Here is a 72,089-nt window from a genome sequence, read left to right on the forward strand (position 1 = left end):
TTCAAAATATCTTCTGGAAATTTGTCACACTCCAAATATTTGTGAGTTTTATCACTTCATACGGGTTCAGAGGTTTGATCTGATAGTTTTGAGGGATACCAGAGAGAGCTCAGATAAAGACTTGTCTACTCTCTGACATCTTGGCTCTGATCCTTGATGAGTTAATATTTGTAAAACAGAATGTAAAATTTAAAACACTATATAAAAGCTATCATTGTCATTATAGATATGTGGGATCTGCTAACCTCTTCACTTTAATTTTCACCTTAGTAGCTGGAGGAAGGCACTGTCTGGGCATGCATGACATATACCCATTTCTAAGAGGTATATTATGTTAGAATTATATCTATCTACTTATCTATTTGGAGTCTAGGAGTAAAGTGATTTTTCATAATCCAATCCTCCAGAGACAAAGGGAGTGCAAAAGATGGAGCAGTGCAAGTATTGGCTGAGCCAAATGTAATCTCTTCAGTGATTCTCATACAATCACCAGTATTACAGATATTTAAAAGAAAATCAAGGTATACATAATAGATTCACAGTTTCATATATAATTCTACTTTTTCTGCTCAACTATCTATCTGAAAATATTCATTTTATTTGGTTTTTACTAAGTTCAGAATATAAATATATATATACACACACATGTGTGTATATATAATATATAAATATGTGGGTGTATATATAATTATATATATTTTGCTGAAGCAGTTGGGGTTAAGTGACTTACTCAGGGTCACACAGCTAGGAAGTGTTGTATGTCTGAGACCACATTTGAATTCAGGTCCTCATGACTTCAGGGCTGAATAATACAATATTCCATAACATTCATATACCACAATTTACCCAACCATTCTACAATTGATGGGCATCCATTCATTTTCCAGTTTCTAGTCACTACAAACAGGGTTGCCACAAACATTTTGGCACATACAGGTCCCTTTCCCTTCTTTAGTATCTCTTTTGGGGTATAAGCCCAGTAGAAACACAAGCAGCAATAAATTACTATAACATAACATTCAACTCCAGGACATCAAGGGCCCTCCAATCCAACTAAAGCCCTTAATTTTGGACAAGAAGTTATCAAACCATGGTATCCATAACTGATTCATGGAGCAATCTAATTTCCATGGGGATTCTTGGAGGACAATTTCTCTATTCTCCCAACCTTAAAGACATTGACATTTTTGGAATTGTTACAAATAAGGACATTTTATATTAAAACTATTGTCTTGTGATCAGGGGACAACTGGAAATCCTTGGAATTTTCTGAGCCTTTATTATTATTGCGTGTTAGGAGTAAAAGCTAGTTCCTCTTCAAAGTTAAAAGTTGGAGGTAAAGTAGTACATTGAATGCCCTTACAATAATTTTGTAGTGAGGAAGACACATGATCCCTGGAGATTTACATCAACTAAAAGTTTTTAAATAAAAATGCTATGCCCATTGATGAGGCCATTTCTAAACTTATCAATATTATGTACCCAGTAGTCCAGGCCACTGGTGAGTGTTATGCAGTTATCAATTTAAATATTTTTTATTCCTATGGCTGAGACTAGTTAGAAACAATTAACTTTCACATGGGGAACAGTCTAGTATTCCCTAATACTACCTCAATTAGAATTTGTATTTTCACAATCTGGTTAGCATATATTTCAAAAAGACCCTTCTGATAGAATTAGTATCTACAAATACATGATGTAATATTTACAAAACTCAACTTGGACAATATCTCATATAAAGGACAATCCCAGATTATTTCTAAGAAAATATAAGATATAGCCTATTCTGCCAAATTTTGAGGGTGTGGTAGATGAGAATCCAAATCCTTCTGGACACAGTCCAGAAAAATGTAGATATGCTTTCATCCTCAATCGATAAAAAAAGGCTTATTAGACTTTTGTGTTTTAGAGAACCCACATTATCTGTTATTTTAGCCTTTATTTCCCAACTTACTTCTATGAGTACCTCTTTTGGATTCTTGAAAACCTAAAGCAGACTACCTTGCAGCCTCCTCCTTGGGTGCTTATGTTTCTTTGGAGGTCTCTGTTCATAAATACCAGGTTGAGTGGAAACTAGAAACTTAGGAACTAATTAACTATTAGGCTTCTTGAGCCAAAAGTTCCCCATGAAGTTCTGAAGATATCACTTTTTTTTGGAGGGGGGAAGAAATACTTTATGAATAATATGGTAACTTAATTACATAATTACATTTACCATCTAGAACCTATGTATTCAACTGGAAATTTTGTCTAGTAATGTGAAGAGGGGGAAAAAGAAGAGTAGACGACATGACAATTACTAAAGTAAACAGTGATACTCCCTTTATTTCATATGGACTGGCAGAATCATTATTTTTCTGTCCTTGTGGAAAAGAGAATAAATTATCTTGACTTCTTACAGTAGGAAAAAGCAGGCAGGAACAAGTCTGTGAGTTTGCTTGAAGTGATCCTAGGCAGGTTAGGCTTGAAGGAGGAGTTTGGAATGGGGGCCTCTAATGTTATTTCATGAAGCTTCTACCTTTTGTAGTAATTGTCTTGTTATCTCATGAATTTAGCTTTGATTCTAGATTTGGCGAATATTTTCACTTTTCCTACAAGCTTTTAGCTTCGAAAGATATGAAGAAGTAATTCTAATTATCTTGCTGATCACATAATCCATAAATAGCAAATTCTAACCTTCAGAAATGAAGAACTTGTTCATTATGCTTTGTGAGCATTTTATTGTGTACATTAATCTTATTTGTGGGTTACAGAAAACATTTAGATAAATACATTTGAATTGTTAAAGACTATAGATTACTACATATTTGATGAACAATGAATATGGCAACTTAATTATATGACCCAAGTACTATGATTAAAACCTATATATTTCAAATTTTTATAATTATTGTTTTTAAGTAAAAACTCTTAACAGTAAATCCTAAGAAAATGTCAACTCCAATATAATACTTTAAGAAAGCCAGTGAAAATCAGCTTATTTTAAATTATATTGTAGATTATATATATATAAATGAATATGAATAAATGTATGATGATATATATTGTCTATCATAATGTATGAACCAATTAAGTTATTAATCTCTTTCTTCTCTCTCTCTATAAAATATATGTGTATGCATACATATATCTTTCTTTACAATATATCAAATAACCTGACAAATTTTAAATATAATCAGAGCAATTGAAACCAGTTCTAAAACAATATTTTAATTGTACATTTTAGGCAAAAATTTAAGATAGCATGAAACAAATTGTGATAGAAATTAGATAAGTAGAAAAGTAATCTGAATTCCAACACTATATTGCTTTCATGTGATTTTGTCTTGTCTTATGTAAACTATATTTAACTCAACCATTGTTAACTCATATTTTAATAACCTGATGAAAATAACAACCATATCAATACCAAAAATCAGATTAAATTTTTTTAAATTAAAGAACCTGAACATATTTGCTTATGTTGCATCAATTACTCAGTTAAATGGAAATATCCAGATACTTAGAAACAAAAATATTGCAGGTTGCCATTTTTAAACTTTAATACTAGTGTTTGTATTATATAGAAATAACCAATAAAGACACTGGCTAGCTGAGAGACATTTGGGCTAACTATGCAATGTCAGGGAATCTACTCCCTTGCTCCCTTTCAGGAATGTAGTTTTTATACTGTAATGGAAATTAATGGAAAAATACTATTTGTTTCACAACAATTCATTTTATAAAATACATTTAAAAAAATAATACTGGTTAACAGTGACAAAAATTAAGTCAATTTGGAACTCAAACAATGAGATTTTAAAAATTGAATGAAAACTATGTCACTATATAGGAAAATGGTAACAACTCTTTGGGCTTTATCAATAATAAAGTCATTGTTCATCTCAGAGCAGAGGCTTATTTTTTACTCAGATTTTTCTTTTAGGTTTAAGAAGATTTAAAATTTATATACTATTATCTTAATTTGGTCTGAATAAGGTAATTTTTGTTGGTTTGTTCTAAAATATGATTTTGAGTTTCAAATTATATGACTTATTATTAGAAGTTTATCTTCAGTGTGGAGACTTCCCCTTTGATTAATTAAATCAGAATGGCATATTTCATTTGCAAATTCCTGTGCATTGTGAATTGCAATGTCAATTTAAGATTTTAATATTGCTTTTAAAAATATATTTGTATAATATGATGGTCAACCACTATATCACACATCCAACTGAAAACGCCCATATAAATCCTTATTGTGGAAATATTCTCCATGTTAAGTTTTGGAGTCAAATCAAAACACATCAATCTTTAGTTTATAGTAACTTTTAATTCAATAGCTCTCAAAATTCTTTTGGGCAACAGGAATATATGAGAATCTTTTCACATTTATGTAGTTATAATGCTAAATTCACATAAGCTACTGTATCAGCTGTACTACCTGATTCCATGACTCCATTCTTTTTTTTACAGCATTTCCTCTGGCCTGTTTTTTCATTCAAATGGAAGAGACATTTAGGGCATGGAGATTTACTTAAGAATTGGATTGATGGTAGTTCAGGCTTAGTCATCAATTAAGTCACCAAGTGCATGTTTGGATATTTGATTTGTAGTATAAAAATACCTACAATTGCTAGTACAAGTCCTAACATTCTAATTGACACACAGATTTGACAGAATGGATTACATGAAATCTGACGAGGAATTTCCCAACTTGGATTCCAATATGGGTAACCTGTTACAAACAACAACAGCACAGAATAGTTGGAATAATGTCACACTCAACAAATAACTTAATTAATAATTAAATATTTTAATATATACATACTTAAAGGTTTATCACGTATTGGATTTTCTAGAAAGACAAAAAAAAAATACAAATCAAAAGGTTTTTAGGGTTTTTCCCACTTTTAAAATGAAGCTATCAATTGGAAGCTAATTTTAGTTATTTTTAGACATATAAAAATTTAGAGGAGTAAATAAAAGTTTATGCTTTCAAATTATTGACAGCAGCTGTGAATCAGAAAATATTTGTTTAAAAGGCTTTAGATGTACAAATCAGTTTTTTATCAGTACCTCTCATTCCCCACCCCTTTTTTAAAACATACTGGTATTAAGGTCCTACTAGCACCTAAGGCCCACTGAGTACTCCATTAATCCAAATTTCCAGAATCTCTGTACTTTTTTGCCCCTTCGAAAGGTTTATATATTCCACTCAATTTAGCAGGAACATCATCCTCACTAACCAAATGATTTAATGAAAAATAATATTTCACATATAATTTGCAAGTCAGCAAAAATTCTATCTTCAGTAGTTATTTCTTGTTATCTCTAGAAATATATAAGGGAAGGTGGAACCAACACATAAATGAATAAGCAGTCTTTTGTGTGGTGTCACTTGAAAGGTGAAAGATTTGATCAAATTTAAAAAATTTAAAAGTCTAATCATAATGTGTAAAAAGTCTTTCCAAAGAGTGGTAGGCAGTATAGTAGGTAAAACAATGGACCTGGGGTTAGGAATAAGAGAGTTCAAATTACAGCTTCAGACACTAAACAGTATGATTCTAGGCAAATCACTTTAATCTTTTATCTGCCTTAAGTTTCCTCATCTGTAAAATAAAAATAATAATAGCATGTACTTTCCAGGGTAATACTTTCAAAACACTTAACATAAGACCTAGGGCATAATAGGCTCTATATGAATGCTTATTCTCCTCTCTTTCCCTTCTCCTTCTCCATTAGCTTCACAATAAAAATAAGAGAAATTGACATTTACATAGCACTTTAGGATTATTATACAAAATATTTTACATACATGATCCCATTTGACCCTCACAATAACTTTGTGAGGCAAGCATGGATATTCTCATTTTTCAGACAAAGAAATACTTATCATTCATTCATGTTCACAAAGCTAGCTAAGTGTTGAAGGTGGCATTGGAACTGTCTTTCCTGACTCCAAGTACAGAATTGTTTTCAGATAAGGCTTAAGGAATTATGCATGGGATGGAGTGGTAAGATAACATTATTAACTCAAAGTAGCTTTATGTTTTTGTCCATTCAACAAATATTTATTGAGTGACTATTATAGTTATTGACATTTGGAAGATATGAATATCATTTCTATTGCTGAAGAGATTTAATTTTTTTTATAGTTACATTTACTATTTTAGAAATGACAAGCTAGAGAGCCCCTAGAAGAGGGGAGACAAAGATATTGAAAGGCCCAGAGACAACATCATATGGGAATCATTGGAAGGAAATAAAAATATTTGGCCTATCCTTAGGTCAGATACAATAAAGGTCTTGTTTTTCTTGACCCTACAGAACCCTTACTAATGAATGGAAGTTTCAGAGGCAAAATTTGGTTCAATATAAGAAACTTCCTAACAATTAGAACCAAAAGTGGAATGAACTCAGAGGGAGTTAAGTTCCCTGTCAAAAAAGATATTGAGGCTTACTTGTGGCTCATAATGCAGTATATATTCTTCTTTGGGTAGGGGTTAGTGGCAAAGTAGATACAGCACTGGGCTTGGAGTCAAAAAGTCAAGAACTTCAAATTTGGCCTAAGACATTTACTGAATTGTGTGACTTTGTGCAGATCATTTAATCTCTGTTTCTCACCTGTAAAATGAAGATAATAATAGTCTACCTCCCAGGATAAAAATGAAATGAATCTTTAGAAAGTGCTTTGCAAACCTTAAAGAATTATACAACAGCTTGCTTATTATTATATTATTATCACTTCAAACATTCTGTAACTCAGTGATGCTTCTAGCTTTCTATAGAATAAGAAGTTAAAATTTTTGAATTCATTCAATTGTAAAAATTCTCCTATGCCATTTAATTCTTTTTCTGATTTGTAGTTTATCATTGTTGCTTACTGCACAAATTATCTTCACAAGTATCTCCTTCCTCACAATGAGTGCATGGGTCCTGTTTCATATAAGGTGGTTTTCCAACCAAGTTCCCTCTATAAAAACAATAATATTCAGTAGTTAGATATCAATGATTATCATTTCAGTTATGTTCATTTTAAAATTCTATCAGTACATTATGATTAAATATAATGTATTTAATTATACTTATTTTTGAAAGCTCTGCATAATGTAATTCACTTCAGAAAAAATGAATTGCTGCATGGTTACGATATATTCTAGATCAGAAGTTCTGATGTTCCCTAATTTTTTTTGAAATATATATTTCAGTAATATTTGTATGATTTTCAAGCCTGTGAATTTAAATTTTTGGCAAATAAAATTGTTTTGTAAAGGCATTACCAAATCACAAAAACCACAATAAAGATGAAAAGTTCTAGATTAGGCTCTATTAAAAAACAAATAAACTCTAATAAACTTCGTCTTTAGACAGGCCATGGCACTTTTCAATTCTTTTGAGAAGCTAGATGGTGCAGTGGACAGACTGTTGGCCCTGAAGTCAGGAGGACTTGCATTCAAATCCAATCTCAGATACTTAATACTTACTAGCTATATGACCCTGGGCAAATCACTTGACCCTAACTGCCTTGCAAAAAAAAAATTAAGACAAGAAAATATATTTTAATTTTCACTAAATATAAGAAGAATACAGTTTCCATTTAGGTGCAAAATGCTAGGAAGAAAAAAAAAAGCTGTAAAAGAAAAAAGATAACTATTTATAATTAAGGGCCATGATTGAGAAAAAAGATAGTAAATGAAATGGATAGGGTATGGATGGAGCCAAAATGGAGGACAGAAGCCAAGAAATTGCTTTCCCCAGTTTCCCTCAGAAACAACTCTTAAGAAAATATCAAATACATTTAGTTTCACAGGGAAGCTTGTCTCACCCTATCGGGAAGTAAGAGGGGAAAGGTATAAGAGGGGGAGGGGCTGTAAAAAGCGAGAGGTGTTTGAGAGAGGGGGTGGTCAGAAGAAAAATACTGGGGAATAGGGAAAGGGGGAAAGAGAAGAGAAAAGTAAAATGGGGCAAAAAAGATCACAGGAAATGCAGAGTTAGTAATATGAACTATAAATGTGAATGGAATGAATTCTCCCATAAAACAAAAGTGGATAATAAGACTGAATTAAAAGACAGAAATCCTACAATTATTTGTTTACAAAGAACACATTGAAAGCTGAGTGATACATTCAGAGTCAAAATAAAAGTCTTGAGCAGAATCTATTATGCTTCAGCTGAAGTGATCTGAAAAAGATACACTTACTATTTCTGCCTTTCTGTCTTTGTTTTATAAGTTTTTATGCCTTAATACATGTTTTTGTGTAGGATCCATGAATTGTCAAGAAAATAAAAGGAGAGATAAATAAAATTGAAGTAAAACTATTGAACTAATAAACAAAACTGAGTTGCTTTTTTGAAAAAACACACAAAAAACCAGATAAATTTTTAGTTAGTTTTATTAGAAAAAGGAAAGGAGAAAATCAAATAGTATCAAAAAATGAAAAGGGATAATTTTCTGCCAATGAAGAAGAAATTGGAGTAATAATTAGGATTAGGGTTGCCTAACTATCTTGTCAATAAATTTGATAATGTAAGTGAAATGGAGGAATACTTTTTAGAAAAATATAGATGGTCCAGATTAACAAAGAAGAAATAAATTACTTAAATAGTCCCATTTTAGAAAAAGATATTGAACAAGCTAGTAGGACCAGATAAATTACATGTGAATTTAAAGAATGATTAATTCCAATACTATGTAAACTATTTGAAAAAAACTCCTTCTTGAGGAAAGGAGTCCTACCAAATTTCTTTTATGACACACATGTGGTTCTGATATGGAAACCAGATGGTTTAACACAAAGAAAGAAAATTAAAGACCAATTTCTCTAATGAGTATTGATGCCAAAAACTTAAAGAAAATGATAGTAAAGAGCTTACAGCAAGTTATCCCTAGGATAACATCACCCAGGATAATAATATGCCATGAACAAACAGGATTTATACCAGGAATGCAGGGCTGGTTCAATATTAGGAAAACCATTAGCATAATTGACTATATCAATAACCAAACTAACAAAAAATCATATCTTAATAGATGCAGAAAAGGCATTTGACAAAATCCAATATCCATTCCTGTTAAAAACATTTGAGAACATAGGAATAAGTGGAGTTTTCTTCAAAATGATCAGTAGTGCCTATTTAAAACCATCAGCAAATATTATATGTAATGGGGACAAAATAGAACCATTCCCAGTAAGATCAGGGGTGAAACAAGGTTGCCCACTATCACCATTACTATTCAATATTATATTAGAAATGTTAGCATTAACAGTAAGAGAAAGAGATTAAAGGAATTAGAGTAGGTAATAAGGAAATCAAATTATCACTCTTGGCAGATGATGTAATGATATATTTAGATAATTGAGAGATGACTGAGGCCAGTTTCATTGGTCTTGTGATGAAGAGAGCCATGTACACCCAATGAGAGGACAGTTGGAACTGAGTGTGGATCATAACATTGTATTTTCACTCTTTTTGTTGTTTGCTTGCATTGTTTTCTTTCTCTTTTTCCTTTTTGATCTAATTTTTCTTGTGCAGCACAATAATTGTAGAAATATGTATAGAAGAATTGCACATGTTTAACATATATTGTATTGCCATCTGGTGAGGCGATGGGAGAGGGGGGAAAATTTGGAACACAAGGTTTTGCAAGGGTCAGTCTTGAACAATTAATCATGCATATGTTTTGAAAAGAAAAAGCTAGTAAAAAATAAAAAAAAAGAAACAACAATTAAATCAAGCCTCTAAATGGATTCTGAAGTGAAAACAAAACCCACACAAATTCAGTGAAACAATTTCCCAGCTTATATAAAAGGCAATTGTGGCCCAACACAGGCATGGTGCAGGGAATATAGTGAAAGACTATTAGGCACAGCACAAAACAGGAGCAGAGGGCCTTCTGTCCTAATTCAGAAAAATGGTTCAGTATTCCAGTTGTGAAACTTCCAACCCAACTGCAGAGGACAAATTGAGAGCTCCCAGACACTGCACAAGAGGTAGATTAGGCCAGACACAGTGGTAAAATCAACAGCACCGCAGGCCCCAGTTTGCAAAAAGAGTAAAAGGCCCCTGTCTCCCTACTGGGATAGTTTCCCCTGTGTCCTAGGACCTCAGTTCAATTTCTTTTAAATGAACAAAAAAAAGAAAAAGAACCGTGACCATACAAAGTTTCTATAATGACAAGATAGATCAGAATACAAACCCAGAAGAGAATAGTAATGGCAAGATGTCTTTGTATTAAGTCTAAAAGAGGAATAAAATTGGTCTCAAGCTCAAAAGGTTTTGTTGGAAGAGCTCAAAAAATGAATTTTAAAAATCGAGTTTAGAGAAGTCTTGAAAAAAATTGGGAAAGAAATGAGAACTATGCAGGAGGATTATGAAAAAAACACAAGTAAACAGTTTGGGAAAGGAAACACAAAAATTGAAGGAAACAATTCCTTAAAAAACAGAATTGCTGAAAACAGAAAATGCACTGAACAAAACAACTCCTTTTAAAGCAAAATTGGACAAATGGAAAAGGAAGTAAAAAAAGATAACTGAAAAAAAGATTCATTAAAAATTAGAATTACGCAAATTAAAGTTGAATGACCCAATAAACAACAAGAATCAGTCAAACTATTTTTTTAAAATAGCAAACAATATGGAGCAGCTAGGTGGTGCAGTGGAGAGAATATCAGTCCTAAAGTCAGGAGGACCTGCATTCCAATCTGATCTCAGTTACTTAACACTTCCAGCTGTGTGACCCTGGGCAAGTCCCTTAACCCAAATTGCTTCAGCAAAAAGATAAATAAATAAACAAACAAACAAATAAATAGCAGAGGATATAAAATATCTCATGGGAAAAATAACTGACTTGGAAAATAGATCTAAAAGAGATAAGTTTAAAATTATTGGACTACCTGAAAGCCTGATCTAATAAAAGAGTCAAACAATATCTTTCAAGAAAAAACTACACTGATATTCTGGAGCCAGAGTCATTTCAATAGTCATTGAAAAAATCCACCAATCATTTCCTAAAAGAGACCCAAAAATAAAAACTTCCAGGAATATTGTAGTCAAATTCCAAAATTATTTGGCAAAGACTGCAAGTAGTCCGAAAGAAACAATTTAAATATCAAGGAGTCATAGTTGGGATTACCCAGGACTTATCAGCTTCCATATTAAAATATTTGAAAACCTGAAATATGATGTTCCTGAAGGCAAAGGAGCTTGAACTATAACAAGAATCAACTGCCCAGAAAAACTGAGAATTATTCTTTTAGGGGGAAAGATGTCTATTCAATGAAATAGGGGATTTTCAGTCACTTCTGATGAAAAGACTAGAACTGAATAGTATTTATTTTCAAATACAAAACTCAAGAGAAACATAGAAAGTTAAAAATGTTTTTTTAAAGATTAAACTGTTTACATCCTTAAAAGGAAAGATGATTCCATTAAATCTTGAGAAGTCTATCTTTGTGAGGGCAATTAGAAGAGTAGGCAGAGGTAGATATAAGCAAAGAATGAGGATATAAGGTGAATTTGATATGATGATGTAAAAAAGAAATTAAGGAGTGGAAAGAGCATTGCCCTGGGAGAAGAGGAAAAGGTGAAGTAAAATGGGGGAAAATTATATCAAGTGAAGAGACCTATTAGAGTAGAAATAAAGAATGGAGAGAAAGATGAACCATTATTTGAACCTTAATATCATTAGTTTTGACTCAAAGAGGGGATAACATGCACACCTCATTGGGTATAGTAATTTATCTTACCGTAGAGGGAAGTAGAAGAGGGAAGGGGAAAAAATGAGGGTGATAGAAGGAAGGGTGAAGTAGAAGGGGAAATGGAATGGGGGCTGATAGAAAGAAGGATAGATTGAGGAAGGTGGGTTTAGAAGCAAAATATTGAAGAGGAGGGAGAAGGTGAAAGAGATAAAAGTATAAATAGGGGGAAATAGAATGAAAGGATATTCAGTAATCATAACTGTGAATGTAAACAGGATGAATTCTCCCATAAAAAGGCGAAGCAGATTAGATTAAAAATCAGAATCCTCTGATATGTTGTACATTTGAAGCAATACACACAAAGTATAAAGAATCTCATGCTTCAGCAGAAGTAAAAAACAACCAAACAAGGGTAGCAATCCTGATCTCAGCAAAGAAAAAAGCAAAAATATGCCTAATTCAAAGAGAAGGAAGGAAACTACAGCTTACTAAAAGGCACCATAGACAAAGACATAATAACATTATGAAACATAAAAACAGTATATCATCATAATTCTTAGAGAAAAGCTAAATGAATTACAGGAAGAAATAGACAACAAAAAACTATACCAAGTAGGGGATTTCAACCTCTTTCTCAGAACTAGATAAATTAAATCACAAAATAAAGAAGAAAGAAGTTAAGGAGGTAAATAGAAATTTTAGAAAAATTAGACATGATAAATTTCTGAAGAAAATTGAATGAGATAGTAAAGTGATAGATTATTCTTGTGGAATGAGACACACTTTCTTATATATGGCCAGTGTGTAAATTTATTTTGCTTAATTATAATTATGACAAAAAGGAGCATGTATTTTGCAGAAGGGGACAGTTGTAAAGAGTAGTTGGAGGATAGTGATATGGATATGAAGGGGAGGGGAGAAAAATGGAGGAGGGATGAAGAAAGAGAAAAAAGTGAAAAAGAAGAGAGAGAAAAAAAAGAGGAGTAGAGAAAGAAAGAAGTTCCAATGGATCATTTCAAAACACAGACAAGATCAGAAGGATATTCTAGAAGTCACAAATAGGAAAGTATTGGTATTACTGAGTTGAATTATGTATATAAATTATATATTTATATGTGTATATATATTTTTTAAAATTTACACATATAAATGATTTAAAACATAATCCTTTTCAGTTTTCATATGGAGATATTCATGTTTGTTGATGATTGTCAAATTCAGAATAAAAAATAATTTGTAAATATTAGTTAATGGATATGACAAAATACTTTAAAGATCCTATGTTTAATAAATATCATCTTAATCAAAAATGTTCTATAAGATATTGTATTAAAATATAGAATATACCTCTTATTATATACTTTATTATTCACCCATTAATTTTATAATATACCAATCAGGAGTTAGTTTTCTTTGGCTACATTCTCATTGCTACATGAGGACATAATTAAATGTGAAAAAGACACCAGTGAAACAGTCAGAACAGACAATCCATGCCATTAGTTGTAATATAATTTCCCCAAACAGTAGGTGCTTTTATTCCCTCAGTTTAGGATTTAGCTATACTGTATAAACTTGTCATGCCAGCCATAGAATGAACCTTTCTTCATATTTCTGACTGTCCAAATCTTTATTCAGTCTACCTTCTAATTTGATTCCATCCAATTACTAGGAACCTTCCTCTTCTCAGTTAGGTCAAGCCCTGGAACAACAAAGTTCCTCCCATGATTGCTCAAAATACTGTCATAATATTTTCTACATGATGGGAATGGATTTTGAAAAATATAGAGGGAATTATTAATAATATAGGTTTGATGTTTGTTGTTTTAATCATTTCCCTTTAAGTACAACTCATTGTGACCCCATTTAGAGTTTTCTTAGCAAAGTTACTACTAGAGTGCTTTTCCATTTCTTTCTCCATCTCATTTTACAGATGAGAAAACTAAAGGAATCTGGATTAAGTTAACTTTCCCAGGATCACATAGCTAATAAATATCTGAGATTGGATATGAACTCAAGTCTTCCATACTTTAGGCATGAGTGCTCTATACACCATGTAATGCCTTACTTAACTGCTTTAGATTTGGATTTATTGTCAAATTGTAGCATTTTTGGATGGGTTTTAGTGCATGAAGAGAGATCAGAAGTCAGGAGGAGAATTTTGGGAAGATGGCAGAGTAAGTCAGAAAATTTTAAGCTCTCCATATTTTCTCTACAAACACATAAAAGTTGTGCCTCCCATAGACTAGTGAAATATCAGTAGGACTTGGGACAAAATAAGGGTCCTCCTGGGAAAATCTGACAAAACCCAAAGTTTGAAATCAGGATTCAATTTAACCAGGCTGAAGTGTAAAGACCTTCACATTAGCTTTGCAAAAACTGGAAGCTGGGACTCATGGGGCTACTTTCACCTTCTGAACAGTGTGGGTAATTGGAAGTCTGAATCTGGAAGGATGAGGGAAATCTCTGTTAATTAGGAACACCAAGACCAACTGAGCTGCTTAAACATGGCCTTGGATGAGAAAAAACAAAACAAAACAAACAAACAAACAAAAAAAAAAACAGCTTATCTGGTGAGCACAGAAACAGTGGGGAAGGGAAGTTGCTGGCTATGGGGACTTGCAGGAGAGTGGAGTTTTTGGTTTGAGGTTCCAGGTCAGAAGGGAGAGCTGAAGTGAAGCTAGAGGCACCATACTCCCACCTCAGCATTAGAGGTGCTTATACTAATAATTCTCATTAAAGAAAAAAAAAACAGCAAATAAGAAAAAACTCAACTATAGAAACTTGCTATTGGAATGTGGAAGACTGGGATTCATTTTCAGAGGAAGGTAGTAAAGTTAAAAAGAAAAAGCCTCTACCATGACAAAGAGTAGCTTCAAATGCCTACTCGTCCAGAAAGAATGTATAGAACTCAAAAAAGATTTCAAAAATTAAATGAGATTGAGGAAAAACAAAACCAAAAATCAAAAATAAATATCTAAAAAAAATCTCAAGATTATGGGGGGGGGGGAAAGTGAATAAATTAGAAAAGGAGATAGAACTTTAAAGAAGAAAATAATTCTTTGAAAGTAATAATTATATTACACCAATGAGGTGCAGACAAAGAAATGATACATTGTGTGGGAAGAGGGCTGATAGTTCTGAAAATCTACTCTTGTCAGGAATGGGAATAAGGAGGTTGTATGTGTATACACACATATGTGGAGAGTGGAGAGGAAGGATAAAATGGAGAAGGGTATGTATATTTTACAAGATACGCAGATTAATTGGAAAGGGATAAAGAGGGAAAGAAAGAGTGGCATAGGAAAACATGGGGCACAGAAAGTTATTTACATTAATTCAAGTGGAATAAGGTCTGTAGATTAATGGGAATGGGATAAAGGAGGAGGGAAGAGCTGGAAAGAGAAGATAATGAGGGGATCCATAGATGGTGAGAGGTTAAGTAGTAGAAGGAAAGTTAAGAAGTAGAATTAAAATAGAAAAATTAGCAGATATAGGAAATAAGAGATATACATAAATGTTATACAAGGATTGGGAGTAAAATTCATTAGAAAAAAAGGAGAACTGGTAATCATTGACCTCAGACAAAGCAAAACTTTTAGAGATTCAGTCAAGAGAGAAATTTATATTATATGTCAGCCATATTGCAGGTCTTCAAATGTATGAGCACACACACACACACACACACACTCACACATCCTGTGCTTTATATACTGGGGGAAGGTGGAGAGATGAATAGAGGGGAAAAAGGATAAAGTTAAAAGTGCACAGCAGATCAAAAGAATAACCTACAAGAAAGAAAAGATGGACAGTTGTGAATATATTATTTCTTCTATTATTATGTATGGTTTTTTGAAATGGAAATTTATTGTTACATATTTTGAACCCTCCCTGATGTTCTTCAGAGCATATGGCAATCTTTTTATTGTTGTTGTTATTGCTAATTTTTAAAATTTTTTTCTTTTGGGACTTTCTTTTCCATTTTTAAATTTTGCATTTAGTTTTAAATGAGTAAATAATTTTTTTTCAAAAAGTCGAAAGTAATGTTGAAGCTGAAATAACTTGTTTCATGGATTAAAATAATTATTAGGTGTTATGTCTACTATTTCTTTATAACCAAATTAATTTTTTGAAAGTACAAGTATTGGCAAAATATATAACAATTGTCAAAGTAAATTTTCTTTATATGAAGTAAAGAGTATAAATATTTATCAGAAAAACATCTATCTGAGAAGTAGTGGAAAATGAAAAAAGCTTGCATCTGTGATTTCATTAGTATAAGGAAATTCTGGATGAGAAAACTCGCTCTAGCAGTGCAGGCTGGCAAAACCTTATCTGCAGCTCTCAGCTTTAATAAGTGCAGAGAAGAAATGTGCCCAGTCACACAACTAACATATATCAGAATTCTTTTTGGCTTCTAGGTGTGTTCTTTAATATTTCTATAAAAAGCAATAGAATATTTTAAAAAGAAAAGCAAGCAACATTTTTATGTTTTAAAATCTGCAAAGTTGCTCTTATGTATCATTTCATGGGGTTATCACAATAATTCTGTGAGACTGCTACTGCCAGAATTTTTTACCCCATTTTAGAAATGAAAAATCTGTGACTCAATGAGAAAAAAATGATTTGGCTGTGGTCATATAGTTAATGTTTGAACTTTCCACAGAGGCAGGTTTTCCACACCTCAAATCTGTCATTTTTTCTTCTACAAGTCATTGTCTCTCTAAGGGTGTGTGTGTGTGTGCGTGTGTGTGTGTGTGTGTGAGAGAGAGAGAGAGAGAGAGAGAGATACCCCAAAGCTCCCCATATGCCAAATTATTCAGTATCACACTTTCTGTAGTAGCAAGACCTTGAAAATAAAGTGGAAATTGGTTTTGAATGGCTGAACAAATTTTGGTATCTAGATATTTAACACTATAGATAACAAAGTAAAGAATTCTGAGAAATGTGGAAAAACTTAAAATTATAAGAAGACAAATTAAATATAACCATAGGACCAAAATATATAATTGAAATAAAGTATAAGCAAAAAGAATATTAAAGGTAGTCATACTCTGAATTTAGTAATCCTTAGTAAAACAATCATCCTTTGGGAAGAGATAAACATTTTCTTCTTTTGGAAGGGATCTAAGGATATGAAAAATTATGTACTCTGGCAATCAATTAATCAAGCACTTATCAGACAAAAAAACCACTCCTTGTCTTCAGGCACAATTGGTTATTACTCTGGCAATATTGCTTAACTTTTTTTTTCCTATTACAAGATAAAGTTTAATGGTACTTCTCTAAAGTCAGAATTGTTGAGGTCATCTTATATGAACTCAGGAAAAACAAACAGCAAAGAACAACCAGGCACTTTGAAATGACTAAGAAATGACTATGTCTTAGGAAATATCCTAAGATATAAGGGTATGGAAGTATAGGGAAGAAGACCAAGGATTTTCAAAATAATAAAAGGTTTTGAAACTTCTTTCAGTTTAGACATTTTATTTTGTTTGGGTTGTAATGGTTCATAGAGCAGTTTGTTAAATACAAAAGGAGTTGGACTTTTATAAACTGTAAGTACTTCATAATTTATGAAGTTCTAAATTAATGTATTCGGAGCAAAATTGTGCATTATATCTAATGAAAGAAACTTGTAGCACACAAGCTGTTGTACACTCTTTGAGAACTACAATTCTAGATCACCATGTCCATGACTGATGTTCCAACATCTCTATGACAATGACCCAATGACCTCTGGAGGAGATGGAGGATTGTCTTATATAGGGTTACACTATTATATGACCTATTATATGTCTTTGTCCACTCCTTTTTATTATATTATTTCCCTTTAATTATATAACTGTTATGGTTATTAATGTTACTATGCTTAATAACAGTTTATTTCCATTCTAAAATATTTTTAAACAACAAAATTACTTACGGAGGTGCATAATTGCACACAAACATTGCTATACGTTTTCCTAAATTAGGGCACAGTTTAAGAGCACAGCCAACTTTATAGGAAGATGCCCAAACAACCTAGAGAAAAAATAGATTTAAAAATAAAACACCCTGAAAATTATAAGACAATGCCTTCATTACATGACTATCTGGGAATAAAATATATATTTTTTTTGGGGGGGGAAGAGTCATGAAATGAGCCATTTAAAACCTCTTGGCTACGTCTGCAGCCTCCCTTCTACTTCAAAAAAAGTCATTTTTGTAGGTGATCTAATAAAATCCTTCTTTTCCCTGATATACAAATAAGGTACTTTTATAATTCATGGTGATATAATAAAAAATGAAGGAAAAGCTTTTCCTTTTGGAATCCCCTTCTGACATAATGAGGAAAGCACAGCAAATAGTTTTAAGGAGTTTTGATTATTGGAATAATTTTCAGCATGGATTTCTGAAATGTAAATGAATTTAAAAATATGTTCTTGGGATATGTTCAGAATATTTAGTTCCTTAATTTAATAATTTCTGCCCTTGTGTCTTTGCTTATGTGTTATTTCTAATTTGACATGCCCAATGTCCTTGTTTCTAAACCTTGTATTTCATTTCCTTCAATTCTTAGACATTTTTCTTCAAAAATCATTCTCAGAAACAGCTTCCAACTTGGATCAAGTCTTGATCTTGATCTTGGTCTTGATAATTTTGCAAAAATTTGCATGTTATTTTGGTCATTCCAAATATAGTGCAAATATTTCAATAGAAAGAGAACATATAACTTTGGATACATAAGAACAATGTGTATTTGTATGTGTGAAACATTTCCAAAGAAAGATTTGGGGCAGGAGGTTAACTGCGTTTTACAAAATCGGTACACAATCATTAGAAAAATAAACCATCTCTAAGCAGATTTTGGAATTTCTACAAAAAACCACTATTAGGCATATCAATTTTTTTCCAAAATTGATTCTTTAAATGTTGTTTTATTTGTACTTTTCAATAACCAAAATAGTCAAAGGAATAGAAGATATTTACCTGAGTGTAATGACCACAGACTCTTAGACATAAGTTGGTACCTAAATCAAAATAATTGCCTTCACTGTACCAAGCAGTAGTAGCATTTTTGGGAATATATTTACTTAGTACACCCATCCATAGATTTTCTCCTACAGTTTTAAAAACAGGATGGCATGCATGTTTCTTGCCTATGTGAATGTTATGTGTGAAAACACATCTCCTTGCCCATGCTTTGGCAGTCTTTGCTAGAGCCGGATCCCAAGTCTGAAAGAGAAAAATAAAAGCAGCGAAATTGCACACATTTAGACATTAAAATAATTTTAAAAGTTTACATTTATTATTCTTCTAAAATATGTGTAGTCTTATCTTCTTATTCTTTAAAACCATACTTTTATCTCCTCAGTTGTTTTACATAACTGATCAAAGGATTCATGGTGTCAGTGGGGATCCTCCCTATACCAACATCAGGCATATAACCCTTCTGCTCATGGATGAAGTTGGTGAGTTTCTGTGACATATAAACCAAAAAACCAAACATAAATAAATAATCACCTTGAAACCAACCTAGAGATGAACTTCTCTGAACTTAATTAGCCAGGTTCATAGCTAATAGGCAGATTGTCCATTACCAGACTGATATTTGTACAGTGTTTGTAGTGTTCTTTCCTAATTGTCAGACTTGTCTGCTGATCCTTCTTATAGCTACAAAATACTTTGATATGTGATATATTAAAAGAAACCTCATGTACCTCATGTAACATGCTCAATTCTGGAAAGAACTTGAGATTTCCCATAAAATAACAAAGACAAATGCTATCAAATGGATCTGTTTTCAAAATTAATAACAATTTCTACTTTTCTACATATAAACATAAAATATTTTAAAGTGTCATTTTATCCATGTCTTTTATTTCCTTCAAAACTAAAGAAGTTGTGGATAGAGGATTGGCCCTTAATCAGGAGGACCTGAGTTCAAATCCAGTGACCTTGGGCAAGTTACTTAACCCAAATTGCTAAAGAAAATAACCAAATATTTGTTGAGCATTTATGTTGTACTTAGCACTCTTGTTTGAATTTAAAGTATTAAGTATTCATTTTTTTAGTCTAAATAAGCATCCTATTTTAAATATTCAGACACAATCATGATTTTTCATCTTAACTCCTTCAAAGTAGTTGTGGATGATTGTACAACTGGAAATAATATCCCAGAATATTGCTATTACTTTGTATACAGCATATTTCACTCTCTTCATAGAGGAGTTTCCACGTGGTTGTTGTTGTTTTTTTTTCCTGAGAGCATCTTGCTCATTTCCCAGAGAAAACAATAATATTCCAATCAGAAAAACTTGATCTGAAAATTTTTTACAATTACTATTGCTAATTATATTCTCCCCATTTACTCTCCCTTTCATTTCACCTGTCCCTCCTCAAAAGTGTTTTGCTATTGATTATTCCCTCCCCCAATATGCCCTCTCTTTTACCCCCCTCCCCACCATATTCCAGAGGGTAGATTCCAACAGGAGGTCAGCAGCCCCCTAGTTCTAGAGCTGGGGAGAGGTTTGAGTGGTAAAAAGCTCAGAAAAAGCCTACGAAAAAGAAAACTTCTGATGTAATGAAAAGAACTATGCTGTAGCATAGGCCTTTTTGGACAATGGGGGTGTGGTGACCTTGAAAAGTTTCTTCTCGTACAACATCTCGTCATCATTGGAATATTGTTAGGAGCATTGATGTAATCCCTATGAAGAGAAGGAGTGTGGAGTGGAAGTGAAATCATATAATCATTCCTGAAGTAAGGAGGAGTGCTGATAGGGCTCCTGTTAGTGGCCATGTTAGTGGTCCTGTTAGTGGTAAGCATGGGTTTGGTGGGTCATTAGGTTTCATCATATAGATATAAGCTGATTATATTATTATATATTTTCATGCATAGTAAGATAGATTTTTGAGTATTGAGTATTATATGTTATTGAGTAGTGTGTTATTTCCTATTTGAACCAATTCTGATGAGAGTAATGCTCACTCAGTCACTCTCTCCTCCCCATCTTTCTTCCATTATAATTTTTTTTAACTCTTTTTGTGACAGATAATTTGCATCATTCCATTTCTCGCTTTCCCTTTCTCCCAGTACATTCCCCTCTTACCCCTAAATTTCATCATTTTTTGAAAAGATACTATCCCTTCATATTCAACTAACACCTGTGCCCTTTCTATATATTCTTCCTAATTTCCATAATAATGAGAACATTCTAGTGAGTTAAAAATATCATCCTCCCATGCAGAAATACAAACAGATTAAGCTTATTAAATCCCTTATGATATCACTTTTCTGATTACCTCCTTATGCTTCTCCAGAGTCCTGTTTTGGAAATTAAATTTTCCATTCATCTCTGGTTTTTACTCAACAAATGCTTGAAAATGCTGTTTATCGAATGACTACCTTTTTCTCTGAAGGATTATCTTCAATTGTGATAGGTAGGTAATTCTTCATTGCAATCCTAGCTCCATTGCTATCCAGAATGTCATATTTCAAGCCCTCCAGTCCTTTAATGTAAAAGTTGCTAAATTTTGTGCTGTCCTGTGACTTCACTACAATTTGTTTCTTTCTAGATGTTTGTGATATTTTCTCTTTGTGCTAGGAGTTCCAGAATTTGGTTGCAATATTCCTGGGAGTTCTTATTTTGGAATCTGTTTCAGGAGGTGATTGATGGATTCTTTCAATTTCTACTTTACCTTCTAGTTCTAGAATATCGGACATTTTTCCTTGATAATTTCTTGAAAGATGATGCCCAGGCTCTTTTTTTATCATGACTTTTTGGTAGTTCAATAATTTTAAAATTTTCTCTTCTATTTTCCAGATCAATTCTTTTTCCAATGACTTATTTCATATTTTTCATTTTTTGTGGTATCTTGATTTCTCATAAAATTAAAATTAGCTCAATCCTATTTTTTTAAAGGAATTATTTTTCCTCTGTGAGCTTTTGTACCTCCTTCCCCAATTGGCCAATTTTGCTTTTTAGGGCATTCTTCTCATTAGCTTTTTGTATTTCCTTTTGCACCTCTCTCATGTCTTTCCCCAATTTTTCCTCTTAATTTCCAAAGTCCCTTTTGAACTCTTCCATGGCCTCATCCCAATTTTTATTTTTTGGGGAAGCTTTGGATGTAGGAGCTTTGACTTTTTTTTATCATATTCTGAGTGTGTGTTTTTATCTTCTTTTGTCACTATAATAACTTCCTAAGGTCAGAGACTTTTATTTTCTGCTCATTTTCCTAATCTATTACTCAACATTTAACTCTTTGTTAAAGTAAGACTCTGCTTCCAGGATGGAGAAAACACTATCCCAAGCTTCAGGAGGAAATCCTTCTAAGAATCTGACCACAAGCACTCTTTTCTTCCCTGGAGCTGTTTAGAGATGTCCCAGCCTCACTGTAGCAATAATATCTAGTTTGTTGACTGGGCGGATGTTCTGTTGACTGGGACTATGCTGGGACTGTGCACTAGACTCCCACTCCATTGCCATAGACCTTTCTGCACTAACCTTCCAAGTCCTCCCTGGTGTCCCTGGGTTCAGAGATGCTGGAGTCTCAGGGGCTGCTGGGGCCAGAGTTGCAGTTTTCACTGGGATTGCACTTTGGTTGCACAGATCTTTTCTATTGACCTTCCAGTTCCTCTTTGGTGTCTCCATGCTGAAAGGTTTGAAAGCTACCAGTACTACTACTGATTCAAAAGGTTGGTCTGAGTCAGGGTTGGGGCTGGGCCTGGGGCAGCACTTGGGTGCCCTGCACCAGGACTACATGCTAGATTTCCATCCTGTTGTCACATATCTTTTCTGCTGAGCTTCTAAGTTGCCTTTGCCTGGAAAAAGTTCTACTCTGTTTTTTTGTTCTGATGCTCTAAAATTTGTTTAGTGTCATTTATTTAAAGGAATTTGGAGCAGTTTGGGAGAGATATTAGGCAAGTTCCTACCTTTACTCAGCCATCTTGGCTCCCAAGAACTATATTTAGTATTTAATGTGTTTATTGACTTTAATCCAAGAAATACAGAGTTGAATAAAAAGAGGGTCACATATATAAAAATAGAAATAATAAAGTTAGGATGGGAAAAAGCACTTGTTAGAAAGTAAATAAAGTTGAGGAAACAGGAAACAAAATTCAGAATTAAATGATTAGAAGCAGGTAAAAGATGGATGTATGCTTAATTGACAGAAACTGCTATTGTGTGACATTCAGTTGGAAGATCAACATTTGGAGCTTAAGTACATCCCAGATAGATATGGCAGAAAGACAATGAATTCTCCTTTGATTCACATAAGAGGAGATCAAGTTAGATTGCATTTCAGAAATCACAATTATTTAGAAGATTCCAAATTGTTCATTACTGCAAATACCAATTATTTCAGACTAATCATTACTGAAATAACCTATATTCTCATCATGACACTGTATGTATTTCAACAATGGAAAACTGCCAATTCAAAAGAATTAAAATGACAACCCAGAAAGTGACTGAAGAGAACTTAGTGAATGTAATAAGGTTGGGAAAAGTTGATGGTAGTCACTTGCTTCCAAGAAGGAAGCAGAAAAGACATTATATAGTATTTATCTGAATCCAAATAGAAGTGGGATGATCTTAGAATAAGAAGCATACAATGATAATCCTAAAATACCAAAAGAAAAAGAACTCCTCCAATTTGTCCACTGTAAGGGTCAGAGGACAAAGGTCATGTTCAGTGCAACCAGAAGGTAAACAAGCAGCAATGTTTGAGAGCCCTGGAAGTGACTTGTGTATGGAAAAAGAGACTGCATCATGGGTGGGAACTCTGCCCATACTGAGGTAGCTTCTTAATGGGAGTGTCTCCTTCTCTGATTGACTGTGCATGTGACCCCTATGTAAATTGTAAGGAGGAGGAGCTCACTCTCTTTTCACCTGGAGCTCTGCTGGGAGTAGGAACTAAGAGAGTACAGGAGGTCAAAGGATAGGATGTAGACATGTAAATAAAGATGATGAGCTTGCACACAACTGCTCTCCCTCCAGTGCTCTATTGTGTTCTAACTGCTAATCATGTGAAATAGCAGCCAGAGACCTCTGAAGGCCTCAGAAAGAGATAAGCTTGGTATAGACAGTGACCAGAGATTTCTCTGAGGGCCTGGGGATTAGGAGAGACTGGCAATAGCAAATGCAGAGTTAAACATTTGCAACCCAATAGATCTTCTCTGAAGCACTTGTAGAGATACTTTCACACTTCACATTTGTTCATTTTGTTTCCACAACTGTATATTTATTGATGTGAATCCTAAGCTAATTTATTTTCAGGACTTATAAATATAATAAGTTGCTTAATAAATTCTGACTGAATGATTAGTCCTAGTGTCTGCTCTTATAACCTTATACTTGGAATTATTCCAACAGTCTGCTTTTTGGTCCCTCTGTCTTAAGCCTCTTCCCACTCCATGCCATCCTCCTCTCAGCTGCCAAACTGATCATCCTAAAGCCCAAGTCTAACAATGTTACCTTCCTCCCCAATATCCCCACACAATTTCCTTCTGTGGTCCCAAATTACCTCTAGGATGAGATATAAAATATTCTGTTTAGACAGTGTTCAAAACCTTCTATGATTTGGCTCCCTTATAGCTCATTCTTAATTATCCCCCCCCTTTCAATGCACCCTGTGATCCAACAACATTTTCATCCTTGCCTGGTCCCATACTTGATGTTCCTCATGCCTTTTAGTTTCTCATTATCTCAACTTTTTCTTTCTCCTGGTTTTTAGGCTCATCTGAAGTCCTACTCTTTACAGAAAGACTTCCTTGATCTCTTGATAACCCTTAATGCCTTCATTTCCTTGAAATCATCTCCAATTTATCCAATTTGTCTTGTTCATATGTGCTTATTTAAATGTTATCTTTCCAACCAACCAGTAAGCTCCTTGTTAGCAGGGGCAGTCTTTTAGATTTCCTTTATATTCTCAGAACTTTCTCTAGTACATAGTGGATACTTAATGAATGCTAGTTGACATACTAAGATTGATGAAAGTTTTTAAAAAATTAGTTAATACCTGGGTGGTATGAAAGCTATTGGGCCCCTTTTCCAGCTGTTTTCCATCTTTGTTGTCTACCAGATTCACCCAACTTTCACTTGTGGCTCCAAGAACCTGTAGTAGTATGCTCAGTGGTCACATTCTGGAAAACTATCTTGGCTAATGGACTAAGCCAGTTTGGGGTAAACAATAGGTCACAAAACCTTGGAAAAGTTAGAAAGTGTCTAATCTAAACATATGAAGACTTCCCTCGTTAAATAGGCAGATGAGAACAATTTGTTCTGAATGTTCATGAGAGCAGCTGAAGCAGGTGTTATAATTTAGATTTTGATCTGACATTGAAGATGCTAAAGTGATCCATTGTGTACTAAGCCATCATCAGTCACCTTAACTTTTGTTCTGTCACTGGATTCTAAAAAACTATGGAAGCTAACAAATTTGCACAACTCGTCTCTCTTAAATCCAATTTTGCATCAATCAAAAGACATAACCCATGCTATTTTACCAGTTTTATCTATTTCAAAGTCCTGTGGCAACAGGCAAGTGATGCAATAGCCGATGGAGATACATTGTGATCTGTAGTCACAATCTTGTACACAAGTTGGCCACAGGATCATCTTCTTGCTGGACTGAAGCAGCAGTGGGATTTGGCAACTTCCTGGGTATGTAAGCAATCTTTCCAAAGGACTGTACTGATCACCTCTTAGCATGAGAAAGGGGATAGAAAAAGTGATCTAAAAATTGTCTGCCTCACCCAACCTGGCTTTCTACAGTAGGTGGGAATCCCATCCTGTGATGTAAACATACACACAACATAAATATGTATAATAACTTTTTCAAAGATGATTTCTTTGACCATACACAAAATACACAATATAGACAAAATCCGATAGAACTGAAAGAATTGCTCTTGTTTCAAGAAAACTCAGCAGATATTGCATCTAAACAGTAGTTCTGAGAGAAACAAGACTGGCCACTGAGATCAGATTACTGAAGCTGGATATACCATTTTTTGGGGAGTGAATACAGCAATGGGGAGCATTGTGAACTGATGCAGGTTTTGCAATCAAAACTAATCTAGTCAACAAGTTTGTATGCCTACCTAAAACAGTGAATAATAGATTCATGACAAAGCAATTGTCATTTTCAGGAAAGTGCCATTTCACTATCATTAATGCCTATACTCCCACTATAATGAACTCTGATGAAGTCAAAGAAAAGTTTTAGAAAGACCTCAAAACCCTCAAAATCAATGTGCTAAAAAAGAAGACAAGCTTATAATTCTGGATGACTTTAACACCAAAGTAGTCACAGACTCTCAGATAAACCAAGGAGTCCTTGGGAGGAATGAGAGCAGAAATAACACAGCAACTGCCATTTATTATTGAAGACTTGTACATCTTGTGATTTTATCACCAATCATTTGCCAAAATGCAATAAAACTTCAAGGATGCACCCTCCCAGAAAACACTGGCATTTACTAGATTATGTCATGGTAAGGAAAAGAGACAGACAACATGTAAGAGTGATGAAGGTGATATGTTTGTTATGCAAGTGCTGGATTGATAATAAGTTTATCTTCTTCAAGCTAAATATTTGTATTCAACATAAGTGGTGGCCCCAAGGGAAGAATGATTACCAGAAGTCTTAATATCAACAGATTAGAATGTTTCTCCTAGCATGAATAGTTTGTTATTAACGTGGAGGGAAAACTGAGCCAATTCCATTGGCAACAATGGAGCTGAAAAGAAGTGGGCTGCATTCAGAAGTATAGTGCATAGAACTGCATGTACTCATCTGAACAAGAAATATCATCTGGACTTGTTAATAGCATGAAGATTAGGTTAAGGAAAATGATGGGGAATTCTCAGGATTTATAAATCCATCCTGCTTCTTTACTACAGTTAGGTCAGTTTTCCAGACTGTCCTGTTTGCATAGAACGATGTGAAGCTGAAATTCTTGGCCCATTTTTTTCATTGTCTAGAACTCCAACCTGTCTGGTTATAACATCTTTAAAGACAGCCACAACAACCTTTGAGATCTTGATATGAGATCTTTAAGACAGATCTGGAACATGGTAAACTGGGTGTATTGCACCTGGTTCCACTTTGATCCTAATTTTATCTCCCCAAACTCTTCCCTGATTCCTCCCTTTACTCCCTAGATCCTTTCTCTGATCCTGAGACTTTAAAAATTATAGTACCCAAAATGCAAATTGCTCATTTTGGATAACTGCCATACCTAGTTTTATTTGCTTTAATCTGTGAAGCTATTTTTATTGTGCCACAGTTTCCTTTTATTATCCTGACTCAGTTTTCCTAATTGTCCTGACTCAATTTCTTTAAATTGTCCTGCCTTGGTTTCCCTGAGTTGTTCTGCTTCATTTCCTAATTGTTCTGTTCAGTCTTGCAACACCACTCCTTCCTCCTAATCATCATGATCCAGATAAGGAAAAAGACTTTCTATTTTAAACATCATGACCCCAGATCTTCTCTACTTATTAGAATGTCTGCTGCCTCCCCCAACTCTGTCAGAACCAGATTGATAGTCCATTCCACTCTCAATCCTCTGACTCTGCCCCTGCCTCTGTCTACCCCCTGGTAGCTTGGAGTCATGTGCATATATATATATATGTATGTATAAGTCATTGACAACTCATATTGGCTGCTGGATTTTTGGAGAAGATAGTCTCATTCAGCCCTGGGACTAAACCATGATGAATCCATTTGGTCCCAGTAAATCTCTCCCTTTCAAGTAAAATGTTAAAAACTCTCTAATCTCTATCTTGGCTCAGTTTCTCCAGCATTACATTTGGAGGCTTCCCTGTGAGATATTAGAAATGAGAGCAGGATTAGAGATTAGAAACCTTCAGGTCTCCGCCTTGGGCCTCGGGGTAGCTGAGGATTAGCCCTCCGGATTTCTTCAGAATCTCCAGGAAAGAGAGCAGGTTTTAGCTGCACCCAAGGCCAACAGTGGACACCTCCATTTCAGTCACAGGAGAGTAAATATGGGTGCCTTAGGGCATAATCTGATCTATTCTGTCTGTGCCAACATCTGGATTCTCAGAATAATAATGCCTGTAGGCATTAAATTCTGATAATGGTATCATTCCAGGATGCTGGATGATACCTATCTGGTCTGATATGATTCTGAGTGTCTTTTTAAGACACTATTTGGTTATATGTGTTAAATGTTTTGTTTAATGTTGTAATTGTGCAGTCTAGGTCTTGTGTGATTTGTGTTCTGTGTGACTTATCTGTCTGTTTTGTTGGTTAAAGAGCTGTGCAAGCTCTTTCCATCTTCCACTTTTGTGCTGACTGGAGGCTGAAGAAAGCAGAGGCAGAAGCAAAGGACAAAGCTACAAGAGCTCTTAGAACCAAGGAGAGAGAGAGGCCTTTTAAGAAAGCTAACTGGGCTTGGAAAGAGATAAGAAATAACTGTTTGGATTTTATCAGCTGGCTGTATTTGGAGTGATTATTACTCTGAACCAAAATTAAGGCTGCCTTCAGAAAACCTCCCTAAGAAACCTGCTGTCAGAGAGAATGATCATATATTTAAAAGAAGAGAACACCACATTTTCCTTAGTCTTATAGTTTTGAAATTTAGCCACAATATTCCCTGAGTTTTTATTTTGGGATCTGTTTCAGAATTCTTTCAATGCCTATTTTACCTTCTGATTCTATTACATCTGGGCAGTTCTCTTTGATGGATTTCCTGTAACATTGTGTCTAGGCTCTTTTTTCATCATGATTTTCAGGAAGTCCAACAATGTTCAGATTATCTCTCCTAGATCTATTTTTCAGGTCTGTTGTTTTTCCAAGTAGATGTTTAACATTTTTTTTTTATTTTTTTGGTTTTGCTTGACTGATTCTTGATGTCTCAATGAATCACTCATTTCTATTTATTCAGTTCTGATTTTTAATGAGCTATTTTCTTTATTAGCATTTTATTTTTACTTCTTTTTGTATATATCCAATTGAGGTTTTAAATGAGTTGTTTTGCTCTATGGAATTGTTTTTCAAATCACAAATCTTACTTTCCTAGAAGATCTACTTTTAAGTTAATTGACTGAATATTTGTTTCTTTAGATACATAATGGTTTCCTTGGTTAAGGACTATGGTTATAAATGTGATCCATAATTTTGTAGGGCTATTTCTAAAAGTTTAATTGATATTTTTAAGAATCTTTCAGATTCTCTTATGTGGCATTTGGATATTCTGTATAGGATATCCTACAGAATATTGTGTATAAATTTAATTCATTGTATTGGGACATCCCGAGGTCATTTAAAGGACTTCTGAAAATAAAAGTTTTTTTTTTTTCTTTGTCCTTTTGAAAATGTTTCTGTTATGGACAACGTGCAGTTTGGAATTTTTTCTATGTATTGGGTATTTTTAAAGGAAAATGATTTATATAATGTTCAACTTATATATTTATTTGTGTATGAAAGACATGAACTTACTGGGACAAATTTCTTACTGTTATCAATATAAGGTCATGCTAAATACCTGTTTAGGATTTACCTGAAACTTTGATTTATAGGATTTGCTATGGGAGGTAAAATTTCTTGAGCTTGGAGTAATATTACTTGGGAATTTTAAAGGTCAATTGGGACAATTACTGGAGTAGAGCTGGATTAAGGCTATATTTTATCCTGTATGTGCTGAAGGTTGAGTTTTGATTGCTTGTGTTATAGTCATGTTCCTGAATTTTTTCCTTCTGTGATTTATTTCTATGATCAGTGCAATAGTCAATAAGAACTTTTATTGTAATTCAATTACATCATATCTTGCTGTTTCCAATCTGGTTATATGTAATCATTATATCCTAAATACTTAGGCAAATGTGTATTTACCCTGGTCATCTATCTGTTGCTGGATATTTGTGTCTGTGGATATTCAGGTATTTTAAAGGTTTCTAAATAATGAGAGGACAATTAGTCTTTCACCTAATTGCTGTTTTATTTATTGGGACTACAGCTGACAGTCATTTGCCTGTCCTGTGAGACAAACATGTCCCCTTACATGGGAAGCTGCTGGCCAGACTGGCCTTTTCACATTTTGTAGCAGACTGTTCCAACCTTTATTTATTAAGATTGGTTTTTGTTTTTGCTTTTGTTTTGTTTCAAATTTTAGTCAAATTACAGCTATATTGAACTACGTCTGGTTGTCAGCAATTATACCACACCCATCCCCCTGCTTAGACTGAGAGACCCTACCCAATTATCAGCACAAAGCAGTTTTGAATGAGGCTTCGCACCCTACCTCTGATGGACTGATGTGGGAATTTGGGAATGGTTGATGAATGACTGTTAAACCCTGACTGTGTCATCTATTACAGTGTGTTTAAGAGTTGGGATTGAAATTGTTAAAATTAGTCTGATATGTATAAAAATTTTAATTCACTCTTGGAATTTATATGTGGGATGGTTATTTGATAATTCTTTTCTGTGAGAAAAAAAGAGAGAAAAAGAAAGTAAATTGGGGAAACTGGTGGATTTTTCTTAATACCTGAAAAAAAGCAATCCCTAGTTCCTATTCACTTTGTTTTAGGCACTTCTGCCCCACCCCCTATTTCACCAGCTCAGACTGAATTGGAAGTCCTTCCAAGGAGTCTTTTAAACTTACTGGACTATGATTGCTGGTTGTGCTTTAGCGTTGAGACCCTTCATTCTGTTGGAATTATCCTGGCAGACTCAGTTTGGGGGCCTATTTTTTAAGGAAACCTCCAAGATACAGAAACTTGTCTTGTGAATGGCAGGATGATTTGTTTCTCTAGTCCTGTAACCCCATTAATTAGTATTTCAGCATTCTCAAAGGACCTTTCAGTTTGATATTATCCCTCTAAAAGTTTGGGGTTTAACTGCCTTGATGGTCTAATTGTGCATCCTCTGATAATTCTGCTCAGAAATCTGGATCTTTTTTTTTTTTTTTTTTTTTTTTTTTTTTTTTTTTTTTTTTTTGTAGCGGGATTTCCCAGTCTGTCTATTCTCCCAGGAGGGGATGGATGGAGCCACTTTCGGTCCCATTTTTCCCCCTGGAGTCTATCAGACAGAGATATGCTCTGCCTTTCCTTCCCCTCATAGTAGGGCTAGGGCTGACAGACTCCACTGCCCTTAGCACCAAAGCCCTCCTGACCAGCAGTTTGGGGTATGTTAAGTGCACAAATGACCACAGATCTAACTCACAGTGAAATGTCCACCTCAAAGTGGATTCTCTGGCTGATATGGTGCTCCTACACAGAGGACCTGACATGCTAGCAACAGGGAGCCTTTGCACTGCTCTTAACTCTGATGTTGTCAGGGAGAGAATTTGTCTTTGCCATAAATCCTTACATTTTTCTAATTTTATTTTGGTTTATTTGCCTCACATAGGGTTGGTCAAAATTATAGTGCTAAGACCTTCCAGGTATCTAGAGGAAGGTAATTCAATGATTTGAATATTCAGAAGAGGGAGTGTGGAATGTTGTGCCATGGTTCCCTTTTATTGTCCTGACTCAATTTCCCTTATTGTCCTGATTCAGTTTTCTTAAATTGTCCTGCCTTGATTTCCCTGAATTGTTCTTCCTCAGTTCCTCATTGTTCTGCTCAATCTTGCAACACCCCCTCCCTCCTAATCATCATGATCCAGATAAGCAGATAAGGAGAAAGACATTCTATTTTATACATCATGACTCCAGACTCCAGACTTCCCTACTTATCAGAATGTCTGGAGCCTCCCCTCATTCTGTCATTGTTCTTCTTGATCCCAACTTATCAGAATATCTGGTGCCTCCCCCCACCCTCTCAGAACTGGAATGATAGTCTGTTCCCACTCTCAGTGCTCTCACTCTGCCCCTGCCTCTGAATATCCCCTGATAGCTTGGAGCCACATGCTATATTTATATCATTGAGAACTCATATTGACTGCTGGATTCTTGGAGATGATAGTCTCATTCAGCCCTGAGACCAGACCATGAATCCATTTAGTCCCAGTAAATCTTTTCCTTTCAAATAAAATATTAACAATTCTCTAATCTCTATCTTGCCTCAGTTTCTCCAGGATTGCATTTGCACATAAATAGCAAACGTTTCTAAGCTGTGATGGATGCCTAACTTGATTTTTTTCAGGTTGATTGAATTGTAACTGACTCTCTATAATACAATTTTTATATAATATTTTATAATTATACTCTCACAAATCTATTGCTCTCCCAACTCTATTTCATATTACCTCTTTTGGTACCTATTTTTGCCACTTCATTCTGTCTCTTGAATATTTTTAATTGCCACATTAAATAATTATGGAGAGGCACATCATGAGTAGATTAATGGAATGATGGAATTTTTTTGGCTATGGCAACCCATGAAAAAAGAAAAAAAATATGTATATATATATATATATATATATATATATATATATATATAAACATAGTCCTATGTGCAGTATATAAAACACTGAATTCTCAATCAGGAAGATCTGCGTTTCAGTCTTACTTTATTTAGTCACATAAGTTATGTGACTCTGTGCCAGTTTGACTTTAGTTTGCCTCAATTTCCTCATCTGTAGAGATAGTAATAACTTTGCAAATCTTAAGTGATCTATAAATGCTATTTGTGTATTTATATATGATATTTTGCAATGATGGCCATAGAGTTGGTGGGAAAGGACATGGAGGGGTAAAGAACAGGAGAGAATCACAACCCTTTTGAATTTTGAATGTTGGGAACTCTATTTGTCCAATGACAAATGAGAGGACAATTATTGGAGAAACTAAATCCTATGTATTCTTGCTATTAACAAAACTGAGAAAAGGAAGAAAGTTGCAGATGAATGGAAGGATAGCCCTCAAACGCTTCTTGCAGAGACCAAAAAGGGAGAGAAAAAAAAAAAGAATTAGTGTAGTAGATCTAGTTCTATTGATGTGGATTTTGAGTTTACTCTCTTTCCTTGACAAGAAGAAACCCAACCAGCAATTATCAGGCATAACCAAGACCCAGACTGTCTGTGTAGTATGATTTTTTTACCGCTTTTATCAGTCTCCATTGTCTATCCCTTAAACTATTGGGCATCTTTAAACTACTTTTGAGATATTGATTAGCATATAACTTTAGACAGGTCAGGGACATAGTCTGCCAGATACATTCCATCTGACTCCTCCTTGATCCTTCTCTCTGAACTACCAAATTCTTTCCTGATATTTCCCCTTATCCCCTGAGAAAATCCCAAGTTTATATTTCCCCTATAAAAGAATTGCCCACTATGAAGATCTTTCTTAAGTTCTTTTCAGAACTAAGCTCACTAAGAGGTATTGTCTCTCCCTCTTCATAGTGTCTTCCCTTTAATGTCATCTTTCTCCTTACTATATATAACTAACTATGGTTAATCTGCCAAATTCCTCCATGGATTTAGTCAGCCGGGCAATGGCATATTCAGACCTCATGGCATATTTCAAAATCCTACCAAAATTAGTAACCCTATTGCTCTTCCATATCTATTTTGTGTTTACTACTCCTGTTGTTTATTTTACCTCCTTTTTTCCTAAGTAACCTACCTTTTAGCAAAGGAAATGACTGTTATTAATATGTTACATTTGAATTAGGAATTGCTACCCTTGAGCTCATCATTATGTCCCAGAACTACAAGAAACATTATCTAATGAGACATTTGGTCTTCATATATTACAATACTAGTGATAAGTACTTGTAAAAGACTATCATTAAAATAACTGTAGCTTAGTTATCAATGCAGGTTGCTGAGAATGAAGCAGCAAAGAAATTGGATTAAGAATTTGATAAACTTTCTATAGCAAGCTGTCAAACACTCTTGATATTTTAGGATTTCAATGCAAAGATGTGAAAAGGTGAGAAAGAGAAATATTATTGAAATGGCAGTTATTTTTAAGCTGGCTTGATAGATATACACTTTTAGACCAACCATTCACAGAGCAAAGATCAGAATTTATAATAAATGAGAAGAAAGTATAGTAATATAGGAAAAAGATATGGCATACAATCAATATTAGCAGTCAATTATTTAAACATACTATTTTTAATTAAAGCTTTTTATTTTTCAAAACACATGCATGGATCTTCAACTTAGCCCTCTCAAAACCTTGTGTTCCAATTTCCCTTCCTTTCCCCCACTACCTCCTCTAGATGGCAAGTAGTCCAATATATATTAAAAATGGTAGAAATATATGTTAAATCCAATATATGCATACATATTTATACAATTATCTTGCACAAGAAAAATCAAATCAAACTGGAAAAAAAGAAAATGCAAGCAAACAACAAGAGTGAAAATGGTATGTTGTGAAGCACAGTTTCTATGGTCCTCTCTCTGAAGGGGTGTAGATGGCTCTCTTCATCACAAGATTATTGGAGCTGATCTGAATCATCTCATTGTTGAAGAGAGCCACTAAACATACTCTTGAAAAAAATTTTAAGTACTGGAAAAACAAAAAGAAATGACAGTGTTTCCAGTTTATGTATATATAATATATATTTACATATATATGTATATATATATATATATATATATATATATATAGTTGTTGCAAAAGAACGGTGATGATTACAATTAGATTATGGGAGTGCAAGGGGGAAGAGTAAACAACCTGTGATACTTTGATATAATGGAAAAAACAGGAGATATAAAATCAGGAATCCTGGGCATGAATATGAAGACTTGACACTATTTGTGCAACCTTGGGAGGACTCAGTGTCCTCCTTTTAAAAATGAAGATGCTGGATTAATAGGGAATGTTAAAAATTCCTTTTTATCATAGATACTATCATATAGTGTGATGCAATAGACAAAATGCTAGATTTGGACCTGGTGGAGCTAAGTTTGAATCCTGTTCTATAATTTATTGCTTGTGTGATTTTTTTTGACAAAGGCTTCACTCTCAGCCTTGACCCCATCTGAAAAAAAAAATTATACTAAAATGACCTTGAAGGTCTATTCCAGCTCAAAGTATATAAAATTATTAACCTTTGCTTCTCTCCAGGCTTTGGTTACCTCATTTATAAAGGGAAGCTGAGAATACCTATGCTACCTACCTCACAGGTTTGTTTTGAAGTTCAAACAAAATAAACCATAGAATCCTAGATGAATGTTAGCTATGATTAATTATTATGATAGCATCTGGATTCTTTCTCACCATGTATCTCATGTTTCCAGAAGTCGGTGATATATTCATCCTCACATCATTGTGGCTGTTGACACAATCCTCGATAAATTTGGGATCTGTGATGAGTGGGACTTGGTACTGCAGATCAGAGGATGGTAGTGTGACCATAATATGACTCAAGATCAGGGCCCATAGCCAGGGAAGTGTGTGATCCAACATCGTGGTTAGCAATTTGGGTTGGGAATTGAGTATTTGAGATCTTGAACCAACTTTGGAACAACTCCATGAGCTCCAACAGCCACTAACTGCCCTTCAACGGCATTCTATCCACCCTGACCACGGCCTAGTCCCGCCCCTCACATCACGCACTCCACTTCCACATCCTGACTCCATCTCAGCCAGGCTTTGCTAGGCTCTACCCATTATTGGCCTCATCTTTGACTTTTATGGTTCCCACTCCCTTCCATTGGTTCCAGCTTCAGCACTCGTGTGCTTGTCTTGGAGCCTTGTTCATGATATCTAATGTTGAAATCCAACTTCTGTTTGTTTCTCCAGTACTCTTTCATAGTTTTAGCCTCATACCTATTTCATCTCCACGCCTCCCATTTCCTTAAGGTCTTGTGGCCTCCCTACTCCCAAATCCCACCCTGGAACCTTTGGGGATCTGCCAAAAATAATTTCGAAAGTGATGCAGTTTGACAGAATGATTAAGGACTGAGCTGGGTAGACGCTGAAACCCCAACAACAAAGTCCTGGGGAGAAGAATAAAAATAACACAAAACAATAGCTAGGTGGTATATAAACATTTAAAGGTTCACAAAACACATTTGGTATCAGTTTCTTATAAAAAAATTTGTAAGGTAAGTGCTTTTGCATCATTTTATGGCAAAGGAAAGAAATTGAGAGAAGTTAAATGAGTTGCCCAGGGTCATACAACTAGTAATAATGTGGGACAGCATTTGAATTTGGATCTTCCTGAATGCCAATTAGAACAGCAGTAACTCAAGCCTTAATAACAGGTAGGATAGGGAAATAGGTTCAAGAACTGCTTTCCTCCATTTCAGATATTTATTAATGATATGACAGTTGACAATTCACTTAATCTCTCTGTGTCTCTGTATAATGCAAAGGGTTGGATTAAATGGTATCAAAAGTCTCATTAAGTTCTTAAATGTGTGGTCCTGTGACATGGGTTCAGATTCTCCACTTATTTACTGATAGACAATTAAGCATATATTAATTAAATACTTTGTCCTAGGAAATATGCCAAATATCTGGGCATACAAAAAAAAAGTTCTCCATGCTCTTGAAGAGCTTACATTTTAATGGTCTAGCTAAGATAAAAAGGTACATTCAAAATGCATAAAGAATAGGAAAAAAAACCTTAGAGAACAAAACACTTTCAGTTACAAGAGTTTCAGGTTCTTTACCTTTGAATTCAGAGACTTGCAAAATCACAACCTTAGGTCTTAATTTGGCATCTTGACTTTCTTGTCAATACACTACAAATGTATTCAATAAACCACAGACTAGGAGGTCTTTGGGAACGCTTCATTTCTTTGACTCTTAAGATAATTGGGAGTCTGAAGGACATATAGAAGCCATCAGTACATTCTTTCATTCTACAAATAAGGAAACTTAATCTTAAATAATGAATGTGTTTCAAGATAAGCATATAGGTAATGTGTGGCAGATCCAGATTCCAAACCTATTGTCTTGCCTCCAAATGCAGAGTTCTTTTCATTATAATTTGAGACTAAAGAATGGGAATGGGACAAAACAAAACATCTCTGTGGAAAGATAATACATGAGTGGACTTGAAATCAGGATGATTTGAATTTAAATTCTTAGATACTAGCCATGTGAGCATAGGCATGCCACTTAAAGTTTCTCAACTTGTTTCCTCATCTATAAAATAGGGATAGCAAAAGCACCTATTTCGAGATTGACTTTTTTTTGGCCTCATCTCTTACCTACTTTTAATTACTAAATGGGTATTGCCTCAATTAAACTGAAACCTGAGACCTTAGCTTAAAAAGACTTAAGTTCTCCCACTGCATTTGGGGACATCTCCAAGAATAATAATCTATATCTTGCCACTATCCAGATGTCTCTGAAAGAGAGTGAGACTGGTAACTTTGCACAGCTTTACCTTACTTAAATCCAATTCACTCGTAAGTCATGGCATCATCTTTCTTATATCATGGTCCACTTCAAGAATGAAGGTTGTTGATGATGCTGTTACTACGATTATTACTACTACTTCACAGAGTAATGGTGGGAATCACATGAAATAACATGTGAAACAGTATGAAAAGCTTAAAAGCCATAAATACTAAATTATCTAATTAGAACAAAAAATAGAAAGTTTGAGAACATTAATTTCTAATAACAGCAAACAATAACACATAAACCTTTAAGATATAGGAAGTACTCTTATTTCCAACCACTCTGAGAGATAGGTAATTGAAGTATCATTCCTCTCTACAGTTTCTATCCATTGCAGCTGATTCTCTCCATTAGAGGAAAGCAAAACAAATCTACTCATTTCCACTTAATAGCTTTGCAAACCCTTAATAGTTATTATGACCTCCTTACTAAGACTGATCTTTAGTTATAGTACTAAAGGCACTGTCCTCTAACACTGATTATTGATTGCTAAAAATATTTAGTCACTGTAATACCTATGATCATGTTTGAATTAATTGTATAGGCCTTGGCAGTAGAGTTTCTAAGAGGTTAGGTTCCCAAATATTAAAGCCACAAAATGGTTTGCTTAATGGGTATGTCTAGTATTAATATCTGTCATAGGACTTTGTAGAGAGTGGTACTCAACTTTGTATTTTCACCTTATTATGAACTCTAAGAGACCCCTTTAGTCATTCAATGTGCTGTATAGCCACCTTCCACATTTCTTATAAACCAATCACAATCTTAGTTTAGTTTGCATTACTGAACTTTATTTTACCACCTAAGTATAAAAAAAAGTTGCTCTGATCATAAGGTGTATCTTTGCTCACTGAGGGGCTATCAGTCTCTATTACCTTACTTTCCTGGTTTACTTTTCCCTTTTATCTTCCCTGAATTCGTTGCAAACAGTTCTATGATGTCAATGGCTTGTGGAATTCAGAAAATATCATTATTTCCACGGTAATTACAAGAAAAGGTCAGATTGAAAAACAGACTGAAATGAGACTCTGGCATTTCATCAAGCACTTAACAAAAGAAGGTTTACATAATAAAAATGTGTAAGAAGAATATAATATAAATATATATTTATAATATATAATATTATATATAATATAAAAGAATATAAAATTATATAAATATAAAATATTTATATAAAGACCATTAAAAGTAGAATTAAATCAAAATCAGTTAACCCTGTTTTCTTCAGTTTCTTTATCTGTAAAATGAGCTGAAGAAGGGAATGGCAAACCATTCCAGTATCTGCCAAGGAAAAAAACCAAAATGGGGTCACAAAAAGTCAGATATAATTAACAACAGGAAATTTTTAGAGAGCTAGCCATTGATCACTTGAGTTTTTCCTTCTCCCTACCACAATTCTTTTGACAAAATTATAAGAGGTAATAGAGACCTAACAAAAGGAGGCTCCCCTTTGAAGACTCTTGATTGATCCACTGACAGGGAAAGCGGACTAAGAATTGGGTTGAGTGATTGGATTTGCCTCTTGAGAGGAGATACCCTTACTGAGAGTTTAAAAGGGAAGAGCAAGCAACGGAGGAAGAAGCAATCTTTTAAACCTCCATTTTTACTTTTCTACATTTTGAGCATAAAATGTATTTAAGTGAGAGAGTTTTGAGAAATAGTTAACCTCTCTCTTCCATAGTCCCTGGAGTCCAGTGAAAAAACCAAAGTCAAAACATTTAGGATGTAATAAATGACATTGATGTGTGTTGATGTCTACCCAAGCTCTAAAAGTTCTACAGCGCCTGCTTCCATTATCTTCATTCCATATGGAATAAATTGTTCATACCATCTTATTCCACTGTGGAAGTTTTCACATGCTTTGAGTTATACAGTCCCCACCCCTCACTCCAGCTCAATGGCAAGTTGTTTTTCCAAGGTTTGGCTGCTGTGCATGCTACCATTTCTTATAGTCACAGGTGAATTAGGTAGCAGGTGGTTAACAAAGTGGAAAGTAGCCCTCACACCAGATGTACTAGTCTTTCCTGAACACCCTCTACATTTTAAGAACCTATCAACTGTCAGCAAGACACTTGTCTTGAGTGATTGTCTACTTCTTTGGAAGATGCTTTTCAGAAAAAAATCAGCATCCTGAAATTTCATTAAGTTACTTGTGGAGATTCAACAAATTGACCACATATACACATATATATTTGTAGAAAAGGAATGATGGATAATGAAATTGGAGAGGCACAGGTAACAAAATAATTACTTCATTAAAATGAATTATAAAGAGAAACCTATACCCTGTTATACTTCACAACTCCCTGATGGAGTTGGAAGGGCAGAGTTGGTTGCTGAATATAGGCCATTGTGAAGACCTCGTATTTTAAAATCAGCTGGAGTCAGGAATTCAGGTTAGGGGAAAATCGTCAGTCTTTATTCTCAGTGAAGAAAGATGGGAGGTGGAAGAGAATGGGCAATAGCAATGTATGTAGCTGAGTCAAGAAGCTAGCTAGACCAGCAGCCACATGACCAGCAGCTAGGAGCATAGAACCCAGGCTCAATCTCTCCCAGCTTCTCTTCCTGTCCCTCTGCCTCCACCAACCAAAATCGTCATTTCCTATACAACACATCAGGACTTGCACAGAGAGTGGGCAGGGACCTTTCTTTATCCAATCATGTATATTAATAGAGTATAGTCCAATTACTATTTAGCCTCATGTGCTTGGGACCTCAGTGCATTAACTCAAGCCTCAGCCATTTATTACAGGCCATATCTCTAATGGCTTTTGAAAAGTTCTGCTTGCTAGCTTTAGAGCCAGTTGACACAATTCAGATGAGCAGTTTTGTGGCATGTGACCCCTGTAATTCTTAACAGCAACATAGGTGTAGATGGTAAAGATTCCATCCCCTCATCAGACATTGCTTTGCAGCAGATATACTCACCCAAATGGAGACTATATCCAGGAAGGAGCCAAGAAAGACCCAGAGAGGAGGACACAAAGATTTTCCCAGAAGAAAATAGAATTTGAAAAAAAGCCTTGATAATTGATAGTTGAGTTGTGGTGAGAAGCAGACCTAATAAGCCTATTCACAATGGTAAGTAGCATCAAGGTCTGATAATAGTGCCAATGCACTCTAAATTTATGCCTTTTTTTGACATGGAAGCCAAGTGTATTTATGGGAGAGTATGCCCCAGGTTTATGAAGAGGAATGTTTCACAGAATTATTATTATGGCATATTAATAAGTGCCTTTCCTTTGAGCTAATTATGTCAATTAGCTGACTTTCCTCTCCCCCCCAAGAAAACTCATTTGTTCAAGAAAGTAGCAAAATAGAAATCAAATATACATAGGAGAGTATAAACCAGACAATACAACATTGAAGATGTTTTCCCCCATTGGAATTGAGGTAATTCAGGTAACCAAGAGAGTCCTAGGTCTCACCCAAAAAGTATCTAAGTAGTAAGTTGGGGGAAAGGGAAATGATGGAGGCAGCCAGTTCTTTTCATGTTGACTTCCTAGAATCAGCAACTAGGTTAGTATCTTACAATTTCTTTTTCAAACCTGGAAGCCAGAAGCACCCCAAATGACTTCAGAGCTCAAAGAAAAGGTTCAAAAGGAAAAGACAAACAAACAAAACAGCACTTCTCTCATCAATTCTAGCTTGCTTTTCATGCAGACTCAAGGAATTTATCTCCATCAATAAGGAAAAAAATCCTATACCAATAGGCTTTGAGACTCAGATTACTTTCCTTCTTTGGGCTGAAATTCTTTGTAGTACCTTGTAATGAACAGCTGGAGCACGTCCAAAACCTGCAACCATATAGGAGCAATACAAACATTAGTGCTTTAAAATAAGGGTGATTTTAATGGTATTCCAAATGACCAATCTTCAGTACAATTGAAAATAACACAATGTACACTAATAGTAAATGAAGTAGACATGACACTATTTAGAGCATAACTTAGGAGGAAACTTCAGTGATAACATGCTTGACTAAATACAGATCATAACACACATTTCAAAAAAGCATACATAGCCATAGTACCCAACAATCATTCAGAAACAATAAACATGGCTAACAAAGTTAGCAAGCTAGCTGGAACAATAATACTATCATTTGGCCTATAGATCTTTATAAAGTACAGGTTATTTATATATATAAACATATATGCAAAACACTTACCAAACAGACATTTTTATAGTATTGATATACTGGAGTAGTTTGCCATTTACTTTTCCATCTCATTTTATATATGAAGAAACCAAAGGAACAGTTAAGTAACTTGCATAGGATCACAAAGCTTAGTCAGTGTCTGAGTCCAGATTTAAATTCAGAAATATGAATCTTCCTGATTTCAAGCCCAGTGACATTTCCATCTATATGTCCTATGTATAGCAGTAAACATGCAATTACATGCAAAGCACATTTCACATGAATATTCTCTAGTATTGTCACCTAGATACATTTGTATATCTTCAGATTTACCAATAACTTAGCAGAGTATCTAGATTAATAGGCCAAATTCTGTCACTGACAAATCTCTCAGTTCCTATACCAGAGTTCCTGGTATGGGCTATCAGTATTAGTATATAGGTGACCTGGCTATTCCGTGGTCCCAGCTCCAGCTCAGACCTTAGTGTCCTCAAGGTGAGGCCTCTGAATCATCATGAATGCTGGAGACTTATTTGAAGGACCAGGAAGATCAGCAGAGAGGGTCTGTGGCAATAGAGTGGGAGTGTGGTGTGCAGTCCCAGTGTAAATAGAGCCAGCACAGCCCTGGTCTCACCTCCAGTGGCCCCAGAGTCAGCAAAGCAAGACTATGTTGCTATAGTACACTAGATCTTAAAGCTACAGTGGGGCAAAGGCACTCCTAACAGCTACAGGACAGAAAAGAGTGTTTAATGGTCCAATTCCTAGAAAAAGCTCTGAAAACAGCTGCTTAAAACCCTTGAAGCTTGGGACAATGCACCCTCTGCCCTGGAAACAGAGATTACTTTAACAGAGTTAAAAACTGAGTAATAGGCTAGGAAAGTGAGCAGAAAAAAACTTTCTGACCTTAGAAAGTTACTATGGTGACAAGGAAGATCAAAACACACATTCAGAAGATGATTAAAAAAAAATCAAAGTTCTTATATTCAAAGCCTCTAAGAAAAATAAGAATTGGGCTTGGGCCAGGTAGAGTTGAAAAGGGATTTGGAAAATCAAATAGGAGAGATAGAGGAAAAAAATTAGAAGAATTGAAAGTGGTGCAAAACAAAAAAGAACTAATGAGAAGGATGTCTTAAAAAGCAAAACTGGATAATTGAGAAAGGTGTTACAAAGGTTCACCGAGGAAAATAATTCCTTAAGAAATAGAATTGAGCAAATTGAAGCTAATGGCTATGAAAAATCTAGATACAAAAAACAAAAAAACAAAAAACAAAAAACAAAAAAAGGAAAAAATTTTAAAATATGAAATATCTTTGAAAAAACAACTGATCTGGAAAATAAATCCAGGAGAGAAAATTTAAGCATTATTGGTCTACTTGAAAGTCATGATCAAAAAAGAGCCTGGATATCATCTTTCAAGAAATTATCAAGAAAAATTGTCCTGATATTCTACAAAGAGGGTAAAATAGAAATTAAAAGAATACATTAATCACTTCCTAAAAGAGATCTCAAAATGAAAACTTCCAGAAATATTATAACAAAATTCTGGTAATTCCAGGTCAAGGAGAAAATATTGCAAACATTAAGAAAGAAACAATTATTATGGAGCCACAGTCAGGATTTAGCAACTTCTACATTAAAGGACCAGTGGGCTTGGAATATGATATTCCAGAGAGCAATAGAATTAGGATTACAACCAAGAATCACCTACCTACCCAATAAAACTGAGCATAATCCTTCAGTGAAAAAGGCAGTCATTCAATGAAATATAGGATTTTCAAACATTTCTGATTAAAAGACCAGAAATGGAAAATTTGATTTTCAAATACAGAACTCTGAAGAAGCATAAGGAGGTAATCAGGAAAGTGGTATCATAAGGGAATTTAATAAGGCTTATTAGTATACATCCTAACATCTTTCAATATGGGAATACTTGTAACTCATTAGAACTTTCCCATTATTATGGAAGTTAGAAGGAGTATATAGATAGATAGAGGGCACAGGTATTAATTGAGTATGAAGGGATAATATCTTGTTTTTTAATGATGACATTAAAGGGTAAGAGAAATTTGTGAGATCATTTGTTCTGGTTCTGCCAACACAATTGCAAGTGATGAACTGAAAACTAGGCACAATGATCTTCCACTGCTTGATAGTTTTGTGTGGCCCATCAGTGATGTTATAAAGATTCAAATGAACCTTGACAGAAAATGTCCTCCTCCCCTGCCCTATTCTAATAATATTTAATAGAGCAGGTGTGCATAAATTTAACCTGGTATCCCTTATTTCTGAGAAAAGCAGAGTAGCAAAACTCTGGCCACAATAGCTTCCTTTTCTTATTGGCAGGAATGAAAATCTTCCTTGGGAAGGAAGAGAGAAAGAAATGCCATTCTTGCCTCCTTAGAAGGAAACAGTTTCTTATGGGTACAGGCAACTTATGCAAGCAAAATAAAAAACAGATTCACATACCACAGACTACTCTTACACACAGAAGATTCTCAGGATGTGCCAAACCTATCCCATAATCATTAATCCAAGTTCTCTTCATCAAATTTTTATTCTACATTTTTCTCAACGAATCTATGAGTGACTGGTTCCCTGTGTTTATCATATACTGGAGCTGCTTTTTTCTTTTATAGTGCTGGAATGCAGATTTGGCCAAGGCTGCTAAAGCATGGGCAAAAGTATGTGTTTGAATATAACTTTGATCTGGATAATTCAAAAAAGTTTCACCCTACATTTTCTTCACTGAGAGAGAATCTCTGGATTGTCTCAGTTGCAGCATTTTCTGAAAATCTGCCATCAAGGAACTGGATTTCTTCGACAAAGAGAAGATCTAATTCAGTTTCAATTGATCAATGATGGACAGAAGCAGCTACACCCAAAGAAAGAACACTGGGAAATGAATGTGAACTGTTTGCATTTTTGTTTTTCTTCCCTGGTTATTTTTACCTTCTGAATCCAACTCTTCCTGTACAAGAGAACTGTTCAGTTCTGCACACATATATTGTATTTAGGAAATACTGTGACATATTTAACATGTATAGGACTGCTTGCCATCTGGGGGAGGGAGTGAGGAGAAAAGTTGGAATAGAAGTGAGTGCAAGGGATACTGTTGTAAAAAACTACCCAGGCATGGGTTCTGTCAATAAAAACTTATAATTATTTTTAAAAAAAGAAAGTCTTAAAAAAAAAAAGAAAATTTGCCATTAAGATGTTAAACGATGAGGTCAAAAACTATAACTTCCCGACGCTGAGATGCACTAATATTTGTGGTCATTATAATCAGGCAATTATCTCATTTGATTTGTAACGACCCTAAACAACTCATTAAAAAAATTGATGTCTGCTGTGTGTACCAGATACCATGTTAGAGATACAAAGACAGTAAAGAAACAACAGCTGCCCTCAAGAGACTGACATTCTATCAGAGAAACAAAATGCACATATATTGTATATAAAAATAAAAATTAAGATATTAGAGAATGATGTACAAAGTCCAAGCTATGAGATTCATTAGCAAAGCATGTATAATAAGCCGGGTGTAGGGCCCTTAATAGATACAACAGATTTTGTATATATAAATTAAAAGAAAACAATAACCAGTATCCAAAGCAGTATATAGGATTAGGTTATCAAATTTCTATTGGAAGAATGATTAGACACTTTCCAAGCTTGGGGATATGGAGTGGGAAGAGGGAGCAAGTGAATGGAATTCCTCCAAATCAAGTGATTTACAGGAAAACAAAAGAAGGAATATTCTTTACAACATGGAGTTAGTGTTCAAAAGATGGAGTCAGTTTGGTTTTCACAGGACCCATCGGTGTCTAATGAAAAAAAAATCATAATAGGAAAATACAATAAAATATCTCAATGTATACAATATTTAATATATACAATATTTGTAAGGGACTCTCTAGATATCATGATTTCCATCCAGTCCAGTCCCTTGATTTTAGAGATGAAGAAATGGAAGCCTAGAGAGGTATCTAAGATCATATAGCTAGTTCGAGGAATAGCTGAAACTTAAACTTAGGTCTCCATTCCTAGTCCTTTGCTTATAATAATTTTTTAAGATTAGATTGAGTTTTTACTATGTTATAAGTATTGTTTTGTGTTTGGGGAATATAAACAAAAAATAAGCCAGGTCCTGCCTTTAAGATGTTTATATAGGACAGGTGCCCATATGCAGAAAAATAAATACAAATGATTTGCCTCCCCCCCAAAAAAAGTCAAGAAATGTAGTAGTGAAGGCAAGGGGCCATGAGATGTAGAGAAAAGTACCTACCTGAAGACATGGAGAAATATCTCTTTTGTAGTAATCTAGGACATTCAGGATGAGCCTTCAATAGAGCTAGAGATTCTAAGAGGTGAAAATGAAGAGAGTACTTTTATTTTTTTTCAAAGTATCATGGATCACTTTATTACTCAATCCTGAAAATATGAAACTCTCCAGTACTTTTTTCTCATAGGCAATCATGCATGAGACAATGAGAAGACAAGTGCATTTGAAGTACTTCTTCATGGAATAAGAATTTCTTAGTGAAATGATAAATGGAAATAATAGTTGACATTTATATTATGCCAATGTAGAAAATTTTGTCCACAATAAATAAAAATACTTGTGGAGAGAGCACTTTTAGAAAAGGGAACAACTTAAGCAAGGCTGTGGACTGGAACATAGAATTCATGAAGGTAAAGAATAGGAAATGTTTGGAAATACCAGCTGAAGTCAGAATGGGAAGAGCTTTAAATGACAAATAAAGGGGTTTATATTTAATTCTAGATATTGGAGTCACTGACATTTTTTGGATAAAGGATGGACATAATCAGAGCTGGACATTAGAAATATCAGTTTGGATTTCAAGAGAAAGAGACAGACAGACAGATAGACAGAGAGGCAGAGAGAGAGAGACAAAGTCAGAAACAGAAGAGATACAGAGACAGAAACAGAGAGCTAAAGGCAGTGATACCAATGAATAAGCTATTGCAATAATCCTGGACACCTACCAGTGAGTGGAGAGATGGATATAAAAGTTATAGTAGAGCTAGAACCCAAAGGACAGCAAATCACTGTATATTAGGAATGGCATTGCCCCTTCTTCATATGGTTCTTAAATAACAAGGTCTGGGAATGTAGAAGGGAAATGAAGCTCTCAAGATGGGTGCCAAAAAAGGAAGGTGTAGGATGATGAACAGAAGAGAGGGTACCAGCAGCCTTCCCCTTTCATCATTAGTTAATATCAGTGTTCCTCTCTAGGCCATCAGTGTCTAAGGTTTTCATATATTCCCTGCACAGATACCACTGATTAGTCTTAAAAGGCTATAAGTTGGGAATTGCAGTATGGGTGCAAGACAGGTTACTGCTTTGGCCAGATTCCATTATTAAGATCTCATCTATATCAATTCTTCACATTTATTTATTATCTTCTTTCTGCTAACAGAAAAACAACTCTAGAATTTAAAAGGTATGGTGTGGTGAGTAAGGTCATAAATATACAAGGAAGAAGAAACAATTGTATGTGAATCATGAGATAACTTTGCTGTCCTACTCAATTCTGTGCATATCAACAATGGAAAGCCTGCTTCAGCAACTTGGACAAAGTATAATTATAAAACAAATAATGTAAATATACTTTGGCTTCATAAAAAGTTATATGTTCATCATTTAGATTCCAGAGAACACTCAGGGATACAAAATTGTCCTCAAGAATGTCCAATTAGATAAATGATCAAAGGATATGAACAATTTTCAGATGAAGAAATAAAAACTTTTTTCTAGTTATATGAAAAATGTTCTAAATTTAAATAAGAAAAAATGTACTGATCAGAGAAATGCAAATTAAGACAAATGCAATTAAGACAACACCACTTAGATTGGCTAAGATGACAGGAAAAGATAATGATAAATGTTGGAGGAAATATGGGAAAACTAGGACACTAATGCATTTGTTGATGGACTTGTGAAATGATCAATAATTAGAGCAATTTGGGACTATGCCCAAAGGACTATCAAACTGTGCATACTCTATGATCAGCAGTGCCTCTATTGGGCCTGTATCCCTAAAAGATCATAAAAAACTGAAAAGGACCCACATGTGTGAAAATGTTTGTAGCAGCCCTTTTTGTGGTGGCAAGAAATTGAAAACTAAATGGATGACTATTAGTTGGGGAATGCTAAATAAATTATGGTATGTGAATGGTATGAAAAGAATTATTGTTCTATAAGAAACAATCAGCAGGATAATTTGAGAAAGGCCTGGAGAGCCTTATATATGAACTGATGCTAAGTGAAGTGAGTAGAACAAGAGAACATTGTACACTGTTGGAATACACGGAGCCACCTGACAGTGGCTGCTGGAGATCCAATCCAGAATGGATCTCTTCTTGTGAGAGGATGATATAAGGAGACTGAGAAGTGGTTGCTGTTTTCTGACCTCTCTGACTGAGAGACCATTGTGTTGTTGACCTCTCTCTTCTTCCCTCTGCCTCCAATTTATCTCATTCCCAGTCCACAACACCTGTGTTAGCAAAAGGCTATCTTGCAACTCCTTCAGATATTATGATTCACAACTGTAGAGACTCTTAGTGAATTGACCTGTCCCTTAACAGTACACAGCAACTAGAATGTGCAATGATCAATCCTGATGGATAAGGCTTTTTTCAACAATGAGGTCATTCAGGCTAATTCTAAGATTTGTGATGGAGAGAGCCATCTACATCCAGAAAGAGGACTGTGGGGATCGAATGTGGATCACAACAGAGCATGTTCATCTTTTTTTTTTTGTTTTTTGCTTGCTTTTTGTTTTCTTTCTCATTTTTTTCATTTGGATCTGATTTTTCATTTGCAGCATGACAAATATGGAAATATACATTAAAAAGAAAGTCCAATTAGATTCATAATAATGGTAGCTAGCATTTATGTAGTGATTAAAATTGGCAAAGTATTTTATATATGTCATCTTCCTCAATCCTCACAACAGTCCTTGGAGGTAGGTGTTATTATTATCATTGTTTTTCAGGTGAGAAAAATTAGACAAACAAGGGCTAAATTATATACTTGCTGTCATTTAGATAGATACTCTATCACATAGGTAATTAGAAGTAGAATTTAAAGTCATGTTGTCCATATGGAATATCCTATGCTATAACATTTTTTTGAATCAAAACCTTTATTTGCTTTCAGACTGGGCAACTACTTACAAGGTTAGCTGTGCAATTCAATTTTGCCCAAAAGTTAAAGGGTCTGTTACTAATAGAGTACATTTTGTATGTGATTATGGACCATTATAAGTTCTTCTGTTAACTTGTCTGAAAGTCATTTATTGGGATCCCTGAAAGGGATATTAGAAGAAATCTATTCATCTCTATGAAACAATGCTAAAAACAGAAGTAACAAACTTTGAATGGGGAGCTACCCCTGTCAGAAAACTTTGTGTGAGAAAAACATGCAAGGGGGCGGAGCCAAGATGGCGGAGAAGACACACGCGACTTTCTAAGCTCTTCCCTTACCCTCTTTATCAATATTATATCGAGCCTCAAAAATAGTCTTGACTGCTACAATTCGTAAAGATAAGAAGTAGAACAATTCACCGGCCGAAGAAAATCTGCAGTCTTGCCAAAAAAGGTTGGTTCCAGGGCCAGGGGGAGATCGCGAGACTGGGAGAGAAATTAGGTTCCGAGGAGAGTCTTAAACCGAGGGTGAAGGCACAGATCCTCAGCACATTAGCGTGCAGCCCCAACCCGCAGTACCGGCTTTCCTTGGGGACAGTTGTGATCCTGCATCGGAGGAGGACGCAGCTGGGTTAGCTCCAATCTCAGAAGTGGAGCCGGCTTAATGCCAAGAGCTTTTCCAGGGCCGATTTGCATTGGGCAGAGACACTGGGGCAGAGTTCCGGGCTGGTCTGTGGTCCGCGGTCGCGGTCCGCGGTCTGCGGTCAGCGCTAATACTCATGCAGTCCCACAAGAGGCTCCGGCCTGGGGCAGTGACACTTTCACCCCTTAGTCTCTAGCCGAGGGCACATGCTCACCCACACAGCCCAACTGGCACTTCCATAGCTCCACCAGTGCTGAATCCATTCCTTTGGGGAAGGGAAGACTCTACCAGAGCAGCCTTACTTACTGAGCTCGGAAATCGGTTTACATCTTTCCCTGCTCTGCAGAGGAAGCTGGTAACCCCTTGCCTAGGAGACCTACCCTAAAGGCTTTAAAACATGAATAAAAAGATGAAAAAGAACGATCGACAGCTTCTATGCAGAAAAGAGAGTCAGCAAACCTGGAAGAGACCTGCAAACAGCAAAATGCATCAGACTGTCCTCCTTTACATAATACTCCCATAGAAGAGACCATTAAAAGTCTCAAAAGAGAGTTAGAAGATAAATGGGGAAAGGAAAGAGAAGCCTTCAAGAGAGCAACAACTTCCTGAAATACGAATTGAAAAGTTAAAAATTCCAGGAAGTGCAGGGAAACAAAATTGGAATTGGAAAGTAAAAATCCAGGAAAGTAAGAATTGTGAATTGAAAAATAAAGAATTCACTAGAAACTAGGATTTGTGAATTGAAAAGACAAAGAACTCGCAAGAAAGTAGGATCTGTGAATTGGAAAAGAAAATAATTCACTAAAAAAAAAAAAAAATTAGTGAAATGGAAAAAATTCCACAGACCAAAAAGTACATTCAAAAACCAATTGACATATACAGAAAGAGAATAAAAAGCTATGAAGAAAATAATTTTTAAAAATTAGAACTGAACAAATAGAAACTAATGATTCATTGAGACAGCAAGAATCATCAAGCAAAACAAAAATGACAAACTGAAAACCATGAATTATCTACTTGCAAAATGACATACACTTGGAAAATAGATCTAGAGAGATAATCTGAGGATTATTGGACTTTCTGAAAACTATGATGAAAAAAAAGACCTAGATACTATTTTACAAGAAACCATCAAAGAGAACTGCCCAGATGTAATAGAATCAGAAGGTAAAATAGGCATTGAAAGAATTCTACGAACACCTTCTGAAAGAAACCCTAAAATAAAACCCCTAAGGAATATTGTGGCAAAATTTCCAGAACTATCAGATTAAGGAAAAAATTTTACAAGCAGCCAAAAAAAAAACAATTTAAATACCGAGGTGCCACAATAAGATCACCCAAGATCATGGCTGCCTCTACTTTAAAGGAAAGAAGGGCCTGAATATGATATTCCGAAAGGCACAAGAACTTGAGATGCAGCCAAGAATAACAAACTACCCAGCTAAGCTGAGCATTTTCTTCCAGGGAAGAAGATGGATGATTTAATGAAACAAATGAATTCCATTTGTTTCTGAAGAAAAACCAGAACTAAACAAAAATTCTGATCTCCAAGCACAGAACTCAAGAGATGCAGAAAAGGTAAAAATAACTCTTGAGAATTGTATCTCTGTTGTGGATATACAAAAAGAATACATGTATAATTTGATTGTACTGAAATAACATAAAAAAGGGAAGTAGATATGGAAAAAGGATGATGGCAGAATAATGTGGGAAGGAGGGACATAAAGAGGGAAACCACATCCCACAAAGAGGCTAAGGAAAATTATCATATCTGAGGGAATTTAGAGAGGGGGAGGAACATTGTGTGAATCTTACTTCATCAGAGTTGGCTCAAAGAAAAATAATTGACATTTGTTTTAGAGAAAATTCTCTCTCGCCTCATTAAAAACGGGGAGAGGAAAAGGAAAAGAAAAAGAGAATAAGGGAAGGAAGGGGAAAGACTCTAAAGGGGAGGGATTATAAAGAGGATAAGATCGTGACACAAGAGGGGTACATAAGTTTAAAAGGGGAAGAGGTTGGGGGAGGCAAGAATAAGTAAAGCACAATCTGGAGGTATTAGGATGGCAGGAAAACAGATTTAGTCAATTCTAAACGTAAATGTGAATGGGATGAACCCCATAAAGAGGGAGGCAGATAGACAGACTGGATCAAAAGTCAGAACCCTACAATATGTTGTTTACAAGAAACACATTTAAAGCAGGGGGATACATATAGAGGTAAGGAAAAAGGTGAGCAAAATCTATTATGCTTCAGGTGAAGTCAAAAAGTAGGGTAGCCATCCTTATCTCAGATCACAAAAGTAAAATTGATCTAATCTAAAAGAGATAAGGAAGGAAACACAATCCTGCTAAATGGTAGCATAAACAACGAAGCAATATCAATATTAAACATATATGCATCAAGTGTAATGGAGCACCAACTTCCTAAAGGAGAAGTTAAGAGAGTTGCAAGAAGAAATAGACAACAAAACTGTAATAGTAGGAGATCTCAACCTTGCATCCTCAGAATTAGACAAATCAAACCACAAAACAAACAAGAAAGAAATTAAAGAAGTAAACAGAATATTAGAAAAATCTAGGTATGTTGGATCTTTGGAGAAAAATTGAATGGAGATAGAAGGGAATATACTTTCTTTTCAGCAGTTCATGGAACCTATTCAAAACTGACCATATATAGGACATAAAGACCTTAAAATTAAATGCAAGAAAGCAGAAATAGTAAATGCTTTCTTTTCAGATCATGATGCAATAAAACCACATTCAACAAAAAGTTAGGGAAATAGACCAAAAAGTAATTGGAAACTAAAACAATCTCATCTTAAAGAATGATTGGGTGAAGCAGCAAATTATAGATACAATTAATAATTTCACTCAAGATAATGACAATGATGAGACGTCATACCAAAATTTGTGGGATGCAGCCAAAGCGGTAATAAGAGGGAATTTTATATCTTTAGAGGCTTACTTGAATAAAACAAGAGAAAGAAAAGATTAATGAATTGGGCTTGCAACTAAAAAACTAAAAAAAAGACCAAATTAAAACCCCAATCAAATACTAAATTGGAAATTCTAAAATTAAAAGGAGAAATTAAAAATATTGAAAGTAAAAAAACTATTGAACTAATTAATAAAACTAAGAGTTGGTTCTATGAAAAAGCCAATAAAATAGATAAGCCTTTGGTAAATCTGATTAGAAAAAGGAGGAGGAAATGAAATTAGTAGTCTTAAAATGAAAAGGGAGAACTTTCCACCAATGAAGAGGAAATTAGAGAAATAATAAGGAGTTATTTTGCTCAACTTTATGCCAATAAATTTGATAACCTAAGTGAAATGGATGACTATCTCCAAAAATACAGACTTCCCAGACTAACAGAGGAGGAAGTAAATTGCTTGAATAGTCCCATTTCAGAAAAAGAAATAGAACAGGCAATTAAACAACTCCCTAAAAAAAATCCCCAGGACCAGATGGATTTACATGTGAATTTTACCAAACATTTAAAGAATAATTGGCCCCAATGCTATATAAATTATTTGATAAAATAGGGAATGAAGGAGTCCTACCAAATTCCTTCTATGACACAGACATGGTACTGATACCTAAACCAGGTAGGCTGAAGACAGAGAAAGAAAATTATAGACCAATCTCCCTAATGAATATTGATGCTAAAATCTTAAATAAGATATTAGCAAAAAGACTACAGAAAATCATCTCCAAGATAATACATATGATCAAGTAGGATTTATACCAGGAATGCAGGGCTGGTTCAATATTAGGAAAACTATCAATATAATTGGCCATGTTAATAACCAAATTAACAAAAACCATATGATCATCTCAATAGATGCAGAAAAAGCATTTGATAAAATCCAACATCCATTCCTATTAAAAACACTTGAGAGTATAGGAATAAATGGACTTTTCCTTAAAATAATCAGCAGCATCTATTTAAAACCATCAGTAGCATCATATGTAATGGAGACAAACTGCAACCATTCCCTAATAAGATCTGGAGGAAACAAGGTTGCCCACTATCACCATTACTATTTAATATTGTATTAGAAACTCTAGTATAGCAATAAGAGCTGAGAAAGAGATTAAAGGAATAAGAATAGGCAAATGAGGAAGCCAAATTATCACTCTTTGCCGATGACATGATGGTATACTTAGAGAACCCCAGAGATTCTGCTAAAAGTTATTAGAAATAATCCAAACTTTAGCAAAGTTGTTGGTTATAAAATAAACCCACATAAGTCATCAGCATTCTTATATATCACTAACAAAATCCAACAGTCAGAGTTACAAAGAGAAATTCCATTTAAAGTAACTACTAATAATATAAAATATTTAGGAATCTATCTCCCAAGGGAAAATCAGAAACTTTATGAGCAAAATTACAGACCACTTTTCACACAAATTAAGTCTGTTCTAACCAATTGGAAAAATATTAAATGCTCTTGGATAGGGCGAGCAAATATAATAAAGATGACAATATTACCTAAACTAATCTATTTATTTAGCGCTATACCAATCAGACTCCCAGAAAACTATTTTAATGACCTAGAAAAAATAACAACAAAGTTCATCTAGAAAAACAAAAGGTCAAGAATTTCAAGGGAATTAATGAAAAAATAATCAAATGATGGTGGCTTAGCTGTACCAGATCTAAAATTATATTATAGAGCAGCAGTTACCAAAACTATTTGGTATTGGCTAAGGAATAGATTAGTTGATCAGTGGAATAGATTAGGTTCAAGGGATAAAACAGTCAACAAATATAGCAACCTAGTCTTTGACAAACCCAAAGATCCCAGCTTTTGGGATAAGAACTTACTGTCTGATAAAAATTGCTGGGAAAATTGGAAACTAATATGGCAGAAAATACGCATTGATCCATACTTAACGCCGTACACCAAGATAAGGTCAAAATGGGTTCATGACCTAGGCATAAAGAATGAAATTATTAATAAATTAGAAGAACACAGGATAGTTTACCTCTCAGACCTGTGGAAGGGGAAGGTCTTTATGACCAAAGCAGAACTAGAGATCATTACTGATCACAAAATAGAAAAATTTCGATTATACTAAACTGAAAAGTTTTGTACAAACAAAACTAATGCAGACAAGATTAGAAGGAAGCAATAAACTGGGAAAATATTTTACAGTCAAAGGTTCTGATAAAGGCCTCGTTTCCAAAATATATAGGGAATTAACTCTAATTTATAAAATCAAGCCATTCTCCAATTGAAAAATGGTCAAAGTGATATGAACAGACAATTCCTCAGATGAAGAAATTGAAACTATTTCTAGTCATATGAAAAGATGCTCCAAGTCATTATTAATCAGAGAAATGCAAATTAAGACAACTCTAAGATACTACTCACACACCTGTCAGATTGGCTAAGATGACAGGAAAAAATAATGATGATTGTTGAGGGATGCGGGAAAACTGGGACATTGATGCATTGTTGGTGGAGTTGTGAACGAATCCAACCATTTTGGAGAGTAGTTTGGAACTATGCTCAAAAAGTTATCAAACTGTGCATACCCTTTGATCCAGCAGTGTTACTACTGTGATTATATCCCAAAGAGATTATAAAGAAGGGAAAGGGACCTGTATGTGCACGAATGTTTGTGGCAGCCCTTTTTGTAGTGGCTAAAAAGTGGAACCTGAGTGGATGTCCATCAGTTGGAGAATGGTTGAATAAATTGTGGTATATGAAAATTATGGAATATTACTGTTCTGTAAGAAATGACCAACAGGATAATTTCAGAAAGGCCTGGAGAGACTTACATGAACTGATGCTGAGTGAAATGAGCAGGACCAGGAGATCATTATATACTTCAACAACAATACTACATGATGACCAGTTCTGATGGATCAGGCCCTTCTCAGCAACGAGATCAACCAAATCATTTCTAATGGAGCAGTGATGAACTGAACTAGCTATGCCCAGAAAATGAACTCTGGGAGATGACTAAAACCATTACATTGAATTCCCAGTCCCTATATTTATGCACACCTGCATTTTTGATTTCCTTCACAAGCTAATTGTACAATATTTCAGAGTCTGATTCTTTTTCTACAGCAAAATAACGTTTTGGTCAGGTATACTTATTGTGTATCTAATTTATATTTTAATATATTTAACATCTACTGGTCATCCTGCCATCTAGGGAGGGGGGGGGTAAGAGGTGAAAAATTGGAACAAGAGGTTTGGCAATTGTTAACGCTGTAAAGTTACCCATGAATATATCCTGTAAATAAAAGGCTATTAAATTAAAAAAAAAAGAGAGAGAGAGAAAAACATGCAAACATGTTCTAATCATATAAAAATAAATTTGTGTGTGTGTGAGAGAGTTTGTGTGGCTGATTATAATTCACTGTTTTTTTTAAGTTATAATGAAAAAAGGTGTGTTATAAGATGTTCTATGAAACACTAGAAAGACCTGACTCACCTTCTTCTTCTGACACATTTATGTGGAGTTTAAAATTTTACAAACCTCAATTAAAAAAACTGAGAGGGGTGGAGCCAACATAATGGAGAGGACACACGGTTCTTTCTGACCTTCTTCTACTTCCATCACACTAATTACCAAATCCAGCCCCTGAATTAGCTCTGGATTAGCAGAATCCATGAATATTGGGAGTGTAACAAATTACCAGCAGAAGACAATTTTGAAGATCGCTAGAAAAGGTCTCTTTCAATCAGGCATGGAGAGAGGTGGGCCAAAGGCAAACAAACTGAGCACAGACACCAGTGCAGGCAATGTAGACCTGAGGAGGTACAGGCTCCACATGGTGGAGAATCTACAGCAGAGTTGGCTATTCTGTCATGGTTGCAGTAGATCAACAGAGAAGTTATAAAACATCCAACACAAACACAAAAAGTTAATAGTGAACCCTGAAATGCCAGAATCTCATGGGACCTAGCCACACACACCCAGCACCAGGAGTGAGTCAGCACCAACTCAGCACAGCCGCTGCCACTTGTAGAGGAAGATTGGACAATCTCCCTTACCCTAAAAACAGATCTGAACTTTTAAAAAATGCATAATAAAGGAAAAAGAATGCTGACCATAGAACATTTTTATGGTGAAAGAGAAGAACAGATTTCAAACTCTGAGCAGATTAAAAGGAGATCATCTCTAGATAGCGCTCCCCAAAATAATATAAAGTGATCCCCATCAAACAAGGCTCTCTTAGAAGAAACTATAAAAGATCTTAAAACAGAGCTGGAAGAAAAATGGGGAAAGGAAATGAAAACTTTACAAGAGGGTTTAGAAAAGGCAATGCAGGAATTATCTGAAGAAAATTCACTACAAAATAGTGAAATGGAAAAAGCATAAAACTCCTTAAAATATATTTGACAAAATGGAAAAAGAAGACAACTCCCAAAAAAACAGAATTTGTGAAATGGAAAAAAGAAAATAGCTTCCTGAAAAACAAAATTTGTGAAATGGTAAAAAAAAATTCCATAGAAAAAAAATGACTCATTTAAAAATTCAATTGGACAAATACAAAAAGAAGTGAAAAAAAAAGTAAACTGAAGAAAACAATTCACTAAAAATCAGAACTGAACAAATGGAAATGAATGACTCAATAAAAAATAGAAAAAAAATGTATTATACCTAATTGGGAAAACAACTGACCTGGAAAATACATCTAGGAGAGACAATCTAAGGATTATTAGACTTCCAGAAAATCGTGATAAAAAAAGCAGCGTAGACACTCTTTTCCAAGAAATCATCAAAGAGAACTGCACTGATGTCAGAGAATCAAAAGATGAAATAATTCACTGAATATCTTCTGAAAGAGTGCCCAAAATTAAAATTCCAAGGAATATCATGGCTAAATTTCAGAATTATCAGACCAAGAAAAAAATATTACAAGCAGCCAGAAAAAAAAAAAATAATCTGATTATTTAGTGCTATACCAATCAAATTCCCAAGAAACTATTTTACTGACCTAGAAAAAATAACAACAAAATTCATCTGAAAGAACAAAAACTCAAGAATTTTAAGGGAATTAATGAAAAAAAAAAAGCAAATGAAGGTAGCCACGTCTAAACCTATATTATAAAGCAGAGGTCATCAAAACCATTTGGTACTGGGTAAGAAATAGACTAATTGATCAGTGGAATAGTTTAGTTTCACAGGACAAAATAGTCAATAACTTTAATACTCTAGTGTTTGACAAACCCAAAAACTCCAGCTGTGGGGATAAGAATTCACTATTTGACAAAAACTGCTGGGCAAATTGGAAACTAGTATGGCAAACACTAGGCATTGACCCACATATAATACCATATACTAAGATAAGGTCAAAATGGGTTTATGATCTAGACACAAACAAATTAGAAGACAATAGGATAGTTTATGTCTCAGACCCATGGAGGAGGAGTAAATTTATGACCAAAGAAGAACTAGAGATAATTACTGATCACAAAATAGAAAATGTTGATTATATTAAGTTAAAAAGTTTTTGTACAAACAAAACTAATGCAGACAAGATTAGAAGGGAAGCAATAAACTGGGGAAACATTTTTACAGATTCTGATAAAGGACTCATTTCCAAAATATGTAGAGAAATTTATAAGAAATCAAGCCATTCTCCAATTGATAAATGGTCAATGGATATGAACAGACAATTTTCAGATGAAGAAATTAAAACTATTTCTAGTAATATGAAAAGGTGCTCCAAAACATTATTGATCAAAGAAATGCAAATTAAGACAACTTAATAAGATACCACTACATACCTGTCAGATTGGCTAAGATGACAGGAAAAGATAATGTTGCTGAGTGTTGGAGGGAAGGGGGGAAAACTGGGATCCTGATATATTGTTGTTGGAATTGTGAACAGATCCAACCATTCTGGAGAGCAATTTGGAACTACGCTCAAAAAGTTAGCAAACTGTTCATACCCTTTGACCCAGCATTGTTTCGATCAATTCTGATGATGTGGCTCTCTTCAACAACAAGATGATTCAAACCAGTTTCAATTATTCAGTGATGAAGAGATCCATCTACTCCCAGTGAGAAGATTGTGAGAACTGAGCATGGACCATAACATAACATTTTCACTCTTCTGTTGTTGTTTGCTTGCATTTTGTTTTCTTGATCAAGTTTTTTTTCTTCTTGATCAGATTTTTCTTGTGCAGCCAAATAACTGTATGAATATGTGTGTATATATATATATATATATATATATATATATATATATATATACATGTTTTAACATATATTTTAACATATTTATTATGTATTGGACTACCTGCCATCTAGGGGAGGGAGTTGGGGAAGGAGGGAAAAGTTTGGAACAGAAGGTTTTGTAAGGGTTAATGTTGAAAAATTACCCATGCATATGTTTTGTAAATAAAAAGCTTTAAATAAAAATGAAAAGAAACTAAGGCAGATTTCTGAGCCAATGACCCTTCATTAAAGTGTCTATAGAATCCTCTGATGAAATTGACCCACAATTTTTCTCATGATCTGAAATGCTCATAATCCCCAAGACCTTGATTTTTATGTACCATGATTGCAGATATACAAAAGAAGCATGGTAAAAAACCTCATTGCTTGAAGGCCAAAAATGATGTATCAATCTAAAATGATATATGATCATGGAGGTCTCAGATTGGGCAAAATACAAATCTTCTCCACTAACTAAGTGGTCACAAGCTGGTCATAAGATGGTTAGCTGGTCATGCCAGGCAAGAGACAGTAGTCCAGAGGTACAAAAATAAGTTGAGAAACTTTCCAAAGAATAAAGGCATCCCATCCATTCTGTGTTAAGACATGAAACTTGAGCAATACAATATGGAGATATCTTTGTCAGAATTCTTGTGGTTGCACAAGTGAGATTCTTAACTAATAAAAAGCAATGAACATTATATTAAAGTTTGAGGCTTATTATGAATAATTAATATCCTGTCTAATGTTATTTGTATGATTTGTGCAAAAAAATCAAATTGATTAAAACTATTGGAATAGAGTATGGATGCCAATGAATCATATTTCACATTCACTAACCACATGATCATGGGTGAATCAGGATCATAGCTTTAAATATCAAAAGACCTTAGAGCTAGCAGATCCAATCTTTTATCTTTTTACAAATAAGGAAACTGAGCCACTCAATGTCTCTGAGACTTGAGCAATTTCCTGAGTTATATTATAAATGAATTTCAAAGGGAGATAGACTCTAGATTTGGGAATACTTACAGAAACTTAATCAAAGGTCTTTGGCATATAGAGGTACACAGAGTGAGAGATAAGCATAACCTGTATGCTTAAATCTTAATTCACATAATTAGAGAGGGATGAAGTATGGCATGTTGTTATAATATAATGTGGCTGATTTTCTTTTTAAAAAATTGTAAGCATTTAAATGAAAAATAAAATCTTATCAAAATATTTTTGCACTTATTTTTATTAAAACATTTTATTTTAAAAACATATGCATAGATAATTTTCAACATTCACTCCTGCAAAACCTTGTGTTCCAAATTTTCCCTCCCTTTCCCCCACCCAATTCCCTAGACAGCAAGTAATTGAATATATATTTCCACAATTATCATGCTGCAAAAGAAAAATCAGATCAAAAAGAAAAAAAAATGAGAAAGAAAACAAAATGCAAACAAACAACAAAAAAGAATGAAAATACTATGTTGTGGTCCATACTCAGTCCCCTCAGTCCTCTCTCCGGGTACAGGTGTCTCTCTTCATCACAAAACCATTGGAAGTGGCCTGAATCATCTAATTATTGAAGAGAGCCACGTCCATCAGAATTGATCATCACATAATCTTGCTTTTGCTATGTATAATGATCTCCTGGTTCTATTCACTTCCCTCAGCATCATTCTATCAAATCATCTGCTGATCATTACCTATAGAACAATAATATTCCACTACATTCTTATACCATAATGTTTTCAGGCATTCTCCAACTGATGGGCGTCCACTCAATTTCCAGTTTCTTGACACTACAAAAAGGCTACTACAAACATTTTTGCACAAATGGCTCCCTTTCTGGATCCCTTTCTCTCCTTTATGATCTCTTTGGGATACAGGCCTAGTAGATACACTGCTGGATCAAAGGGTTTGCACAGTTTGGGCATAGTTCCAAATTGCTTTCCAGAATGGTTGGATCACTTCACAACTCTACCAACAATGTATTAGTGTCCCAGCTTTCCCACATCACCTCCAACATTCATCATTATCTTTTCCTGTAAGTAAGAACTTACTATTTGACAAAAATTGCTGGAAAAATTGGATTATTGTGGCAGAAACTAGGCATTGACCCACACTTAATACCAAGTACACCAAGATAAGGTCAAAATGAGTTCATGACCTAGGTATCAAGAATGAGATTATAAATAAATTGGAAGAGCATGTCAGACCTGTGGAAGAGGAAGGAATTTATGACCAAAGAAGAACTAGAGATCATTATTGATCACAAAATAGAAAATTTTGACTATATCAAATTGAAAAGTTTTTGTACAAAAAAATAATGCAGACAAGATTAGAAGGGAAGCAATTAATTGGGGAAACATTTTTACAGTTAAAGATTCTGATAAAGGCCTCATTTCCAAAATATATAGAGAATTGACTGTAATGTATGAGAAATCAAGTCATTCTAGTTGATAAATGGTCAAAGGATATGAACAGACAAGTCTCAGATGAAGAAATTGAAACTATTTCTAGCCATATGAAAAGATGCTCCAAATCATTATTAATTAGAGAAATGCAAATTAAGACAGCTCTGAGATACCACTACACACCTGTCAGACTGGCTAAAATGAGAGGGAAAGATAATGAGGAATGTTGGAGGGGATGTGGGAAAACAGGGACACTGATACATTGTTGGTGGAATTGTGAATACATCCAACCATTCTGGAGAGCAATTTGGAACTATGTTCAAAAAAAAAAAGTTTGATCTAGCAATTTGGAACTATGCTCAAAAAAAAAAGTTTGATGGTTCCATCACTGATTGTGCTTACCACTGAAAGAGCATGGCAATTATGGAAATTTATTCATGGACATAAAAAATTGTTAATGAGATTGATGCAGGACTTCAAAACCCTCAAGAATCATTGGAATCCTTGAGACATGAAAAGATTCTTGTAGGACTTGAAAACCCTCAGGTAATCATTGGGTTCCCTGAGACATGATAAGATTGCTGTAGGAATTGAAAACTCTCAGGAATCACTGGTTCCCTGAGACATGATAAGACTGTTGTAGGACTTCAAAATCTGCAGGAATCATTGGATTCCCTAACACATAATAAGACTGTAGCAGGTCTTCAAAAATTTACAGGGATCATTGGATTACCAGGCACATGAAGTAATGGACAATAAATTGGTTTTGGATTAACTCTTGGTTGCTGAAGGAGGTGTATGTGTGATTGTTATTTACATAACCTCCTTCTAGGACATTTGGAAATCTTTTACGATACCATGTTGATTCATATTGTTGTTTTATTTCTACTTGCATGGATAAATCATGTTTGTTACACCACAGTGAGCCTGCACCGGCTGCGGGGAGATTCATCACTAATAGCCTGTGCGTTATTGCTATGTGCTTCTATAAGTCCTCCCACGATGATGGGTTTGTGTATACCCATTTCTAGTAAGCCCCTTCAGCCCAGAAACCCATAACAATACCTGGTTTGACTACCCACTTCCTTTTGGTGTTCTTCATCTCTATTCCTGAGAAGTCAGGGATAGTGTGATCATCTCCTTTTTAGTGCTTTTACTTCCCTTCCTGAGAAGTTGGGGAGGAGGTGATTACCTCCTTTTTGGTGTCTTCACCCTTTTCCTGAGAAGTCAGGGAGGGCATGATCACCTCCTTTTTTGAGTTCTCACCTCCCTGAGAAATCAAGGAGAGCATGATCACCTGTGTTCTAAAATAAAAAAAAAAGTGGGAGATGTAGAGGACTGAAACTTGAAAAATGTGTACTTGAATCAGACAGCAGAACACTTAAGGCTAATTACCTATTTGATGTGAGACTGGCTCCATATACATATTTAGATGAGATGGCAATGTTGATGCTTGCTGAATGTTTGGTGTTGAGATAATTATAGACAAGGATTGGAGGGTGGGGGGTGGAGGAGAAAGGGGAGAGATGCTAGAGGCACTTGGTGGCAGGACAAGAAGGAGAGAGGATAGAGACTCTGGACATTTCAGAATCCAGGATATATCTTTGGCAAGCTGCATAGCAGTTTGCCTGGCTCCTTCACTTCTCCCCCTAAAGATCAAGGACTTTGATTTATCCTGACTCTGGCTGACCCTGCGGCCCTCCAGGGAGCTAGCCCATACTTTACATTTGACAAACCCAAAGACCCCAGCTTTTGGTATAAGAACTCATTATTTGACAAAAACTGCTGGGAAAATTGGAAACTGGTATGGAAGAAATTAGGGCTTGACCCACACCTAACATCACATACTAACTAAGATAAGATCTAAATGAGTTCATGATTTAGACATAGTGATATTATAAGCAAATTAGAGGAAGATGAGATAGTTTGCCTTTCAGATAGGAGAAGGAAGGAATCTATGTCTAAAGAAGAACTGGAACTCATAACTGAACATTAGATAGATAATTTGACTATATTAAGTTAAAAAGTTTTTGTGCAAACAAAACTAATGCAGACAAGATCAGAAGGGAAGCAATAAATTGGGAAATCATTTTTAAGGGTACTAATAAAGGCCTCATTTCTAAAATATATAGAGAATTGACTCAGATTTATGAGAATCCAAGCCATTCTCCAATTGGTCAAAAGATATGAACAGACAATTTTCAAATGAAGAAATTAAAACTATTTCTAATCAAATGAGATGGTACTCTAAATCACTGTTGATCAGAAAAATGCAAGTTAAGACAACTCTGAGATACCACTACACACCTCTCAGATTGGCTATGATGACAGGAAAAGACAAGGATGAATGTTGGAGGGGATGTGGGAAAACTGGGATACTAATACATTGTTGCTGGAGTTGTGAATGGATCCAGCCATTCTGGAGAACAATTTGGAACTATATTCAAAAAGTTATCAAATCGGGCATATCCTTTGACTCAGTAGAGTTTCTATTGTACCTATGTTACAAAGAGATCTTAAAGGAAGGAAAGGCACCCACATGTGCAAAAATGTTTGTGGAAGCCCTTTTTGTAGTGGCAAGAAACTGGAAATTGAGTGGATGCACAAGAGAAATCAGATCAAAAAAGAAGATAAGTTGAGAATAGCTGAATAGTTTATGGCATATGAATGTTATGGGACATTATTGTTCTATAAGAAATGATCAGGAGGACGATTTTAGCAAGGGCTGGAGACACTTACATGAAATGATGCTAAGTGAAATGAATAGAACCAGGAGATCATTGTACACAACATCAATATTATACAACAATCAATTCTGTTGAATGTGACTCTTTCCAACAATGAGATAATTGATGTCAATATCAATGATCTTGCAATGAAGAGAGCCATCTACACCCAGAGAAGGGCTATAGGAACTGAATGTGGATCACAACATAACATTCTCACTCTTTTTGTTGTTGTTCATTTGCATTTTGTTTTCTTACTCATTTACCTTCTTTTTTGATCTGATTTCTCTTGGGCAATAAGAGAATTGTATAAATATGTTTGTACATATTGGATTGAACTTATATTTTAATATGTTTAATATATATTGAATTGCTTGCCATCTAAGGAGAGACAATGGGGGGAGGAGGAGAAAATCTGAAACACAAGGCTATGAAAGGATCAATGTTGTCAAATTATCCGTGCATATGTTTTGAAAATAAAAAGCTTTATTAAAAAAAGAAAGAAAAGGTAAAAATGGACATTCAATATATTTGCAGATTTTCAGGACTTTCTATCAACCAAACCCAAGCTGAATAGAAAATTTAACATATAAGAGCCAGTATCAAAGATCAATTTCAAAGAATTCAACATGGACAAATGGTTTTATGCATTCTTGTTTTTTTACATGGCAAATGTATACCATATGTTTAAAATAGCCTATTATTAGGCTTGCCCAAAAGAAAGATTGGAACAGAGTTAAAGTAAAAATAATAATTGTCATATAAATGAAGTGCAGAGGAAAAAGAGACACAGAGTCATGAGAGGGGAGGGAAGGGTTTATAATTCTGAAAATCTACTCACATTGGGAATGGATTAAATGTGCAACACTATATATATATATATATATATATATATATATATATATATATATATATATCATGAAGGGTATAGCACCCTCCAAAATCTATTAAGAAATGAGATTGGGTGGACCAGGAAGCAAAGGGTAAGGGAAGAAGACAAGGGAGGGAATCCATGGATGAGGGGCCTGAAAATTAGAGGTAATCTTAGAGAAAAGATACTAACATTTTGAGAAATGGGGTTGGAAGTTTCTTGCAGAAAAAAAGATTTGAACTAAATCATTAGTCAGTAAAGATAAGAAATGACGATAAAGGAGAATATTCCAGAATTGGGAAATAGGCATAGAGTGTCACATGCAAAAAACAAAAAGAAGACCAAGGGATTTAATGTTCCTAAGAATACATGAAAGGGAATAAAGTGTAAAACCTGGAGAAAGATAGGAAGGGGCCAAGTTATGAAGGGATTTAAGAGTCAAACAGATTTTATGCTTCATCATGAACTTACCAATATATTGGACAGGTGGGATGAGTGCAAATGAGATAGGGATAGCTATAATACTAACCAATGTGATGTCTGGGAAGATGGAAGAAGGATTAGAAAAAAAGAGAGACTTGAGGAATGGAGACCAAGTAGGCTTTTGTAATATTCATGGAGGAGAAAAGTGAGGGGAGTCCTAACTTATCATGGTAGCTGTATGAATGCAGAGAAGAGGACATACAAAAAAGATGTTGTAAAAGTAGGAACAAGATTTGGCAACTGACTGGTTGTGTGGGGAAAGTGAGAATGAGGACAAGATGACACTAAAATTGCAAACCTCACTGATGAGGAAAATGGCCCTAAATTTAGTAACAGAAATTTTGGAAAAGAGGAGGGATTTGAGAAAAGGACAAGTTTTATTTTGAGCACATTCCTCATAATCCTTTATGCTAATGAAATCACACAAGTTCAGCAAAAAATCAACAACAATGAAATTACAGATTTCAATGAATTATATTGTATGGTATAGTACAAATTCATTAATTGAGTTCAAGCACCAATTAAATGCTTGTAAAAAGCACTGTCCTAAGCGAGAGGGGTACAAAGAAAAAACTAAACTCTCTTCCCTCAAAGAGCTTACATTTTACTGAGCATAGAGATATAGGTACTGATTGCCAAATACTCTTAAATAATTACTGGCAAGTTAATTTACTCGTGAATAAAGTAGATAGTTTTGTTGAAGAAGAGCAATTTGTAAAGACAGCAAGTTAAAAGGAGGTCAATTGTGTCAATAGATATAGCTCAAAGCAAAGCAAACTGTGGTTTACAATGAACATGGAGGTTTTTAAAAATTTGTCAATAGTAAAAGGTATTAAATATTCCACCAAAATGTAATTCTTTATGCAAAAATATATAAGCACATCCATATCTATAGCAAATTTGCCTTTATCTTTAATAAATGATAAAATTGTATCTATACCAAAGAATTGTTTTAAAATAAATTTCTATATGATTTAATATTAGTAAATGTTTGATTGATGTAACTATTTTATATATTTATATACCGGAGGTTGAGTAAAAATTTCTCCGGCATAAAGGGATCATAAGTGGAAAAAGTTTAGGAAGCCCTGGTATAGAGCATAACCTTCACATAGAAACTGAAAACCTTAGTAATAGAGGAATGAAGATCTCAGAGTTCATTTTATTTAATCATTCTAATGTAGGAATTGATTTGATTCCTGCTTGAATACTTTCAAAGCTGGTGTGGTATAGTGTCTGGACTAGCTCTCTGGAGGGCCTCAGGATCAATCAGAATGAGGATCAGTCAAAGTTCTTGGTCTTTAGGAGGAGAAGTGAAGGAGGCAGGCAAGCTACCAAGTGGCTTACCAAAGATGAATCGTGGATTGTGGAGTCTGAAGCCTGAAGTCTTTTCTCCTCAATGTGCTTTGTCAGAAACACTCTGATCTCTCTCCCTCAGCCCTCCAAATCTTTGCCTACAATTATCTCACCAACACACATCCAGCAAGCTCCAATTGTGAGGTGAGCCACCACATTACGCTATCTAAGTATATGCTTATAGAACCATTATCTCACATTGAGTAATGAGCCTTATGTGCTCTGCTGTCTTAGATTCAAATACATCTTTTCAGAGTTCCAGTCTTCTACAGTGAGGTATATGCTACTTTTTTTTAACAAGGTAATCCCATTTCTTGGTTGGATGATTTGAATTATTACAATGTTTTTTCTTGATATTGAACAGATATCTGCCCTCATATTTTTATTTTGGAACCAATACTTAAGATTTCATACTGCCATTGAGCTAAAGAACACCTGGATTTCAACAGGAATTTTGTCAAAGTTTCTTTGTTGAGAAGAAATATGGATCAGATGAAAGAATTGTTAGGTGGATGCAAGAACTTGTTAAACAAACAAATGCAAAGAAATTTTTTTCACCAGAATGGGAGATCAATGTTTTCTTTCACAACTTGATTTTTATGGAAACTTTTTGCATAATCTCACAGATGGTTTTTTTAATTGTGGATGGGGATAAGGGAGATAACCTAGAACTCAAAAAATTTAAAAACAAATGTATTTTTTTTTCATTTTGAATGTAACTGAGAGAAAATGTTAAATAAAAGGAAAAAAAAAGACTATTAGGAGACAAGCATGTTTTAGAGGTGGAACAACAATGGGTTGGGAGTTGAGATAAGATTTGTAGTTATTTTGTTGCTAAGAACTTGCTTTGATACTCTGAGAAAATCATTTAACGTCTCTTTTTCTAGTTTTTCTTTATTTGTTACCAGAAGGGACTGATCCCAATGACTTTTCAGTACCCTAGGAGAACTAGATTCTTTGATATGAATATTATTCACTTTAATGAGAATTTTATGCTCTGGACCCTCTCAGACATCTCTACTAGAAAGTTTGTTGTTCAGTTGTTGCAGTTGCTTCTGACTTCACAATGCCATTTAGGTTTTTTTTGTTTTTGTTTTTTTTTTTTTGTTTTGTTTTGCAGAGATATTGGAGTATCTTGCCATTTCCTTCTCCAGCTCATTTTATAGATGAGGAAATAGGATTAAATAACTCTAATAGAATCACAGAGCTAGTAAGTGACTGAGGCCAGATTTGAACTCAGGAAGATTAGCTTTCTGGATCCCAGGCCTGGTATTCTATCCACTCTATCCACTGTTACCTAGTTGTCTAGAGAAGAAAATTTATCTAAACTTAAATACCTTAGACATTCAGAATAAGCTTTCAGATATCTACTTATGTTTTGGAAGATACAGGTAGCAACCGTTTTGAGAACAGATGTAGGGCCCCACTGTCTACCCTGTCCCTCCTGTTGTCCTATATCCTTACTAGTGGGAACCATCACTTCAAGTCTAGAATAACTAAGGGTCAAATGTAAATGAGTTTAAGCAAGAAGGGCTGAGATGGTCTTTCAGGTTGTTCCAGAGACTAGTGCAGAAGTCCCTCAGAGTTTCCCCTTTACTTCTTGAGCAGAGTGGGTGCAGTCTTTGTGGGGGAGGGGTGGAGAGAGAAGCAGACAAAAGGCATATGATCTTCCATTTCCACCCATCTGCTAGGGCCGGAGCTTAAGGACGACTGAACTTGAGGGAGAAAACATCCATATGTAGCTAGGCAACCAAGTAATTTACCGGGCCTCCTTTGCAGCTGGCTTGCAAGCCTACCAAAGAGGTGAACTCAAACTGCTTAGTGAAGTCAAACAGACCACACAGGCAGGCTTTGTGATATGTGTTAGTCCCAGAAGCAGACAAAGAGAAAGTTGTCTCTTACAGAGAGGGACTTCTGAGGAAAGAGGAAGAAGCATCTTATTCTCCTAGTTCAACCTCATACTCTTACGCTCCAATCCGTCTGGGACCTGGTCATTGCAGGCCCTGAGGGCATCAGGTGTGTCTTCCAGCCCCTAGTCTCCTAAGCCTCCCTGCCCTTTGTCAATATGGCTAAATTATAGTGTGAGATAGGGTAAGGGTCACATTGTGATTGACTGGGAGCATTCCAGGGACCCTGAATTATAACTAATCTTAACACTGCCCTCCACTGGCCCCTGCTTCCAGTGAGGAGAGGAACACTGACTCTGGTTTTTTGGGCAACCGAAAACTGTCGTGAACTGGGAAAGACATCTTGGCCGAGTTTCTGATCTAATTTTAGCATGAATGGCCTTCCTGAGACCTTTAGAACACTACATTTGAATAGTTTTTTTTTTTTTTTTTAAGTTTTACCTGGTATATTTATGGTCCCTTATTTCACTTAGCCCTTCCTTTTTTTCTTCTTCCTGGTCCCTCTCTCCCTTATGTGGCCTGCCCCAGTTCATGACTAAGGTATATACATTCTTAGGGAATTGGAACTACTTAATGGGACTTAAAAAGAAAATGTGTCCAAGATTTAATTTTGAACTTCCCATTAACAGTATTCTAACAACAAAGAAGTTGCTAGTTGTGGTACCTAAATATATTCAAATATATACTAAGATACATACCAAAAAGCAGAAACATCACCTTGCCCACAAAGGTCAGTACAGTTAAAGTTGTTTTTTCCAATAGTTTCCAATAATATGGTTGTGAGACTATAAGGAAAGCTGAACATTGCAAAATAGATACTTTTGAATTTGAATTTTTTGGAGAAGACTTTTGCCAGTCCCTTTGACATCTGGGGTCTCAAATCAATCAATATTTAAATACACAATTCAGGCTATTCACTCTAAGTTCAAACACTGAAACTGAAGCTTACATACTTTGACCACATTAATGAGAAGACAGGACTCAATGGAAAGGACTCTAATGAGAAAAAAAAAGATGGAAAAGATAGAAGGCAAAAGGAAAAGAGGATGGCAGAGAATGAGATGGCTAGATACTCTCAAAGAAACAAGGAATATTAACTTGGGCAGACCAGAACATAGTAGAGAGACCTATGATTCTATGGTCCAGGGAGACATGACTAATAAACAATAATTATGTGTTCTTAGGCACCAATGTATATTTGAGTATATTTAGATTAGTAGAAGAGCTGTAACATTTTTGGTGAAGTAGAACAAGCTACAATAAGGGTATGTGGCTTTCAAATAAATGTTTATATTGTATTGCTTGAAGTATACCTAGATACTGACTTAGGGAAGAGCTGGGGTCTCAGAATGAACTGTTTATTACTGTCATACACTTCTTAGCAAGCCCTGGAACCAATAATCCCTCTGAAGGTTTTGGGGAAATAATTGGATGGGGAGAGAGACATAGGCCAGTTAATTTGGGGCTGGGAATGTACATGAGTGGGAAATCTTGGGTAAGAACAGTTCATGGGACATTAAATGCTAAGTCAAGCAAATATAAGCAAATTGGGATTCATCACTTAAGAGTGAGTGAATTTTTGGACAAAAAGGCAGTGTTGGCAGTGTAAGAGGCAAAAATGTTTTAATAAAATTGCCAGTTTTGGGGTAATAGAGGCACTGATACATTTTTCTATTTACTTTAACCTCAAAAGTGTTAATTTTTTTTTGTTTTTTGTTTTTTTTTGGTTTTTTTTGGTATGCTTTTCCATTTTAACTTTTTTATTCATCATATTACTTTTTTTCTTTTGTCCACTATAGAGAACTATAATTAAATATAGCTCTCTCTAGTCAAATAAAATTTCACCAATAGAAAAACATAGCCCTTAAATTTTAATTTAAAAGGGTGTATAAAAAGGTTCTAAAAAGACAGCTGGAAGAATATGACAATGAAGAAAAAGAAATTAGGAAAGATGAATCAGAAGAACAGATTTAAAGTAATGTGTATTAGTCTTGATTTCTTTTTGCTTAGTTTTGTACAGTATTTTACCTTGACCCCATTTTCTTCTTCTTTTTTAAATTGCAGCACATATAATTGCATTTAAATGAATTTAGAGGTTAAAGGAGTTTCTGCTTCCCTGAAGAGCCTAACAGCAATACTCCAGAAACGAGAAACAAATGCAAGTATGTACACTTCAATTTATGGTTCAAATGATATTTTTATTGTTATATACCAGTTTTTGTATTTAAATTGTAATATTTTGGAAGGAACTATGGCTAGGAAACTTGCCCCTAAGTCATTGCGTGAACTTGAGTAATTCACTTTTCCACAAATATTTATTAATGTGCAATGTATATCAGTCGTTTAATCTTCCTGGGCCCCATTTCCTTATCTTTAAAATAAGAATAATAAATGACCTTTTCCTATGATTCTCAAGTCTTACTTTCATGGAGGTACATTGATGTGGGTCCTCCCTTCAGTGGCTCAAATCACAACCCATCCTTGATTTCTGATTCTGTACGATTTCATTTTGTATTCTTCACTAAATCATCTACAGATGGATCTCATCCTATTTCCTATAAAATTTTCCACATTGCATGCAAAGATGCCCCTGCTAATGCATGAGCTATGTGTTATTTTTTTCCTGATCCTCTCCACATCACCAGATCACAGATCATCTTCATTTCCATGTGTATACATGTGTATGTATATATAAAGCAAGACAAAGGATTGCATTATATATATACATATATGTATATATATATATGTGTATGTATGTGTATGTATATATATAATGCAATCCTTTGTGTTGTTTTTTCCAAAACAATTATTCATTAAAAAAGATTTACATTTTTACATACATACATACATACATACATTACATACATAAACAAGTTTATACTCATTGGACATCTCTCCATTACCCTTTAATTCTTTGGAGGTTATGGTATTTTGTAACTTTCAGTCACAAAGTATTAGTGCGAGAATAATATTATTTTAAAAAAACATTGGACTTTTGTTTCAGTGGGAAGTGTAAGTTCATTAAAAATGATGGCCATTTTCTTAAATGCTACGTAAACCACTGTTTCCTTCTTGTTTAATTCTCTTTGTGGTACTATCAAGGCTAGATAGTCTTAGAGTTTCTCAAGAATTGCTACAGTTTCAGACCACCTCAAATTAACAAAATCCAAATTCATTTGGGGCTAAGGGATGAAGGGCTCATCTTCTGGAGATGCTTCAGTCTGACAAGGGGTGTGGAGATGGCCCTGCCTGCAACTGAATTCAGACTGAGGAGGGAAGATTTGTAGATGGTGGTAGCAGCATTCAGGGAGTGTAGAATCTTATCTGGTGATAATGAGATTGGGGAGTTCATGGCCTGGAGTCTGAAAGATACAAAGCTCACAAAGTAGTGGAGAAGAAAACAATTAACTTGGCAAACAAGACAGCAAAATAAAGCTAGATAAGGCATTCCTTTTTTAATTTTTTTTAATTTTGAAAAAAATTTCTTTACAACATTATCTCTTGCACTCACTTCTGTTCCGACTTTTTCCCTCCCTCCCTCCACCCCCTCCCCCAGATGGCAATCAGTCCTATACATTTTAAATATGTCACAGTATATCCTAGATACAATATATATGTGCAGAACTGAACAGTTCTCTTGTTGCATAGGAAGAACTGGATTCAGAAGGTAAAAATAACCCAGGAAGAAAAAAAAATGCAAACAGTTTACATTCATTTTCCAGTGTTGTTTCTTTTGATGTAGCTGCTTCTGTCCATCCTTGATCAGTTGAAACTGAGTTAGATCTTTTCTTTGTCGAAGAAATCCACTTCTGTCAGAATATATCCTCATACAGTATCGTTGTTGAAGTATATAATGATCTCCTGGTTCTGCTCATTTCACTTAGCATCATGAACTGATGTAAGTCTCTCCAAGCCTCTCTGTATTCATCCTGCTGATCATTTCTTACAGAACAAAAATATTCCATAATATTCATATATCACAATTTACCCAACCATTCTCCAATTGATGGGCATCCAGTCATTTTCCAGTTTCTAGCCACTACAAACAGGGCTGCCACAATCATTTTGGCACATACAAGTCCCTTTCCCTTCTTTAGTATATCTTTGGAATATAAGCCCAGTAGTATCACTGCTGGATCAAAGAGTATGCATAGTTTGATAACTTTTTGGGTGTAATTCCAGATTGCTCTCCATAATGGTTGGATTTGTTCACAATTCCACCAACAATGTATTAGTGTCC

At 34.8% G+C, this 72,089-nt stretch overlaps 1 protein-coding gene across 2 annotated transcripts; it reads right to left on the bottom strand.

Moving 5' to 3' along the window:
• Positions 1 to 3,044: 3,044 nt before the first annotated feature.
• GLIPR1L1 (GLIPR1 like 1) lies at positions 3,045 to 35,114 on the bottom strand. 2 transcript variants are annotated; one of them, XM_003772511.4, is made up of 6 exons: positions 34,814 to 35,111; positions 18,654 to 18,899; positions 17,608 to 17,705; positions 6,867 to 6,955; positions 4,811 to 4,837; positions 3,049 to 4,717 (listed from the first exon to the last, which is right to left on the bottom strand). In XM_003772511.4, exons 1-6 carry the CDS (start codon positions 35,000 to 35,002, stop codon positions 4,557 to 4,559), a joined length of 810 nt encoding a protein of 269 aa, XP_003772559.2. In that variant the 5' UTR covers positions 35,003 to 35,111; the 3' UTR covers positions 3,049 to 4,556. The 2 variants fall into 2 exon arrangements, with proteins under 2 accessions (XP_031794367.1, XP_003772559.2); XM_031938507.1 differs by lacking the exon at positions 4,811 to 4,837 and having other exon boundaries at positions 3,045 to 4,717; positions 34,814 to 35,114.
• Between the last annotated feature and the right edge of the window lie 36,975 nt (positions 35,115 to 72,089).

Source organism: Sarcophilus harrisii, chromosome 5, assembly GCF_902635505.1.
Source record: "Sarcophilus harrisii chromosome 5, mSarHar1.11, whole genome shotgun sequence".
NCBI lineage: Eukaryota > Metazoa > Chordata > Mammalia > Dasyuromorphia > Dasyuridae > Sarcophilus > Sarcophilus harrisii.

Coding starts and splice junctions, on each gene's coding strand:
- GLIPR1L1 (XM_003772511.4), bottom strand. CDS start 35,002: ATGTTGGATCACACACTTCCCTGGCTATGGGCCCTGATCTTGAGTCAT. Junction 4,838..6,866: donor TTGTGAAGATAATTTGTGCA/GTAAGCAACAAT, acceptor TTGTCTTTCTAG/AAAATCCAATACGTGATAAA. Junction 4,718..4,810: donor AATACGTGATAAACCTTTAA/GTATGTATATAT, acceptor TGTTTGTAACAG/GTTACCCATATTGGAATCCA.